Source organism: Acipenser ruthenus, chromosome 2, assembly GCF_902713425.1.
Source record: "Acipenser ruthenus chromosome 2, fAciRut3.2 maternal haplotype, whole genome shotgun sequence".
In the NCBI taxonomy this organism is placed as follows: Eukaryota; Metazoa; Chordata; class Actinopteri; order Acipenseriformes; family Acipenseridae; genus Acipenser; species Acipenser ruthenus.
In genome coordinates, this window is record NC_081190.1 from 53,328,505 (window position 1) to 53,391,845 (window position 63,341).

Genomic DNA, 63,341 nt, shown 5'->3' on the forward strand with positions numbered 1-63,341 from the left:
ATACACACATATCCTCAAATACTGGAATATACTTAATTCATTTATTCGCAACATTTATATACAGTACCTGAAACTTTTATCCAGACAACGGAAGAGTAATTTTCCAGTGTCAATTTGCATGTGGGCATATCAAGGAACCTTTACAGGCATCTCCTTCTTATCATATAGCCTCACAAGGATAACAAAATCTTTGTCATATCCTTGATCATTTTGACTCATCACACATTAAGCCAAAAGGTTGTGTTCTGCACTGTTCTGAGATGATTTCATCTAGGTTGGGTGCAACACAACCTGAAAAATGTCAAGTGATTTATGAGGATTATATTATTTGATTTTGAGTTTCAGTGTTTTAAAATAAAATATAAATAAAAATCTCAATGTACCATTTGTAATTCAGTAATACGAGAGAATTAGTAAGGGGTCTGAATACTTTTGCAAGGCACTGTATATATATATATATATATATATATATATATATATATATATATATATATATATATATATATATATATACAGTGCCTTGCGAAAGTATTCGGCCCCCTTGAACTTTGCGACCTTTTGCCACATTTCAGGCTTCAAACATAAAGATATGAAACTGTAATTTTTTGTGAAGAATCACCAACAAGTGGGACACAATCATGAAGTGGAACGAAATTTATTGGATATTTCAAACTTTTTTAACAAATAAAAAACTGAAAAATTGGGCGTGCAAAATTATTCAGCCCCCTTAAGTTAATACTTTGTAGCGCCACCTTTTGCTGCGATTACAGCTGTAAGTCGCTTGGGGTATGTCTCTATCAGTTTTGCACATCGAGAGACTGAAATTTTTGCCCATTCCTCCTTGCAAAACAGCTCGAGCTCAGTGAGGTTGGATGGAGAGCATTTGTGAACAGCAGTTTTCAGTTCTTTCCACAGATTCTCGATTGGATTCAGGTCTGGACTTTGACTTGGCCATTCTAACACCTGGATATGTTTATTTGTGAACCATTCCATTGTAGATTTTGCTTTATGTTTTGGATCATTGTCTTGTTGGAAGACAAATCTCCGTCCCAGTCTCAGGTCTTTTGCAGACTCCATCAGGTTTTCTTCCAGAATGGTCCTGTATTTGGCTCCATCCATCTTCCCATCAATTTTAACCATCTTCCCTGTCCCTGCTGAAGAAAAGCAGGCCCAAACCATGATGCTGCCACCACCATGTTTGACAGTGGGGATGGTGTGTTCAGGGTGATGAGCTGTGTTGCTTTTACGCCAAACATAACGTTTTGCATTGTTGCCAAAAAGTTCGATTTTGGTTTCATCTGACCAGAGCACCTTCTTCCACATGTTTGGTGTGTCTCCCAGGTGGCTTGTGGCAAACTGTAAACGACACTTTTTATGGATATCTTTAAGAAATGGCTTTCTTCTTGCCACTCTTCCATAAAGGCCAGATTTGTGCAGTATACGACTGATTGTTGTCCTATGGACAGAGTCTCCCACCTCAGCTGTAGATCTCTGCAGTTCATCCAGAGTGATCATGGGCCTCTTGGCTGCATCTCTGATCAGTCTTCTCCTTGTATGAGCTGAAAGTTTAGAGGGACGGCCAGGTCTTGGTAGATTTGCAGTGGTCTGATACTCCTTCCATTTAAATATTATCGCTTGCACAGTGCTCCTTGGGATGTTTAAAGCTTGGGAAATCTTTTTGTATCCAAATCCGGCTTTAAACTTCTCCACAACAGTATCTCGGACCTGCCTGGTGTGTTCCTTGTTCTTCATGATGCTCTCTGCGCTTTAAACGGACCTCTGAGACTATCACAGTGCAGGTGCATTTATACGGAGACTTGATTACACACAGGTGGATTCTATTTATCATCATTAGTCATTTAGGTCAACATTGGATCATTCAGAGATCCTCACTGAACTTCTGGAGAGAGTTTGCTGCACTGAAAGTAAAGAGGCTGAATAATTTTGCACGCCCAATTTTTCAGTTTTTTATTTGTTAAAAAAGTTTGAAATATCCAATAAATTTCGTTCCACTTCATGATTGTGTCCCACTTGTTGTTGATTCTTCACAAAAAATTACAGTTTCATATCTTTATGTTTGAAGCCTGAAATGTGGCAAAAGGTCGCAAAGTTCAAGGGGGCCGAATACTTTCGCAAGGCACTGTATATATATATATATATATATATATATATATATATATATATATATATATATATATATACAGTGCCTTGAAAAAGTATTTGTCCCCTGTCTGATTTTTGCAAATTTTTCACATTGTATTTGGTCAGATTTTTTTGTGGGGTTGTAGTAGTATATAGAGGGAGTCTGAGAGAAAAAATGACACCAAAGTTTGGTGCTTCTTTCATTTGTTTGGTGTGCAAGGTAATCAAACATGCAATCTTCAGATGTGAAAAAGTTATTGCCCCCCCTAGTTAACTCAACCCAAAGGGATAATTAGGGTCAGCTGTTTGAGTACTTTGGTTAACAACCAGGCCTGATTTGGGCCAGCCCTGCCCAATATAAATCTGACTAACTTTGGCCCTTACCATCAGAGTGAAGTTGTCAGCACACAGGTACTAGAGGCACATCATGCCACGAACAAAAGAAATTCCTGAAGACCTCCAGAAGAAAGTTTGGGACAGTAGTGAATCTTCCCAGGAGTGGCCGTCCTGCCAAAATCTCTCCAAGAGCAAGGCGTAAAATCGTCCAGGAAGTCACAAAGAACCCTAGAACAACATCCAGGGATCTGCAGGCCTCTGTCACCTCGGCTAAGGTCAGTGTTCATGACTCCACCATCAGAAAGACACTGGGCAAAAATGGGATTCATGGCAGAGTAACAAGGAGGAAACCATTGCTCACTAAGAGGAACATGAATGCTCGTCTCAAGTTTGCCATAAAGCACCTGGATGATCCTCAAGAGTTCTGGAACAATGTTCTATGGACAGATGAGTCAAAAGTGGAACTTTTTGGCCGACATGGGCCCCCTTATGTCTGGTGAAAACCAAACACTGCATTCCACGTAAGAACCTCATACCAACGGTCAAGCATGGTGGTGGTAGTGTCATGGTTTGGGGATGCTTTGCTGCATCAGGACCTGGACGCCTTGCCATCATTGAAGGAACCATGAATCCTGCTCTGTATCAGAGAATTCTACAGGAGAATGTCAGGCCATCTGTCCTTGAGCTGAAGCGCAACTGGAACATGCAGCAAGACAATGGTCCAAAACACACAAGCAAGTCTACATCAGAATGGTTGAAGAACAAGAAATTTAAAGTTTTGGAATGGCCTAGTCAAAGTCCAGACCTAAACCCCATTGAGATGTTGTGGCAGGACCTGAAACGAGCAGTTCATGCTCGAAAACTCACAAATGTCACTGAGTTGAAGCAGTTTTGCATGGAGGAGTGGGCCAAAATTCCTCCACCCGCACTGTGAGAGACTAATCAATAACTACAGGAAGCGTTTGGTTGCAGTTATTGCTGCTAAAGGTGGCGTAACCAGTTATTGAGTCTAAGGAGGCGATTACTTTTTCACACAGGGGCATTGGGTGTTGCATAACTTTCTTTAATAAATAAATGAAATATGTATCAAATTTTGTGTTATTTGTTCACTCAGGGTCCCTTTTATCTAATATTAGGTTTTGGTTGAAGATCTGATAACATTCAGTGTCAAAAATATGCAAAAATGCAGAAAATCAGACGGGGGCAAATACTTTTTCACGGCACTGTATATATACCGTGCCTTGCATAAGTATTCACCCCCCTTGGACTTTTCCACGTTTTGTAGTGTTACAACCTGGAATTGAAATGGAGGCTGTGTGGTCCAGTGGTTAAAGAAAAAGGGCTTGTTACCAGGAGGTCCCCGGTTAAAATCCCACCTGAGCCACTGACTCATTGCGAGACCCTGAGCAAGTCACTTAACCTCCTTGTGCTCGGTCTTTCGGGTGAGACGTAGTTGTAAGTGACTCTGCAGCTGATGCATAGTTTACACACCCTAGTCTCTGTAGGTCACCTTGGATAAAGGCGTCTGCTAAATAAACAAATAATAATAATTAGCATTTTTTGTCACTGATCTTTTTGTTACAATATATATATATATATATATGTGTGATTTTGGGAATGCTCATATTTTTGTGCTGACTTCGTTAGACATCCTAGATTGCTGTAGCCAGTGCTGTTCCATATCACCTTTTCTGTACTGAACAAATGACAGTTCCAGCAGTATTATTTTTTTAATTGACAGCTACTGGTAAGCCACGGATACCTTTAATAATTTAAATTTTGGAAGTGGTGATAGTATATACCTTGCCTTCCTGTTTCGGTTCGGGTATTTGTGGTGTGTATACCTCCCTTTTTTAACAATCCAATTTTTTAAGAGAAATTTCTTCTTGAAAACGGATTCATAACCAAATCGAGTATGATGTCTCCGTTGTCTGATGACATTTCTTTTTTTTCATTTGTAAAAATTAATTTGAAATATTACTTCAAAGTTTTCAATATAATTCTCAATAATGGTCTCTATAATAAGCAATATCACACGAAATTCAACTATTCTTACACCTCTTACCCTAGCATATTTATGTCCCGCCTGTGCTCAGGGCAGATCTTTGATGTTCCCATTGGTTAAATTCCCAAGACCTTCAACTGATACGGAGAATACCTTCAGGTTTATGTCCCGCCTCTGCTCACTAATTATTGGACCTTTTGATATATTTTTCAATAATACAAACTGTCTTTATGGAATATTTTGTAAATTATTTTCTTTCGGTCTGCTCGCCATTGAAATGCTTTGTCAAGGTCTTGTAGACCTCATATTCTCAATATGTGGGGAACCTGACTATATGGAATTCCATGCACATGGCATCTGTGGTGGTTTGTATTAAAATGTAGGAATTAGTTGTAATCTGAGTCTTTTCTTAGGGATACTGTAGTATCTAGAAAGTTTACCTGTTCTGTGGATTTGTTGAACTCCAAAGTGATGTTGTGGGTGGACGTGATTGCATTGTTGGGATTCTTGTTTTGTCTCCTCACTACCCTGACAAATTACAAAAAGATCACCAATCTAGCTCCATAAATATGCAAGGCTGCTTCCTCTCAGTTGGTTTCTGCCACAAAAATATGAACATAATTTGGAGTTAATGTCTATAGCTTTTCCCTGGATTTGAAAGTTGTGCTTCAGGGAGCCCATCCAGTTTAATGATTTTAACCGTGACCCTACTTAGTTTTGCCATCATTTAGATATGAATAATGGTCCTATACTTTTGTTAATTTACTCCCAAGTACTGAAATAGCTACTGTTTATTATTTTATGTTACTTAAAGTAAATCATGTTTAGGACGGTTCACAGCTTTTAAGTAATACAGTATTACTTTAGCACAATAAATATGTCTAAATCTCTTTGGACATTTAGTAAGTATGAAGCTGCAAATCTAAGGGAAACAGCCCCATTACCTGATATGCTGATAGCGCAGAGTTCAGTAAAAGTGGAATAATACAACCCTTTTGATATCAAACAGGATCTGTTTGTTTAAGTTACAGATTAAAAGAAAAAACAATATTTAAATCAGTAAAAACACTGGCATTGATAGTTTCTACAATGCACTGTTGAAAGTTGTTGATTTTTGTAGTACATAGCAGATGTTGCAATTTTATTTTCGCCTGCCATCTACCAGAGATTCCAACTGCTATGATCTGACCATAGCAGCTACATTTGATATTCTGTTACAGTGCCACGCCAAAGGGGTATTAAGCTATGCTTTTTATTGTAAAAAATAATTAAGGATCATCCATGAATGTTCATGAAGAGTTATTTTTATACCATGTGTATTTTTTTCCTGTTAGTTTTCTTTAATAATGTAATTAGTCTAAATACCCATTTCTGCTGTAATGTGTAATGTGACATTCTAACTGATGTCCATGTTACTTAACAACCGGTTTAAGGGTCCTTCAGAAACTGCCTCATGAAGTTCATCTTATACATTGCTTACTTTATCAGTTAATAAAATTGGAAGCAGAAATTGGACTCCCCTCCTAATTGGCTTGTCAGAAATAGTGATACTAGTACTCAAGTTTACTATGAATACTGCCGGACATATTTCTCTGTAAGGCTGTGTTCACACTGGGTCCATTTAGAAGGATTGGCCCGCACTTAATATGGTTTGGTACGTTTTATTGTGAAGTGTGAACAACAAACTGCATGGAAAACAAACCGTACCAAGTTCACCTAAAGAGGTGGTCTCGGCCCGTTTGGCAAACTAACCAAACTAAGTTTGGTTCACTTGCTAACCTCAATGTGAAAAAGGACTGGCGTTTTGCACATAGGAAACAAACTGTACCAGGTAACCTGACTCTGAAGTAAACATTAAGTTTAGTTCATAGTCTAAGGAAACAAATTGAGTAAAAACCTAAATATCTCAGGGAACAGCCTAGATTGTAGTGTTTTAGCAGGATGTGGCTTTCCATAATTGTTGTTGTGTAATTCTTTTTAAAAGTTTGTTACCCTTTTTAATCAGTATGTTTTTGTTTTAGCAGTGTTTTTACTCCTTTTGCAAAGCTTAATAAAGCTGACCCATTAATGGATGTTTATGCAGAAGAGTTTGAGATCATCATTAATTACTACACATTGTTTTGTGTCCTGATCCCATATAAAAAATACTATAGTTTCTATAGTTTCCAAAGGTATACTACAGTATGCTATAGCAAGCTAAAGTTTTTTTGGACAGTACTATAGCATTTTCTTAAATGGGATAGTTGCAGAGTATTAATATTAAAATGCAAAAATAAGTAACTATGCTGGATCTTTCCTGTGATGTATTTTGATCATTATTTTTTCAACAGTTTTGTCGTTTTAACATTTAGAGTCCAATTTTGATAGCACGTTTGTGATCATAATAAACTTGTCTGGAGGCGACGGCAGCAGCGGCGGACCCTCGGGAGGCGAACTCGGGATGAGAGCCCCTGGCCATGGAGGCGGGAGCTCCACTTCACCCTCATACCCTGTAACTGGTGCGGAGCAACAGGCAGCCCCAGGCAATGCAGTGCAACAGGCAGCCCCAGGCGATGCGGAGCAACAGGCAGCCCCAGGCGATGCAGAGCAACAGGCAGCCCCAGGCGATCCAGATGTGGCATCCCTGAGCAGTGCAAGGCAGGCATCCTTGGGTGGTGCAAGGCAGGCATACTTGGGCTGTGCATGGCAGGCATCCTTGGGCGATGCATGGCAGGCACCCCTGAGCGGTGCAAGGCAGGCACCCCTGGGGGGTGCAAGGAAGGCATCCCCAGGCGATGGCGAACTGGTATCCCCAGGCGATGGCGAACTGGCATCCCCAGGCGATGCACGACAGGGCAGCAGTGTTCCCTCAGGAGGCGACGGCGGCAGCGGACCCTCGGGAGGCGACTGCAGGAGGGGAGCCAGGACCAGCGGTGGTGCTGGGGTTGGCCCTCTTCTCAGCCGCTGCGACCCGGCGGTTTTCCCCCTTGCTCGGCTCAGCAACCTATGCAAGGGCGGCTGCGGACCGCCAGCCTCCCGTCCCAGTCCGTCCTGTCTTGAAGGAAGAGGCAGCTCCTGCTCCTCTCCCTCGGATGGTGGTGGTGGAGGAGGCGGCAGGGGCTCCTCCCCTTCTGGCTGCGAAGGCGGCAGGGGCTCCTCCCCTTCTGGCTGCGAAGGCGGCAGGGGCTCCTCCCCTTCTGGCTGCGAAGGCGGCAGGGGCTCCTCCTCTTCTGGCTGTGAAGGCGACAGGGGCTCCTCCCCTTCTGGCTGCAGTGGGGAAACCAGCAGGCATGCTCCATCTGCTGGTGGAGACGGGACCAGCAGGTACTCTCCCTCTGCTGGTGGCGGTGGTGGAGACAGAAGCAGCTCCTGCTGCTCTGCCCCTGTCGTCGGAGTTGGTGGAGACGGAACCAGCAGGATCTCTCCCTCTGCCGGTGGCGGTGGGCACAGCAGGTCTACCTTCTCTTATATGCAGGTGACCATCTCCCGATTAGCAACAAATTAATCACTTAATTAATTCGGGAGATGGCCACCTTCTGCACGAGGTTTTTTAAATTCCTGTGGATGGGGCTACCCATCCATGCTACTAAATAATATAAACACACGGCTACGCCGTCAATACATAAATACAAATAAACAATAACAAAACATACGGAGCTTCGCCGACAAATATAAATACAATAATAAATCATAAAACACAAATTACAAAATAACACAGGGGCGGAGGGGGAGACCCCGTTCTAAAATAAAATAAACAAATCAATGTACAGGGCACCTCGCCCTGTTACAATCCCCCTGCCACAGCAAAAATACATCATCGATGTATCGTTTCCATGTTACAATATAGAGCAAAAAACAGTTCTTATCTGGGTTATATAAAACTAACTCTTCTAATTTGCCAACAAACAAATTAGCACAGCTTGGTGCCATTTTTGTACCCATTCCAGTTCCTTGCATCTGTAAAAAAGGAGTTAAAGAAGACAACGTTTTCTAGAACAAATTGGTTGAGGGTACGCAAATAGTTCTATTGTTCAAGTAGTGTTCTAAAGAGTCAAGTCCTTGTTGATGGGGAATATTGGTATATAGCAATTCAATGTCTACTGTACAGAGGATCGTATCCTGCCCAAATGGGGGTAATTGCTTCAAAAATAGTAATAACTGCTTTGTATCCTTTATATATGACTTCAACTTTGGTACAAATGTTTATATTTGATGGTCTATATAGCTCAAAACTCTTTCTGTCAGGCCCCCAACTCCAGATACAATTGGTCTTCCAAATAGTTGAATTGGAACTTTATGTATCTTGGGGAGAATATAGAAAATGTGTTTCAAAGGATTTTCATTAAGTAAAAATGTTTCCATTTTTATTGTAATGTCATTGTTTAGCACACCTTCTTGTAGTAAATTTCTCAATTCAGTTTGATATTTTTTTGTAGGTTCTGATTTGAGTGCCATATAGAAACGAGTATCCTCGAGTTGTCTATAGACCTATATTATCATATGTATAGTTGTTCTTTTCAAGTTCCTTCAGTGCTTCTCTTTGTGCTTTCGAGATATTGTAATTAATGTAAGTTTTTCTTATCTTGAGATGTTTTTCAAGTTCCTGTTCTGTCAACCTACAGTATGTTTGGATTGAGTTGTTCCTATTTTTAGGCGGCATAAACATGCTTTTAGATCAAAAGATCTCACTCGTAGTTCTGGCCTTTTCTCCTTTCAAAAGTTGGCATCCCTGCATCTACCTGTCAGGTTTGTTGTTTGCACATGTTTACATACACTGCAGTTCAAAAGTTTGGAAGCAGCAAATGATTTGCAGAACATCCCATTTTTCCTCACTCAGACCCTTTACTAAATATCTTAGTTTTCCTTTGGTATAACCATCTTTTAAAAAATATACAAAATACTTAAAAGAGCAAGCCATCTCACAAGTGTAGTGGTACCCCTAAATGTTCTCATTTGTCTAGGAAAGCAATACAGCTGGGAATGGAAAGTTTGCTGTCTGATAACCACTCACAAGGTACTTGCTCAGTAAATACCTTGGTATCCCTAAATAGACAATTGTCTCATCTTTAAAACATATGTAGAAAGTTTTAATTTGTACAATGGAACCCAAAATATGACCACCTTGCTAGCTTAGTGGAATGACTGGGTATGCCAATTTCACTTTAATTTACTGTCAAAAATAGGTTTCTGGCTAAGGACTGTCAAGGACAAAGCAACATTCGATAATTTACCAGTCCAATATTTTGGGTAGAATAGAAAACAAATGTGCAACAGTGTTGGTAGTATAAGGTCATATTTAGGGTACCACTGCACTTGTGAGACTGATTGCTCATTAAAATATTTTGCAGTTTTTTTTAAGACTTTCTCTATTCAGGTCTACCAAGATATTTAGTGAGCAAGTAGTTTGAGTGGTGTTACCAGGCAGCATACTCCCCAGCACCAGTTTCTAGAAAAAAATGGCTTTTTGTGGAACAATTCTGCTTGCGAGATGGCTTGCTCATTAAAATATTGTACATGTTTTTAAAGATGATACAATAATCTAATTAGGAATACCAAGATATTGAGTAACTAAGGTGTCTAAGGGAGGAAAATTGGGCAATAAAGTCCGCACCCCCAGTCATTCTACAAATAACGTGTTGCTTCCAAACTTCTGAACTGTGGTGTACATGGCTCTGTCCATAAAGTCAACCTGGAAATTATTTGATTTGGTAAAGTTTGTACATTCCAGAACCGCATTGAGATAAGGGGATTTTGAGATGTTGAACTGAATAAAGTGAGGGTGGAAAATATTTAGAAGAATATCCTTCTGGCTTCAAAGAATACATGTATGGATCTGCACACAATTCATTAGCATTTGATCCCTGTTGCACCTGGAGCCTTTTCTAATAACATAGTTAACTGGTATAGTAGCTCCCTCTAGCGGTTTTAGTAATACCTGCATCAAATTGTCCAGACTTAAGGAATGTTTTTTTTTAAATTTTTTTGTAATTCTGCCATGTAAAATATCTCCTTTGTTAAAGGTACTGTATTCAGATTGTTTGATACATCTGCTATGATTACTAGCTAGTAAAATAGTGATTGTTACTAAATGGGAAGCAGGTTAAAATCAGCAAAGCATTCAATTGTGTTATTTTATTTATTTATTTATTTATTTATTTATTTACAAAATAATGCACACCGACCCTGTTTTAATAAGGGTTATAATTCAAAGACAGAAATTTTAAAAATCTGCAGATTGAGTGGCACATCCAGTAAAGGCGCTCTGCGTGGAGTGCAGGATGTACCCTATAGCTTGTACCCTCGCAGGTTCGAATTCTGGTGGCTTCGCTGGGGATCCACAGTGTGAAAAATGACAGATTGGCAGGAACATGTTTTAGAGGACATCATTTCCCGAGTTGCCAGGGGGTTGCAGCGGTGAACCGGGATAAAAATAATAACTGGGCATTCCAAATCGAGGAGAAAAACCAGGGTAAAAACCACTAAATTAATATATATATATATATATATATATATATATATATATATATATATATATATATATATACAGATTTTAATTATATTTTCTAGTGTTGTATTTGTGGTAAATATAAATTCAGATTTAGTATACAGTATTTTCTTCATCTTTATTTCACAAATGTGGAGAATTCAAACAATGATATACATAAAAGAATATCATTCTATCAGTTCATTAACAATTTCATCTGTAGCTCTGTAGTTCTCCAGGGTTTTAATCCTATTCCTGCTGAGTGGGATATAGCAGAAGCACCATTACTTTTGCATCTCACACTGCCAGTTTTGCATATATACTGTATAAAGAGACAACCACTTGATGTAACTGGCGAAGGACTCAGTTGTATCTTAATCTTGGGATATATGGAGGCGCTTGTCTCTCTGTATATACTCATCAATGTATCTCACACATTTTTACATATCTATTGAATATCAATTTGGCAGTTTAAATAAAACTTGGTAATGGCATTCCTTAGCATATGTTATTAAAGTGTCACAATCTGACTATATAAGGAAGCACCTGTCCATGTTGCACTTACATTTTCCCCATGTAAATATTTTTTTGCGGCAAGGATGATTGTTGCTGATGTACTTGTTTATTACAGCAAGACAAAAGTTGATGAATACAAATCATGAGCAGTTCTGTGTTTATAAAGCTATCACATCACAATGTACACTTTCAACCACATTGTTTGTATGGTTTGCACTGCCAGCCATCTCTCATCGTTTCAAAAGTGCCCTGCAGTACAATGACCTGTTTTAAAACCCTCAGTGTGTGCTGTGCGTCCATTTGAATATTCTTATCATAAGTTTAATTGTAAGTGCTGTGTACCTTTACTCTTGTTGAATATTATTCAAGTATCAGCGTTGTTGGATGTTCAATTTTCCACCCAGGCTAGTTGTTGGATTGATTGTGTCACCTGACTCTTTATGTTTAACGCCACTGTGATGCCATACTGTTGAGAAAACATGACATGTAGGCCAAGACTAGGTTAAAGATAATAAGTTTGCTTGCCTTGCTTTTAGGAAGTTTGTTTTTGTTGGACCTAGATCATTTTATCTCAGCACTGTCTTTGGGTTCAAAGCATGTTAAGGGCTGAAAAGCTATTAAGGGTAAACAGCTGGTTGGTTGAATAGTTGAGGACAATATCACATACAAGACTACCTGAAAGCAAGGCTTTTAAACAGATTTATGTGTTCTTGTGTAGTACCAGATATCATGTTTTCTATAACTTTTTTTTTTTTTTTTTTTTTTCGTATTTCAGACCTAGGGGCCAATTAATAAAGTTTTAAGGAATGTTTTTTTTTGATGCTATAAACTAAATTGGCAGTTCATGAAACCAATTCTCAACTGTTTGAGATATTTGTGTATAGGATCCTGTAACAGGGTCAGTGTCCAATCTTGGACGCATGCATGTATTTGCAGGAGAGAGCAAGATGCTCTGTAAGTAGCTTTGGATAAAAGCGTCTACTAAATGACTAACTCCTACTACAAATAATAATAAGCCAAGAGACACTTGTTTTAAACTCAGAAAACACTGTGTGTTTAACCAGGGCCAGAGTTTGTTAATTATTGTATAGGAAAAGGACAGGGATTAGATAGTACCACTGTGTATATTGACCAATGGCCTACTATCGCCTGTGTGGCAGGTCAACATCAGTGCTTTCTCTGCCCTTTATGCGTGTCTGGCGAATAACCCACACATTAACCCTTTGCAGACAGCCCATTATAATATCAATATGATTGCATACAATGCTGTGACAAGACTATTTTTTTTTTTTACATTAGTATAAAATCATTTGTCAGACTTTTTTGTTAGCCAAGTTTTCGTTTTTTGTTTCCTTTTGAGAGAGCTGGTGATCACAAGTACAGAGTTTACCTAAAATCCTAATAAATCAGCCAAAATATTCATAAACCCAAAAAGTAATGAACAAAATATGAACTGTAGTGAAATATTCATAGAGAAACTTCAGGTATGACACACCAATCAAAACACATTTCACTAAAGCCCCAAGCCAATACAGACACTTTTTTTTAATGCAGTGCAGCATTTCAGTATGGTTTAGATGAGTTAGTGCACCGAAGCTCTGCCTCCTTTCTAGATGGCCAACTTCCTTTTAACCCTGGGAATGAATTGTCAGGCCAAACAGTCCAGGGTACTCTGTTCCCGTTACTTAGCGCCCTCACAGGTCGGGAGGGAGATTTACCACCAAAGATCATTTTATTTCTGTCACAGGCCACCACTGCACCCTTACCTGACTCATGTTCTGACAAGGCTTTCCACCACACACTGCTTAACTGGTACAGTAGGTGGGTTCACTTCAGACAACATGTGTAGTCACCATTGGGTAAGTGCTAATTAAAAAAAAGCTAATTAGAATAGTTGGAATATTAACACATCTGGAGTGAGAAAAGTTATTTATTGTCTACTTTTCCAAGTACACAACTTTAATAACCATTTCAGCTTTATTGGATTTTGGTTTTGTTTATGAAGAACACAAAGACATGTGTTTGAGATGCTGGAAAATAAATTTGATGTATGTGTGGCATAGTAATGTACAGAACCCCTAAAGGTACATGGTATAAAAATTAAAATGGAAGGCTACTATCTTGTGCGCACACCTTACTATAATATCTTACAAGATAGTAAGTCGTGCTCACGAGATAGTAGCCTCCCTTTTTAATTTACACCATGTCCCTTTAGGGGATCTGTAGTAATGAGACCATTGAAAGGAGACATAATATGTTACACATGCATTTTCCAACCAATCAATCCATTAACTTTGTAAATCTTTCTTATCCATTTATGACACTGACCACCACTTCTAACAATACGTTTTCTTTTTCAGGCTCAGTGATTCATTGGATTTGAACAGTGGCATCACTTAAAATACCAAACATGCGCTGACAAAAGCTACTGATGCAGACAAAATTAAACATGCACAGGTCAGTATTGATTTATATTTAATTCACCTGTATGTGTTTGTTTTAGCAAATTGTGTAAATAGGGCACTTGGTTAATTCACTAATATATTAACAGCTGTCACAGCTGCACCAGTTCACTGCAGCTTCAATTTAACAGGAGAGGAGAGTATACCTGAGACCCAGCCATTGACTTTTGTAGTAGACAACCCGTTTTTAAGTGTTGCTGGTTAATCCTACACACTTAATTCCTACTGTGCCCTCTTGTGGACATCCTGGGCTTTGCAATGACATCACATTTTTGCATTTCTGATGTGTACAACTTACTCTTCTTGTGTTTTACAAAATGGCGAAGGTGTCAACAAGCACATTTTATGGAAGGAAAAAAGGTAAGTTTAAAACAATATAATTTCAAACGTTGTTTTTATACAACTTCTATTGAATATTAGAAATAGACATCTCAGGAAGTAATCACTCAGTGTTTAGAGCAGTTTACATAGATTTCACAACAAATACAAATCATTTTATAAATGTCCTCTGTAGTGGACATGAGGACACAGTTGAAGGATTTTGTGGGCCAAAAGTGACACGTATGTTTTAGTTTTGTTTTATTGTGTGTTTTATTTGTCATTAGTTCTCGGATGTTTTTAAACTAAAAAATGTGAAATTATGTTGTTTTAAATTGAATTAATTATCATCCCATAATATATTAAAGCAGGGCTGAAGTCTCTGAAGCAAGACAACACATTCTTTTTTGTCTGAATATGGGTTTTAATGACTATATTTAAATATAATTAGATTTTCTAATAGATTTTTTTAAAATTATTATTTTCTCTGTCACAATAGATTCAAACCTGTCCTACCACAGCCACTTAATTTCCATGACACCACCTTATCAAGAGCAGACTGGAGTCCAATTCAATATTTCAGACAGTACATTGATAGTAAAGTGTTTGAGGGCATTGCAAGTTACTCAAACCAACGTGAAATTCAAGTTTCAGGAAGATTTTTGAATACATCACAAGAAGAAATGAAGACCTTCTTAGGCATTGCAGTGTACATGGCATGCCTTGGATACCCGCGGATCAAAATTTACTACGCCAAAGATACAAGAGTACCAATAATATAAAATGCAATGTCCAGAGATGGGTACTTCAAGCTAAGGAAGTCACTGAAAGTTACCAATTACCTTGATGTGCAAGAGGAAGCAAAGTCAGACCTGTTATGGAAAGTCAGTTAAATTAGAATAGTCAAAATATGATGTTACTTCTCATTGTGACTAATTGTTAAGCTAGTCGCATTTGTTCTACAGTGCGAGTCCCAATGTCCACTACAGTGCACATGTAATTAAAGTACAATAAAAATAATTAATTGATATTTTTGTTGGTTATATGTTTATTTCACCCCAAATACAAAGAAAAGCTCAAAAGTTTTAAAATTGAGAAACATTTTTTTTGCTGGGTCTCAGGAGGATACTCGATTGCAAATAAATATTTGTGTTTAATTGTATTAGGTGTGTAATCGCTTCACTTAGAAGATTCACCTGACACTGCATTCAACTCTGTGCTGTGCCTCAACCAATGGCAGGCACAAAATGAAACTTGCAGGAAATGTAGATAAGGGTCTGCTCTACAATTTATCAAAAACTGACAAAAAATCCAAGGTTACGCGATTTGACCTAGGTGAGGTCAAAGGTCACAGATTTGCACAGCTTTTTTATGTTGTTTATAATATATAATAAATAGATAGTCCTATTTGAGAGCTTTAAAATGACACCAATGTCAGCTTTCTATGGAGAAAGTTAAGACCAAATCAGGTCAAGCTTTGATGACCTGTATCTCATGAATGGGAGGTCACTCAGGCCTACAATTCACAGTGTAACCATTTCATCCAAAGACAATAATATGTGCAAAAGTTTATCAAAATCAGAGGAGGTCAAGTGAAAAATCACCGTTTTTTGATTGATTTCATATGGAATGACCCAACAGATAAACTATTTATGATTACATCTTGTGAACAGTTTGTTTTTTAATGTTTGCTGTCTGATAAAGTTATTTACAAGCTAGCACAGAGTCAATTTAAAATCACTGAAGGCCAGTAGGTTCACTTTCCTAAAACTCAAACAAGTCTTACCTAACATAATTAATTATTGTTAGGCATTGTATCACATTTCCAAACTCCAACAAGCTATCACTTACAAAACAAACAAACCAAAAATTAACTGAAGTACAGATTAATAATTTATCTCTGGGGTCTCACTATCTATAAAATAGCCCTTCTTTTCTAGAGGCAATGCATCTCTCAGTTGCATATTGGAACCATCCACTATTTCAACAATGAAGTGTGCAGCTTTAATTGCACTTGTAATTCTCACATCCTTTGCAGATTGCCGGGATGTTTGGCGGCAAAAAAGAGATGAAGGTAAGAAAAGTTCCAAATATAATTTTTAAACAAGAAAGAACTGCTGACTGCATTAGTACAGTAGAGCAGCCTTCAACAAGTTGGGATTCCATTTAGTTACTGTATGGAATAATAGAGAAATGACTCCTACTGTGCTACTTACAAGACCTTTTGTAAAACAAAGATTCAGGGATGTGGTTATAAGACATAATGATTTTAACATGTGTATCTGTTGTAAAGCATTTCAACTAAAAAAAAAATGTATTCAGAACAGTGCAATTTTGACACTAGAGAGCTTCTATGAAGACCTTTACCTACTGTATAGCATGAATTATAGTAAGACCAAGCCAAATGTGTTTACATGTATATTTATGCCTCCTCTAGTCTGTTTCAAAATAGTTTTTCACATATGTAAATGTATATGATATCTACTATTAATTTGTACAAATATTCAGTGAGATCCTAAACTCTATTGTTGTTTTCATTTTAGTACATAACCACATATGCGACCATGTGACTGCTGTGACACCTGAAGGATTTAAAGCAATGTAAGTACACGGAGGTATAAATAATGTTCCGCGTTAACGGTTTATTCCGAATTTTACTGAAAAATTACAGGATTTTGTTTTAACTGGACATCGGTTTTTTTTACTGATTTATACCCGATTTTGTCTATTATTCAATATTTTCCTGGTACTATTTTCTAGGAAATACACAATATTTTGATTAAAATGCTGTTTTATTTTGACTCCAACATTGTAATAAGCATATCCTAGGATACAGCAGACATTTAGACGTCAGAAGATCAAATAACATTCTCAAACGTGGTTCTCTGTCACTTCACAACACATTATCACCTGATTATGTTGGCTAATCAAAGTCTGATTATTGTGGCAATTGCTGGGCGTAGTAACTACTAGCTTGATCAAAAACTAAATTGAAATACTTACAAGAAAACAAATGTTTCGAAGTATGCAAAAAGCAAAAATAGCAGAAGTGGGTCAGATGAGGCAGAGGATGCACAGCGCTGCAAATACTGCTGCATTTAGATACATGTTCGCACTGACAATAAAAGAACATACTGAAAAATAAGCGGCACATTAAACTAAAACAATAACGTGAACCGAGAGACAACCAATCAATGTATCCTGCTTTTACACACGCTTTAATAAAAAGAAAGTTCAGAATGACTATTAATGAGTTTGTCAGAGCGCTGTGCTTTGTTGGACAGCCACTGTTTATTGCAGAGGTGTGTATTGGTGACTTCGTGCGACAGTACTGTCTGTAGTAACACACTGCCTAACGCCGACAATCTTAATCGTAAATATTTGACAGAAAATGTTGATGCTTTAGTTGTCAATTTTCTTTTATTTATGATTTCAAGGCAAATAAACCTGGCTTGTTCTGTGCTGCTGTCATGTACATACCTTCTGTAGATACTATTTCCGTCAGCACAGCGATTGCCCAAATGTTCGCAAAGTACCAACTAACTTGTGAAAATGTGGCTTCGCCTTGCACAGATTCTCATACAGGGACATTATTAACCAGAAACTGCTACTCATCATATTCCACATGTAAAGTGTTTTTTTTTTTTTTGTGAGATATTTTCCCCAGATTTTTTACCGATGTTTCAATTAAAAATTATTTTGTACCGATGTCATCCCTGTTTTAATACATGTATAATAAACTCCGAAAAATTCCCGGAAAATGTTTTTAAAGATAAAAACCGAAAACGCGGAACACTAAATATAAAGCATTTTTAGTAAGATGCTGTCAGTTTGATTATATCAAAGGGTGGTGAACTTTGGTTTAAATGTATTACTTAATAAATTACCTCATGGTTAAGGAAGAGAAAGGAGAACGGAAAAGGCTCAATGTACAGCTCAAAATTGTCACCACATATCAACCCTATACTATGGATTACTTACAGTATTATACAACAAATCTAATTACCAGTAACTATAAGTAAATAGCTGTAATGTAAGGTAAAGAAGCACACATAGTAAATGGTTTTAAGTTTGATTTGTACAAAGCATCTTTCAACTGAAATGCTATTAAAAAAAAATAACTGAAATTCCTCCACTATGACCTCGAAAGGGACACAAATAGTTTTAAAAGAGAACATATTAGAGGTAGACCAACAGATTTTGCATATTTGCATTGATGTATTGTTTTAGTACAATAATATGTTCTCATTTAGCATTGAGCTATATGACAGTGTGTGACATTTACTTTATATACAGAAGGTAATTTGATAAAATTCAATTACGTTTCCACATTTTCCTGTGGGGGGATGTATCTCACAATAACAGTAGTTTTTTTTCCCCCAGTTCTTTTGAATTTCTGCTTAAAATGCATTTCTGTTTCTACTCTAGGGTTTTGGTCGGGTTTTCTCAAAACCTACACCATAGTACTTATGAAGAACTTGTTCCATTGATTCGACAGATAGAAACTGCTGCAAGTGCTTGTTGTGATGAGGGAGCAAGTGCTGATTGTTCAAAAGCAGAGGTACATTAAAATCCCAATAATAAAATGGTTCCCAGCTTTATTAAATATCACTTAGAAACAATCTAGCAGAAAATAAGTAAATATGAAATTAACAAACTTGGATGTATAACAGAATAGTACTGATGAACCAAGTCTATTTTCTGTTTTGGAGTCCTTTTCAGCTCGTAAATTATTACTGATAATTTATTTCCTCTTTTACGATAACTATCAATTGGATTTAAACAGCATTTAAAAGGGACGTGATATTAACTATATGTTATTTGTTTGTTTTACAAATAGTTAGACCTTTTCCAGAGCGCAATCTGTGCATCTGAAGAGGTGACCCAGAAAAACCATCTTGAGGATTGCTGTGCCAAGACTGGGGCTGACAGACATCACTGTTTCCTTGAACACAAAAAACGCATTCCACGGGACCATACTATTCACAATATTCCAGGAAAAGAAAAGTGTGAGGCCTATGACAAAGACAGAGTGACAGCTATGGGCCAGTAAGAATGAAGTCTTATTTTCATTTTTCCTTTTTTATTAAGATAGTGTATCAACCACTGTATTAGTACATACTATTAAAGAGTTACACTGGTACCAATTTGGCACATTTTTTTTAACATAACAGTGGTATCAAAATGGTACAGTAACAGTACATTGGTACAGAAGTGATTTAGAACTATAAATACTAATAATCACAATACTTTGACAGTTTTTGTTTTATTTCCCTTTAAAAAATTAAATTTTAGAAAATATCATCTGCAGCATTTTGAAAATGGTAAAAATGTTATAAAAATATGGGAAATCAAAAATTGCCACGTGTAACTTATTTTTCTTTTTGCTTGTAGTATTGTCTATATTGATCTCAAAACGCGCCTCGCAAAATGTGTCAGTGATGACAGTTTGCCGCGAGTCTGTGGCATCGCGTTTTTAGTTGCTATCCTTATTCAAGCTTCATCCAGCTGTCTTTGTCTACTTTGATTCATGGTTGTACAATAAATGAAAAGTAGACAGTTCAATCTTTCTGCCAGTGTACACAACACATTTCCTTTCTTTACTCTGAACCCAAACCAATCAGGGCATTCGTAAGATGTACACTATTTGCTGTTGAAGGTGTCTATAATGCATCGTCATTTAACCCAAGAGCCATGCTATTTGGGTGGAAATATGATGCCAATTTGCCAGGCGCGTCATTTTACAACAGTGATGTAGGAGGGCAGAGCAAGCTTCACCTAGACTTTTATAATTGTATTTTGATATATAGTAAACAAAACTCATGCCTTTTAAAAGTTACACATATGCATTTATCTGCAGTACAGACTTAGTGCACTGGCAGAACTGCTGTGCCCGTGACATGCTACCCTTGCCAGTCTGCCCACAGTGAGAGGTGTGTTTTTGGGAGGCTTGCTTATACACTTAAACCTTTGGCCTTTTATTTTAAAACCACTATCTAGCTCAGAAGATTTTTGTATTGGTAGTGTTGATATTTTGTATACATATTTTTTTTATTATCATTATGAAAGCTGAAAGTTAGTAGAGGGCCGTCTGGTAGAAAAAGTAGCTGAATTTGGTCTGTTAAAACAACATTTTACATGATTAAAACACCTTTTGGGGGCATTTTGATTTCAGATATGTTTAAGTTAGGTAGAAACTAAATGTAATAATGGTAAAGGTAGAAACTAAATGTAATGTATTTTGTGTGTTGAAATCTAACATTTTGTTAAACTGTAACATAGAAAAATCTCGAATTCTTAGTCAAAAGATTTTTCTTAGATACACTGATATGTTCTTTGTTAGTATTACAAAACATCTTGCAAAGTTTACATGAAAAACAATACGCTACCTTTGCTGTGTCCCTTGTTGTCCTTATCGCAGCATCATATTTTTACACATATTGATGATTCTTTTGAAATGTTTAATCACACATCATGTGCCATAAGCCAATTAGGCAATATAATTTTCAAATTTACTTGGGAGCATTCACCAGGAGAAAAAAATAAAATCTTCTAAGGATCATTGTATATCCTCTCCCCTACAATGCTACTTTTCTGTTCCTACAATATGCCACGCATGAACTGTTTACATGGCAACGTACAGAAGAAAAAAAAAAATTCTTTCTCCTGGAAAATATCCCTGAGTAAACGTTGAAAAAAAAAAAAAATGTGTTCATGTTCCTTTTAATTTCAGAATACAAAACTATAAAAATGGTCGTGAATATTTTGAAAAAAAACATGGACAACATGGGATACAGCAAAGTAAAGTTATGTACAACACAGGATACAGCAAAGTAACATACAACACAGGAAACAGCAAAGTAATGTACAACACAGGAAACAGCAAAGTAAACTAATGTGTTTCTTGTAAACACTGCGGGGGGAGGGGAGGGGGGGGGGGGGGGGGTTGAAACGCTTTAAACTGTTGTCCATACCATTTACTTTCATTACAACAAGATCTTTTAACATAGAAAAAGTAAGCTAGCACCACAGAGATAGTTTGCTGTTCTCTATTATTAATTGAAAGTCTTGTTTTTCTTTTTCTCTAGGTTTATTTACCAGTTCTCCAAAACACATGTTTTGGTGCAGCCTCAGGTGATATTGGGAATTGCTAAGGGCTTTGAGGTTATACTTCAAAGTTGCTGCCATGATGATGATGTAGACAAATGCTTTCTTGAAAAGGTATGCTCAGTAATTAAGTATTCAAAACAGTATAAAAATGTGTTTTTTGATATGCATTTGATTCTGCTTGACCCTGTGTTTACACAATATGCATTGGTCCTTAAAAGGGTTAAAGATGCAATGCCAAGGGAGCTTTTTTCATAGTTGGCCACATAAGTATCAAAACACTGAGAATGCAAGCTAGTCTGTGTCAGTAAGTGGACCAGTTTGTGATGTGTTAATGAATGTTCATGTTAATGAATTAGTGTGATTGGGCTTGGAAAAAAAGTCTACATCCTACAGCACAAGATCCTGCTCGAACAGTTATTGTATGCTGGCAAAGAAAATACACAAATTATTGTATCTCCATGATAATCCCTGGCTGGATATTCTTCAAACACTAGGGAATCCCCCTGTGCCTCAGCCACTTATTTGTAGGGATAACCATTGCAATCCAGGGTGAAGAATGCTCTAAAAAATGGCTTGTCCCAATGCGGTATAGATTAATCTAATCAACTAATAAACCCTGAATTCTGACTATAATAAATGTGTGTTGGTGATCTGCTATTTATTATCTTTTGGCATTGATATTTTGTATTTATTTATATTTATTTTTCCATTGTTATTTTATTAATCTAGATGTTCCAGTAAAATAGTTTTAGATTTTGTTTTTCATAACATTGAAAAATGCTGACAATTATGTTTATTTTTTTCCCACAGGGTACTGCTATGAAACATACTGCTGTAAATCGTATTTCCCAGTTGAAATCTATTTGCTTGGTTCACAAGAAATATGGACTTAGGGTTATAAAGGCCATGTAAGAATATATTTCAACTTTTTTTGTTATAGACTGCCTTTATTTGGATTGTTATACCGCCATTTGGTTCTCCAAACTATCTAAACCAATACAAATAAATCAATAAAACAATGTGTTTCTGGTAAATACTTCAGGGTATTCTGTAACCCTTTAATAAGTCACTAAATGCATCAACAATGTCATGCCACATAAAAATTGTTGACATTAACAAGAATTGTCAGTGTTCATATGAAGAATGTAAGTGATACATGAGCTCAAACATAGTTTGATATTCATTGTATTTATTTATTTTTGCATTTAATATTCCAGTTCATATTTATTTAATATATTGATGTATTTTGTTTGACATTTATTAATACATGTATGTGTTTATTCTTTTAAACTCTGGACTGAAGAGTTTGTAGTTCTGCTACTTCAGTTCAACACATAGTAAAAAAAACAGTGAACTAACCTATCCTACACATGTTTACATTACTAACAATGTATGATGTTTTGGGTTTTGTTTTTCAGAAAGCTTGTCCAGTATAGCCAGAAGTTACCACAAGCCACATTTGAAGAAGTTGCTAAAATTACAGATCAAATTGCACATATGGTATCCACTTGCTGTAAGGGTGATATGATCAACTGCATGAAAGAAAGGGTAGGTTTGTTGTTCATGTGAAATGTAACTTGCAGTGACATCACATAAGTACAAGTATCCTTAAAGTACTATGATGCTATCTCCGAGTAGGAGTAATGGCTCCTCTACATACACTAATAAGTTACATATACAGTACTGTGCAAAAGTTTTAGGCAGGTGTGAAAAAATGCTGTAAAGTAAGAATGCTTTCAAAAATAGACATGTTAATAGATTATATTTATCAATTAACTAAATGCAAAGTGAGTGAACAGAAGAAAAATCTAAATCAAATCCATATTTGGTGTGACCACCCTTTGCCTTCAAAACAGCATCAATTCTTCTAGGTACACTTGCACAAAGTCAGGGATTTTGTAGGCATATAGTCAGGTGTATGATTAAACAATTATACCAAACAGGTGCTAATGATCATCAATTCAATATGTAGGTTGAAACACAATCATTGAGGTGAGGTTGCTGAAGACAGTTTACTGTCAAAAGTCATACACCATGGCAAGACTGAGCACAGCAACAAGACACAAGGTAGTTATACTGCATCAGCAAGGTCTCTCCCAGGCAGAAATTTCAAGGCAGACAGGGGTTTCCAGATGTGCTGTCCAAGCTCTTTTGAAGAAGCACAAAGAAACGGGCAACGTTGAGGACCGTAGATGCAGTGGTCGGCCAAGGAAACTTACTGCAGCAGATGAAAGACACATCATGCTTAGTTCCCTTCGCAATCGGAAGATGTCCAGCAGTGCCATCAGCTCAGAATTGGCAGAAAACAGTGGGACCCTGGTACACCCATCTACTGTCCGGAGAAGTCTGGTCAGAAGTGGCCTTCATGGAAGACTTGCGGCCAAAAAGCCATACCTCCGACGTGGAAACAAGGCCAAGCGACTCAACTATGCACGAAAACACAGGAACTGGGGTGCAGAAAAATGGCAGCAGGTGCTCTGGACTGATGAGTCAAAATTTGAAATATTTGGCTGTAGCAGAAGGCAGTTTGTTCGCCGAAGGGCTGGAGAGCGGTACACGAATGAGTGTCTGCAGGCAACAGTGAAGCATGGTGGAGGTTCCTTGCAAGTTTGGGGCTGCATTTCTGCAAATGGAGTTGGGGATTTGGTCAGAATTAATGGTCTCCTCAATGCTGAGAAGTACAGGCAGATACTTATCCATCATGCAATACCATCAGGGAGGCATCTGATTGGCCCCAAATTTATTCTGCAGCATGACAACGACCCCAAACATACAGCGAAAGTCATTAAGAACTATCTTCAGCGTAAAGAAGAACAAGGAGTCCTGGAAGTGATGGTATGGCCCCCACAGAGCCCTGATCTCAACATCATCGAGTCTGTCTGGGATTACATGAAGAGAGAGAAGCAACTGAAGCTGCCTAAATCCACAGAAGAACTGTGGTTAGTTCTCCAAGATGTTTGGGCCAACCTACCCGCCGAGTTCCTTCAAAAACTGTGTGCAAGTGTACCTAGAAGAATTGATGCTGTTTTGAAGGCAGAGGGTGGTCACACCAAATATTGATTTGATGTAGATTTTTCTTCTGTTCACTCACTTTGCATTTTGTTAATTGATAAATATAAACTATTAACATGTCTATTTTTGAAAGCATTCTTACTTTACAGCATTTTTTCACACCTTCCTAAAACCTTTGCACAGTACTGTATATATATGTTTTTCTCTGAATATGTCCAAGATGTATTTGTCTCTGAAATACAAACTGTTTATAGAAACCTGTTCAGACAGCTTGACGGCAATAACAGGACTACACAGTCTAACAGACTACACACCAGGTAACACAGACATTACACAAGCTTTCATTTACATTTTTTACAGAAACAATTAGTAGATGATGTCTGCTCAAAAGACGAAACCTTGTCTAGAACCAAACACCTGGCAGAGTGCTGCAAGCTTTCGATAATCGAGCGAGGGGGCTGCATTGAAAAGATGGAGGCTGATGACAAACCCCAGGATCTCTCAGAAAAAGCTGACAGTTTCATTAAAGACAAAGACATTTGTGAAAGATATGCCCAACATGGTGATCAGTTCCTCGGAAGGTAAGATTGCACACTGCTAAGTAAAATGTGCACCTTATAAACGTGATGCTTTTAATAAACAATGACCAAGAATAACAATGTTTTAAATATTAATTATATTTCATGATTCAGTAACTACAACTTGTGATACTGTTTTCTGCTTCTGTTATAATTATTATACTGTCTATAAGAAATCTAACATACATATCTATAGTGTATATCATGTCCATCACTGTTTAGTGTACGGTAAGTGTGAAGCTTTCTAAATTACCCTTAAAGAATTTCAGATTTCACTATAATTACTGATGAATTTTTAAAGTTTACCACTATATGAAATTGTTAAATATACTCTCTACTACTTTAGTATAGTATCTCTACTATGTAAAGATCTGGTAAAAGAGAAATGACAGTAGAAAACAAGATCAAACTATTTAAATGATTTAAATGGATGCACTATTTTTGTTTGCAATTGTTAAGATATTTAGACATTTCTGCTAATATTATTATGGAAGTACTGTAACAGGATGCTTCTGTAAAGGACCACACATGGACATTGTCATTTATCTTTTTGTGTTTAGTATATACAAATGAAAATAATTAAATATTTAATGAACAACGTTTACTGATCAAAAATACAGTATACTATCTAGTGTGCTTGATTCAATGCAACATAGGGTTAAGTGCAGTGGTATTAAGTGCTGCTTTTATAAGACATTATATTTGTTGAGTAGCATGTGTCCCTCTCTGTCAAACAATCTAATAACTTGCATATGTTTTGGTTTTTAGCTTTCTTTATGAGTATTCAAGAAGGCATCCTGAGTTGTCTATTCAGGTGATTTTAAGGATCGGCAAAGGCTATGAAGCCATTCTGGACAAGTGCTGCAAAACTGATAATCCTGCAGAATGCTACGGGGGCGCGGTATGTCTTATATACAGTATATATGTCCTGCTATTGTAAAGCGGTTAGACTGTAGTTACAAATGCGCTGTTGCAAACGTATGAGGAATTGTGTGTCAGCTAATTAATACATTGCATTAACATTGTACCTACTATAGCAACAACTAAGGGGGGTCTTAAACTAAAAAGCTGACTAAATAGAAGCAATGATATTAGACACAACTAAGAGACCACTTCAGTATCTTTTTTCTGAACTTGTTAGTTTTGTGTATTTTGACTGTATTTTCCACACATACCACTTCTTTTCAGATTTTTTAAAAACCCTTAACAGCCTTAAATGGGATACTCTACCTGTAAACCCCAAGAGCCATATTTTGGATTTCAATTTGCCATGTTATGGCTCAAGAGCCATCCCTTTGACAGCAAATATGTATCATTGTTAAACAAAATTATGAATTATTTATTGGTTTTGACCACCAGGAGGAGCAGCTGGCACTGGCTATTAAGGATCACCTTGCTCACGTTCAACAAATGTGTGCAGTCGAGAAGAAACTGGGAAAAGAAGGTTTTGAAAAATTGTAAGTGTTACAGTTAAAGGTATTCTCAGCCTAGTGAAATGAAAGGCATACTCCCTATCATCTACAATTAACATTTACTTTCTTACCTGTTTAATAGCCTATATGTGTGTTTTTTATAATTATCTCTTGTTATTTCTGTTTAGATCGTCATTTGCCATGCGCTCTAACTATACCAGAAAGAAAAATCTCATAGAGGCTATCCAGGTTGATAAATATATTTGGACCCAGCTCTTTGACTAAATCTACAAATTTGTGCAAATGATATGATATGAACAACCATTACTGGCTGTGAAATTACCATTGCATATAATTAGAATCCAGCAGAGGCATCTCTGCCAGGTTGACCAGTGATAGCAAGCTAGTGATCAACAAACTCCTCTTACATATGTTGAGTATGAAAACCTAGGTATAGGTAAACGTATATACACTAAGAAAGAGGGTGGGTTGAGTGGTAGGTGACATTTGTTTAGATATTATTGTAATTCTACATTTTACAGTAATTTCTTATGATTTAATCCCTGTACTAGTGTAAAAGTAAAACCAATGTGATATTTGAAGCATATCCTAATTGTTTAATTATTTGTTATTTCAGTATGCTTATCCAGTATACAAAGATAATGCCCCAGGCACCTTATGATGGGCTGATGAGAGTAGCGCATAAGATTGCCTCAGTTTTTGACAGTTGCTGTAGTAAAGATGAAAGCCATTTGATGACATGTACTGAAGAACGGGTAAGCGCATATATATATATATATATATATATATATATATATATATATATATATATATATATATATATATATAAATTTATTTGAAATCAAAGCTTTCTATTATTGTGTTATACGTATTGTCCGTCTTAAAATGAATTAAAGTCTTAAGTGTCGCAAGGGAGGTACACCCTACTGTTAAAAAGTAACAACCAGTCTTTCATGACAGTTGACCAACACCATTGATGAGACCTGCTCAGAAACTGATCCTGCGACTATAAATGAACATATTGATCACTGCTGTAAGGAATCATATTCGGAACGGAGGACCTGCATTCTTAAGATTCAGCCTGACACAACTTTTGTACCTCAACCATTCTCACCTGATATGTTCCACCTGGATCCAGACATGTGTGACATGGAACCTAAAGAATTATTTGCAACCACAACCAAGTGAGAAAATTATACTTCATCATCATACTTTTTGCTGCTAAGCTAAATTAACTCTCCTGTACCTCTTCCTCTGTGCCATAGTTGTATAACATTTGTATATTTAATTTCATAGATAGCTGCCAAATCCAATCACTTATAGTATATACCTAATAACGAATAAGAAAACATGGTTTCTAAATTGTGTTGCATACATTTATACAGGTTATACTTACACAATGGAGACTTAAAGACTTCTAGTCAAAATGTTTGTCACTGAATTTATCAAGCTTCTTTTATTTCTATATCCCTAATCTTGGACAATCTTTGTTTTGATGTTTTAATTTCTATTTCAGACTTCTGTATGATTTGGTGAAACAGAAAACTACAATGACAAATGAACAATTAATGACAATCTCTGCCGGTTTCCACCTCCTGAAAACAACATGCTGTGCAGATGCTGCTAAGGAACTATGCTTCAAGACCCAGGTATGTATTTAATGTCTGTGACTTTAAAATAATTCGATTTTAAGTACTCCTGGGATCCCCCCACCCCCAGCCCCCTATTTCACAATCATGTAGTTCAGATCATATCATTTTTTTTTTGCCTTTACTTTCAGGGAGCAAAATTGATTGAAACAAGCAAAGGAATGCTAGGCATATAAATGGACTTCAGGTAAATAATCTAAACTCTGTTCTGCAGGATTTTGTAATGTATATTTGTTTAGTGTTGGCCATAAGTATGTTTGCAAGCAGTTAGATACTTAATACCTCCACCCTTTCAACAATGTGATTGAGGCATACATTAAGTAGCTAATGTAAACAACACAGGCAGACAGGATGCCAAAATTAAGACTACTGTTAATTTATTTGAACTGTTTAAAAAAAGAAAAAAAACAACAACACAAGTTTAACTTCGTTTTTCTACTAAATTTGAAATGCACAATTTGAATGTCAACTCACTGCTGGGGACTTAATAGCAATAGACAGCTTTCTTTACACTGTCAAGCTATTCGCCTCCTTTCACCTGCCAAACCTAAGCAACAGATGTTACCAAGCTACCAAACCTAGAACCCAGCCTGGAAAGTCTGCCTGATCAGTTGGAGTCACTGGAGTATGATGAGGTAATGCCCAAAACCAATAAAGCGATCCTTGTGGGTTTCCAACCAAGATAGGCAACTCTGCAACCAGGATTCAAACCTGGGAGCTCTCAGTCCCATGCCATGACTCACCATGCACTCCAGCACAGAAATCCACAGCAATTGAAAACCATATGTGTGAGACCATTACATCTTTATATCAGGCTACTGAAGAACAAAAATTACAGTAGAAAAGTTAAGAGAGTGATTTTACAGTACAGTACTTGTTTTCTCCTAACCAAAGATTCAGTCTTGGTATCATGTTGTTTCTTTATTAAATACATTTTCTTTTTTAGGTGTCACTGGTGATGACTAAAATGGAGCCAATTGTCCTGCATCTTCATTTATGTAATGGAATATACCTGTCTTCAAACTCATGAAAATCATAAGGAGTAATTTATATGCATTGCATTTCTGTATTGTCTCAAAGGCTTTATCTTGTCATGTACTATTGTTATTGACACAACTGTAGCAGCTAAATTACCAGCACGATGATCACCACCAATAATAAAAAACAAATCAACATCAACTTTCTGTATTTGTCTCTTACTATGAAACTGTTCTACATATGGGCCCAGATATTCGAAGCGATGCGCAATCCCCTCGCAAAAATAAGTGCTTTTGCACAAACATTGATATTTTCCAACGGCACAAAGCAGTTGCGCGAAGTTGGAAAATAGCAGTTTTTTGCTCAATTCACAAATGTGTTTGTGCCTCGCAAAATTACCTGCGTATTCATTACCAATATATAGCAGAAATGCACAAGAGCTATGTGTGAATGCGCAGAATTGGAATACTACACGACAATGGACTGTTAACAATACCCTGCCAAGCAACTATCATAGGTGTACAGTACATACCAATATTCCTCAGACGAGTCTACACTCAAATGTAACCTGCACATGGAATGCAGAATCAAAGCTCAACACAAATCGGTAGCATTGGCACCCCCAAAGTTGCAAGCCCACCCCCACAAATATGTAAATAAGCTACTAAATGGAGAAATGAAACAATGGATCACAGGATAGTGTAGGCTATTCAACATATAACTTAAATAAATAAAATAAAAATATATTGTAGTGACTTGCTAACTGGATAAGTGTCAACATGAAGGAGACAGACAAAATATCTCTGTAGCATCAAACTCCACTCTTTATTTTACAGAAATGCGCCTGTCAGCCGTGTTCTGAGTAGCTCCAACCCGTGCTTCTTACACTATACATCAACATATTTACAGAAGTGTGGAGTGTAAAACAAACCCACAATGCTGAAAACACTATTCGGAAGCCTCGAAGACTGGAATCTCAGCATGGAGCTGGCCAAGAACGCTGCCTGTGGATGCAGCCTGCACATGTGTATCCCTTACTCATACTCCTGCTGAAAGCCCCTTCCAACTGCCCCCCCCCCCCCCCCCAGACGAAATTTACCAATACAGTAATCAGTAGCCTAGCCTGCTACTGTATAAGCAATGTCTTTGATATTGAAATCTATGTGAATGCAATATAAGGAGGTGCAAACTGTTGCTTGATCGATCTAGGGTTGATATACTGCTGTATGTGTCTATTATATAACGTAAAACTATCCTGCATTATACAGGTAGTTGTTTAGGATCTGCCGGTTCGGTCTATGTTACACACCAACGGTATGTACTATGATACCGTGCTGTACTCTTGATTCTGTTTTGGGAGTTATTCTTTCAGCACCAATAATAATAATAATAATAATAATAATAATAATAATAATAATAATAATAATAATAATAATTCATATTTATTTTAATGTTTTATGTGAGTGTGTGTAAGCCAGAAAATGGATGGAGCCAATCAGTACTAGCATCTGGTTCAGTCACTGAAGAGGAGGAGGGCCCTGACTCAGGAGGAGATCGAGGGCGTGGACACCATGGAGGAGGACCTCCTTGATGAAGAGCTGCTGCTGGAGGATGAGGAGGAGGAGGAGGAGGAGGAGAATGATCTGGAGGAGCCCCAGCCCAGCACTTCAACTGCAGGGTAGTTTTGAAAATAAACAAATATAGCACAATATGGAAGGTTTTTTTTTGTCTCCCTCCCTCCCAAACAAAATTCTTAATATCAAAGTTTTATTTGTAATATTTGTAATGTGCTTTTTTTCAAATAAAAAAAATGAAACATTTTACTTGATAACTTGATTTACTTGATACTGAAATATAACTGTACCTCAAACAGGGCAATAATGTTTACAATCTCACTTTTTGGCAAGACTTACCCCTGGCCTGCCTTTGCCATTTCGGAGGTAGATTTTTGTAAAATACTATGCATTGTAAAACCTTATCTAGCTCTGCAACTGTACAAGATATTTCAATTCTGATTTCAGATTTGAAATCCTTGACAAATTGTGAAGTTTTTTTATATAACACTTGGAAAGAGGTTAAAATTGTCAATTTAAAAAATATATATATATATATTTTTCATATTTCGATAATTCTTTGGGAGGTGTAGCTCATATGGAAAAAAAAAAAATCACTCCACAACAAAATCATTTCTGATTTAAGGTTCCAAAACTACAAGCGCTTAAACAGAAAGTGTTCGGAATCTGCGGGAAAGACAACTTTCTCTTTATATCCCCACCTTTGGACCCCCTTTCTCAAGTAATCTTCAATCTGCGATCCCTGTTTTCTTCAGTAGGCGTCCCACCCTCAAGATAACCATCAGCCCGACTAGAATTCCTCGGAATCACCCGGGACACTGTCAAATCCGAAGCCAGCCTCCCACTAGACAATCTTGGAACGCATTTGTCAGCTCATTAACAACTTCCAAGTATCAAAATCAATCTCAATATGCAACTTGTTATCTGCCATTGGCCAATTCAGTTTCGCAATTTGCATTATTCCAAAGGCAGAACATTCACATCGCGCCCTCTCGGTCTCGCCTCAACTGCAAAAACCTGGATGCTCACATAAAAATATCTTTCAGAAGGAGGAAACCCTCCTCCTGAGCTTCCGATGCTCCAGCTTTCCTCCAATATTCGGATCGTGGCAGCCATTTCCGCAATCAAGGCTAACGTTAATTCCCATCTGATATGTCCGCTAATTCTCTCAGATACTACAAGCATTAATACATGGTGAGAGACATGATACGAGACTGGAAATCTGTCTTGATTATGAGTTAAGGAGTTCCACTATTAGTAGAATGATTGGAGGAGTTGTGAAACCCAAATCTCTGAATGTGAGTTCACGGTGATCGATCCTGTATTAACGAACACATATCTCTCTAGACATCAGAAGGTTCCCCAGTTCCACCATCTCATATTCAAATAAACGCATCGCTCTCCAATCTACTCTCATCTGCAAGAGACTATTGTCATCAGCTCTCTCTCCATCTACCAGGTCCTCCTACGCTATAGGTTGGTCGTCATTCTCTTCATTCTGCACCCAGAACTGAATATCCCTGTCGTCAGGTGTAAATGGTGCAATAAATGAAAGAATGTCAAGGCAGTGTTTCTCCCAAAAATAGTCAGTGTATTTTAATAATAATAATAATAATAATAATAATAATAATAATAATAATAATAATAATAATAATAATAATTAATAACAAAAACAATCCACCCCTTACCAATGATGGTATTGGGGGGTACACAGCAGGATTTCAAGCCACAAAAAACTAAACAAACTGGACTTTGTCCGTCCCCCGTCCTCCATGCACGGCAGTGTGCGTGCTCAGGACCAGGGAGGCGTGATGCCAGTGAGTATGGTACAGTGTTGTGCTGTGCAAGGAAGTGTTCTCGTGACTGCTGGTCCGCGGCTCACTCCTCCTCTGCAACGAAACAAAACACAAACCACAAAACAAAAGGTAAACAGTACAGGCTCCGGACGTCTATACACGTCAGCGCAAGGCGGCGTCCTGACTTCCCCTTTATACCCACAAAGCCCTCCCTGCAATCAACCCATTACCATGGTTTCTCCAATAGAGGGCCATCCAGCAGCTGATTGCAATAGAGTCTTTCTGGGTACTTGCAACTACGCGCGCCCCCCTAATATGGTCACCTTCCGGTTTCCGCCTACCATCAAGGCGGTCCATCTAGGAGGCAGCATACCACTGTCCTTACACAGCGTCCTTTCCAATAGGGAGGGAGATTTACAACATCGACTCTTTCTCTCTTTATCACATATCTCACCCCTCAGTGATGCCAAAGGAACACTCAGCCAACTCTACATTCCCCAATGGTCCCCCCTCCCTTGAAAAAAAATCTGCATTTTGATGCTCCTTACCTGCACGATGTTTCACAGTGTAGTGGAAGGGTTGCAGCGCCAGATACCAGCTATTTATCAGAGCGTTATTGTCCTTCATCGTGTGTAACCACCTTAAAGGAGCATGATCAGTGATAAGAGAGAAAGAACGCCCCAACAAGTAATAGCGAAGAGTGTGAGTAGCCCATTTGATAGCTAAACACTCCTTTTCAATGATTGAGTAGTTAATTTCCCTAGGAGCCATTTTTTTGCTCAAATAAATGATAGGGTGTTCCACTCTGTCAACCTGTTGGGACAGGACCGCCCCCAGACCTATGTGGGAGGCATCAGACTGAAGGATGAACTCTTTGTTGAAATCCGGTGAAACCAGAGCAGGAGCTCGACAGTCGCTTCTTAATCATTTTAAATGCCTCCTGACACTGCCCTGTCCATTTAACTAATTTTGGAGCAGCCTTTCGGTTGAGATCGACCAGGGGGTTGACTATGGTGGCATACTCGGGGATAAAACGGCGATAATAGCAGGCTAACCCCAATAGTGATCTCACCTGTGACTTGGTCCTCGGGATCGCCATCTCCACCAGAGCCTGGACTTTGGAGGAGATCGGCTTTTCCCGGCCATTACCCATAATGTAGCCAAGATATTGGGTCTCCTGTTTGCCAAATGCACACTTGCCCAGCTTGGCTGTTAGCCCCGCCTCTCTTAGAGACTGTAGGATGGCTGAAAGTCTAATAATATGCTCCTTCCAGGTGGAGCTAAAAATCACCACATCATCAATGTACGCGGCTGTGTACTGATGATGGGGAGCTAAGTCCTGGTCCATCAGTCTCTGAAAAGTGGCTGGAGCTCCATGCAAACTGAAGGGCATGGTCCGGAAATTATTATTATTATTATTTATTTCTTAGCAGACGCCCTTATCCAGGGCGACTTACAATCAAAACAAAAAAATTTCAAGTATCACAGTACTAGTAATAATACAATTGAGAGCAAGATAAATACAATGACTTTGGTTCAAGCAAGTACAAGTGTCGAATACAATTCAATGATACAGCAGATAAGTGTCAGTGATAGTTACATCAGGATATGATCAAATACAAAATACTACAGATTAAACACTTGGCAGATTACAGTACTCTGATGTACAGGATTAAATGCAGTAAAATAGGGGGCAGATAAGAGCAAGTAAAGCGCATTTAAGGAAGGGTGATAAGTGTCCCAGGCGAAGAACAGAGGAGTTCTACAGGTGCTTTCTGAAGAGGTGAGTCTTGAGGAGGTGCCGGAATGTGGTCAGGGACTGGGCAGTCCTGACATCTGTAGGAAGGTCATTCCACCACTGTGGGGCGAGGGTGGAAAAGGAGCGGGCTCTGGAGGCAGGGGAGCGTAGAGGAGGTAGAGCCAGTCTTCTAGTGCAGAAGGAGCGGAGAGGTCGAGTGGGGGTGTAGGGAGAAATGAGGGTCTGGAGGTAGCTGGGTGCAGTCTGGTCAAGGCATCTGTAGGCTACTACAAGAGTCTTGAACTGGATGCGAGCGGTGATCGGGAGCCAGTGGAGTGAGTGGAGCAGTGGAGTTGCGTGGGAGAAGCGAGGCAGAGAGAACACCAGGCAGGCAGCGGAGTTCTGGATGAGCTGGAGCGGACAGGTGGCGGACGCAGGGAGGCCAGCCAGGAGGGAGTTGCAGTAGTCTAGGCGGGAGAGTACCAAGGCCTGGACCAGGAGCTGGGTGGCGTAGTTGGTGAGGAAGGGTCGGATTCTTCGTATGTTGCTGAGGAAGAATCGGCAAGTGCGTGCGGAAATGGAACAAGCCATCTGGGGTAGAGAAAGCAGTTTTCTCTCTCGAGCTCTGAGTGAGTGGAATCTGCCAGTATCCCTTCATCAGATCCGAAGTTGAAATTAACTGCGCCTTACCCAGTCGGTCGAGGAGCTCATCCACTTGGGTCATTGGATATGCATCGAACTTGGAGATGGCATTAACCTTTCGAAAATCCACACAGAACTGAGTGGAGCGATCCTTCTTGCCCACCATCACAATAGGACTGCACCACTCGCTCCAGGAAGGTGACTCCAAGCCCGAGCATATCCTCCACCTCCTTGCGAACGGGACCGCTGCGACTCTCCGGGATGTGGTATGGTCTTTCTCGGACCCTGACACCTGGCGGTGTAATAATAGCACGAGAAATAACATTAGTTCTGCCAGGCAAGTCAGAAAAACATCACTAAACCTTTCCACCAACTGGTGGAGCTCACGTTTCTGAAAATCCTCTTCTAAACTGTCACAAGCTCTGAGTGAGCTATAAATAGGGCTTCCCTTTCATTCCAGAGTTTTAGCAAGTTAATGTGATAAATTTCGGTCTTATTCCGGCGATCGGGTTGTCTAATTTCATAATTCACATTACCAATTCCCCGTATCACCTCATATGGCCCCTGCCACTTAGCATACAACTTAGACTCCGATGAGGGAAGTAGCAACAGTACTTTATCACCTGGCTGAAAAGTCTGAATTCGTGCTTGTTTGATGTACTGCTGCTCCTGGCGATGCTGAGCTAGTTTTATTATTATTATTATTATTATTTATTACTTAGCAGACGCCCTTATCCAGGGCGACTTACAATTGTTACAAGATATTACATTATACATTATTTCACATTATACAGATATCACATTATTTTACATACAATTACCCATTTGTTTTAGATTTTTAGATTTATAGTTTAGTTTTAGATTTTCTTGCGCCAAACGACCAACCAATGCTAGGTGATTTCTTAACATGATTACATACTTGAATATGTTTTTGGAAGTTTTTGTTTGCTCCTCCCGCTCTTCTTTCACAAGATCAAGGATACCTCGTGGATGCCTCCCATACAGCAGTTCAAAGGGAGAAAACCTGGCCGAGCTCTGAGGCACCTCTCTCACTGCAAACATCAGGTAGGGGAGGAGTTTAGCCCAATGTTTCTGCTCTTGGTTGACAAACCGCTTCAGCATCTGTTTTAAAGTCTGATTAAAACTTTTCACCAAACTGTCCATCTGTGGGTGATAAACAGAGGTTTGAATGGACTTAATTTGCAACAATTTATATAACTCTGTGGCCGGGTCTTACATCACTTGCGTGGAAAGCCGCTGTTTACAAACTACAGAGAGACAACTGGGGGTGGATTTGAAACGCCGGCACAGGCGCACAGGATTTATTAACACAAACAGAAAAGAAAGTAAAGGTGGTCATGTGACGTTACCAGCCATAGTAATGCACAGAGGACACATACAGCAAGCTGTACAAAAGGCAAAATAAAACACAGTACAAAAACTACAAATAAAAGGTGCCCCAGAGGGCGACCGCTAGCCTTAAAACGAGGCGTCCCAATCCAGGAACTGGCTACACTACGTAACCCTCGCTATACATCACATGGGATCACTATCCCCTAACTAACCTACTCATGAGCCGGTATTCATACAACGACTCGTGATGCTTCATACGGCCTTGGATGGGCATTGTCTTCACAAGCACTGCTTGCAGTCTCAGGGTTGCGTAGCTGTCGTTCCTGCAGCGCGGACCCTCTCCTTCCGTGTATATGCCGCTCCCCTCTGGCATGGCGTTGCAGTCGCCCCAAACCATCTCCCGCGGGTGCTTTTGAACTGACGGACACTCGATCAAGACCCGCCCACCTGCTGATTGAGGTCCAGCACAGCCAAATCACTTGCTGCCCTTCCCCTCAGCTAAGCCTAGCAGGCAGCAAGTCTCAATCGAGCGCCCGTCTGTAAAACAATAATTCAATTAAACAAATCAACTCAAACGACACACAATAAACCCATTTCCCCATACAAATGATATCAACACTGAATATACACATGCAGGGCAATCGCCCTGCTACAAACTCTTTCAAACATTGTGACATGAAGTTCGTTCCGTGATCAGTGAGGATTTATTTTGCAATCCCTACTCTCGCTATAATCTGTACTAACTTGCTGCGGCACTAGTGGATCTCAATGGTACTGCCTCTGGATATCTGGTCGCGTAGTCCACCACTACCAAAATGTGCGTATATCCAGAGTCAGACTGGCTCAATGGACCCACTATGTCCATAGCAATGCATTCAAAGGGAACTGAGATCAGGGGCAGTGGGACCAGCGGGGCCGGGCGAACCCGCCCCAGCACTACTTGCTGACATTCCGGACACTCAGCTACATGTTGCGTCACCTCATTAAAAACTCCCATCCAATAAAATCGAGCCAATATTCGTTCCCGAGTCTTATCGCTACCTAAATGGCCCGAACATGGGACATCGTGAGCCAACCGCATGATCTCACGTCGAAAAGACTGGGGAACGAGTAATTGTGTTACAATCTGGCTTGTGCTCGTGGCTTTGGATACCCTATACAGCAAATGCCCGACAATAATGTGGTGAGGATATGTAAGCGGCCGGTTGTCCTCTACATCCTTCCCCTCGATAGACCGAACCTGCCCCCAGATGTGTGCCAGCGAAGGATCGTTTTTTTTTGTTCCAAAGTTAGGTCCACATCTCGGTCCCAGAATTTCAGGATATCGAGCGGAGCTACAGTAGCTTCAGCACTGGGGGCCTCAGTAACCCGCCCCCGCAGGTCACACTGAGTCCCAATCCCCTTTCCCTTGCATTTAACTGACTCTGAAGTTTCCCGAACCAAACCCCAGCCTTGTCTCATTGACATTCCTTCCCATTTTTCAACCCTTCGCTCTCTTTTTGTTTTTTTCTGGCGAAATCGGGAATGGAACAAATCAGCCTGCAACGGGAAGATTTTCCCAATAGTTTCTCCTTCTGCTCCCATGGTCTTACCGGAGACTGGCTTTACCATTATATTAATCATAGTTTCAAAATACAGCCAGTCACGCCCTAAAATAACTGGATATTGCAACTTTGCAGCCACTGCCACGATTACGTGATGGGTATGACATCCAATAGTCAAATCTAATTTAGTGAGGGGGTAGTCCTTGTTATCCCCGTGAATACAGGAAATGACCACTACCCCGCATGACCACCAAGGTACCCCCATCAACAGAGCCTCCTCCATTAAAGTTTGCCCACATCTTGAGTCCACTAATGCGTGGGTGCTCACATCACCAACCTGTATATCAACAATGCCAGGCCCCTCCCAATCATTACCCCTGGACTTACCTGGTGCTGTTGGTAAGTAATGGGAGGCCGCACCACATTCCATCGCCACTGGACAATTCTGTGGCTGACCTCATGGCACCAGTAACAAGTGGGGTGAAAGGGCACCCGCGGAGCTTGTATGTCCCACTGCCGGTTTGACAATGGGGAGGGGTTCTCTGCTCTCACCCCTCTGAGGGCCGATCTTGCCCTCCATTGGTGTGGGGAAAGGCCAATGAGAAGAAGCCCCGTGGGTGGAGGGGGTGAAATGCTGTGGAGGTCCTGTCCTTGGACCCGTCTTTCGGGGTCGGTTGGAGGGAGGAGCGGGGTTGACGACCACGGAAGCTGATGCCAATGCATCCTCATATCCTTCAGCCAATCAGACTGCTGCCTTTAGCGTTGTGGGTCAATGCCTCTTGACCCAGTTCTGGGTGTCCAGCCCCAGCACCTTCACGAACTGCTCTATGGCAATCAACTCGGTGATCTTCTCTGCATCGTTGGTGCCGGGGCAGAGCCACTGGGTCATATGATCCACTAACTGCTGGACCACCACGCGGGGTCACAGTCCTGGGGGTCGCTGGTATTCCCGGAACTGCCGGCGATGCGTCTCCTCCATGATGTCAAGCTGCTGGAGAATGGCCTGCTTCACCTGGTTGTACACCAGGGCTTGCTCATGTGTCAGGGCTTGCTAGGCTGCCTGGGCCTCTCCGATCAAATTGGGTCCCAACTGGGTAGTCCACCACTCCCGAGGCCACTGTGCTGCTGTTGTCTTTCAAAGGCAACCAGGTAAGCCTCGGGGTCATCCTCCAGCGACATCTTTACTATCCTCGTCCTCGGTAGGGGTACTGCTGGTTCAGCTGCCGGTTCCCTCCCCCGATTAGCCTCCATGAACAGGCTGTGCATCCTCTCCATCATGGCCGTCAACGATTCCTGATGCCTCCACTCCTGCGTCTCCAACAGCGCTGCCAATGCAGTTGGGTCCATCTCCAATCCCTCCTCTGGACACCAAATGTCATCAGGTGTAAGTGGTGCAATAAATGAAAGAATGTCCAGGCAGTGTTTCTCCCAAAAATAGTCTGTGTATTTTAATAATAATAATAATAATAATAATAATAATAATGATAATAATAATAATAATAACAATCCACCCCTTTACCAACGATGGTATTGGGGGGTACACGGCAGGCTTTCAAGCCACAAAAAACATAACAAAACAAACTAGACTTTACAACATTGGCTCTTTCTCTCTTTATCACAATCCCCTACCCCATTCAATGAAAATTGGATTGTAGCATTCAGCGTTCATGCTCGAGACATTCTTCATCTTTCACCAGCGTCCATAAAATCCAACGTCATGTATCCAATTTCATTACCTTAGCTTGTCCATCCCCTCGCCAACAATTCTGTTAATCCCCGCAGTGCGCCTCACAGAAGTATTTCCAAGAGCCTTCTCCCTTCATCTCCATCCAGACTACCCATATCTACAGACGTCCTTTCCCAATTAATTTCAATTTTGCACTCAGGATGTTTCAACCCATTTGTTGACCTGGTGATGGAAGCTATGTGCCTGTCAGCTTTCTTCAGATTTCTAAGTGCAGAATTCACAGTACCATCACTATCCAGTTTCCCAGCCATAGGTATTCGTTCTTGTGATCTTTCAAAAATTCCTGATAATCATTTCATTCTGTTCCTTCGCTCAGCCAAGACTGACCAGCTTCGTCAAGGACAATTTATTCAGTTATCCAAGATAAACTCCCATCCGCACTCATTCAGGATCGGCGCAGCTCCATCAGCAGCAAAAGCCAACATTAGTCATCACCTTATAAAAACTATGGGTTGCTGGTCATCAGCTGTAGTCCACTCCTACATTCGTTCTTTTCCTACAGACATCTCAGCAGCTCACCAATCAATTGCTAGTATGACAGTGAGGACACCCTTCCTGCCAGAGGGGTTTTTCCTCTCCACCGAGCGGAGGGTTGCATATAGTCCATCTTACTAACCATCTCTCTCTTTGTCCTTGTTTGCCCTTCTTCCCTGTTTTTTGTTACGCATTGGCATGCGGTCTTTTATTTGTCTTCACAGGCGCGGTCCTTGCGGGGAGCTGGTGGGCCATACTTTTTATATTTCAATTGCCCCGTTGCCTCTGTGCCGGTCTCCTCTACGGGGGGTTAGTGAGTCTCACTTCCCCAGCCTCGAGTCAGCCACAGCTACTTATGCCTTCGTTCACAGGGGGGTCTTTGCCGCAGAGAGTCAGAGGGGACCACCGTCCACACTGTCCTTTGGCAGCTCATGTGCTATTCTCTTGTCTCATCCAGAAACTCTACTGTATCTCTCTCTCTGTACCAGTAAGAGCTTTAGTCATCTACAATCCTTAAATACTAAAAACCAAATACTAACAAACTCTATCTTTCAGATACCCCCTGGAGACAGGGATTCTCTTTCCTCCTTCCTTCTTTCCAGGTTATGAACCATCCTCTGAGTGGATGGCCCAGTCCACGAGGCAGCGCCTCCAAGGATTCTCCACAGTCAAAGGATTTCTATGTTTTTCAGGGGGTCCTGGGGGCCCATAGGGCCGACCTCCGCGGTACAAGGTTCTTGCAGTATAAAGTCTGGACCCCGTCCTTTGCCCTGGCCCGCAGGCCACTAACAGTTCAAAACAAGCACTCCTGGCCCACAGGCCATCATCATTCACTCGAGGCTAAGCCTCTAAATACTAACCTATATAATTTCACGCAGCCCTAGCTCCCGCCAATGAAATGTGGTGCTTAATGCACTGACAAAACCTCCATTTGAGCCTATGCATTCTGCTGAGCAAACATTTTTGTCCTTAAAGACAGCTTTTTTGCTTGCCATCTCCTCCGCTAAGCGGGTGAGTGAAATGCAAGCATTTTCTATTCCGAAAGCTTGTCTGATTTTTTCACCCTTCATACTAACCCAGCTTTTCTGACCAAGACCATCTCGGCTTTCTACATAAATCAGTTGGCGGAATTGGAGGCTTTCCATCCCCCTCCTTTCCAATCTGACAAGGAGCGCCAATTCCATATGCTTTGCCCAGTACGGGCGTTAGCATATTATGTGGCGAAGACTAAAAGTTGGAGGCAGTCGGAACAACTGTTTGTTTGTTGCCCCCACCCAGGTTCTACCAGCTGAATGTCGTGAACCGGCAGAATCCTGGGTTTGGCACAAGAGTACTGAGGGCGGCATCCCAGTCCACCCTCACGATATAACATCAGAGGTGAGTCCATCTTAATGTTCTTGGAGCATTTGTTAAACAAGCAGTTACTACCTTGCATTGGGTTGTATGCTATGTCCTTGCGACAGCTTGGGTATACTCATCCATTTTGTAATGGTTATCATAACCCTGGTTTCCTGAAATAGGAATATTAACCATTAACTTCGGGGTCACGGCGTTCATGGTCGCAATCTTGAAGAAAATGACGATGATTGTAGGGCTTGCTGCTGCTTATGGTTGCGGGGCAGAGCCTCAGCAGCGCCTCCCTACTCTGGCGGGATTCTTTGGTATAGAGTTCAGTTTGGGTGTCTTAAAGGGAAACACCCATTTTGTAATGGTTAATATTCCTATTTCAGGGAACCAAGGTTATGAAAGCCCAACGTTTTCATTTGGTCTGAAAGAACGATCATGATTACAACAATCAGTACTGCTGCTATCACAATCATTCTTTTGAATATAATCATTATATAATCATTATATAGAGTGGATGGAACCTTGTATGATCGCTGGGTGTTTTCTATTGTTGTAGTACCTCGGAAAGCGCCTTCATTTCACTTCAGTGATTGGGTCAGTGAGTGCTGGAGTGATGTGCGTGGAGTTAAGGCTTGCTTTTTTCTTTTCATTCTTGATTTTTTTTCTCAAGAACGTTTCAAGAATATGGCCCCTTTTGTTTTTATAATCCTGTGTTAAAGTACTTTCACTTGAATTCAGGAGCTGCGCTTCAGTTTTAGTTCAAATATCTATGGCAGGCAATTAGAGCTGAACACAGACAGACATCAAAAAATATTTTTAAAAAAATTGTATCTGAGTAATTGCATTTGTCTTTGTACTCTGCACAGGGAGAAACTCATGTAAATAGTTTAAGTTTGGCAAGATTATTTGGATTCATATTAAATATGAAATAAATAAGAACATAAGAACATAAGAAAGTTTACAAACAAGAGGAAGCCATTCGACCCATCTTGCTCGTTTGGTTATTAGTAGCTTATTGATCCCAGAATCTCATCAAGCAGCTTCTTGAAGGATCCCAGGGTGTCAGCTTCAACAACATTACTGGGGAGTTGGTTCTAGACCCTCACAATTCTCTCTGTAAAAAAAGTACCACCTATTTTCTGTTCTGAATGCCCCTTTATCTAATCTCCATTTGTGACCCCTGGTCCTTGTTTCTTTTTTCAGGTCAAAAAAGTCCCTTGGGTCGACATTGTCAATACCTTTTAGGATTTTGAATGCTTCAATCAGATCACCGCGTAGTCTTCTTTGTTCAAGACCGAATAGATTCAATTACTTTAGCCTTTCTGCATACGACATGCCTTTTAAACCTGGGATAATTCTGGTCGCTCTTCTTTGCACTCTTTCTAGAGCAGCAATGTCCATTTTTAACGAGGTGACCAGAACTGAACACAATATTCACCAAATGTACAGGTTTTTAAGGAAATATAAATTATATATATATATACGGGCTGCAGTGCATCATGAGAAAATATTTATTCAAGGGTTATATGACATCATAAACCGCAAGAGCCCTGCACTGCAGCCCATATGTTATCTTTTATATGACATCATTTACATTAACAAGTGTGTGAATTCAGATTAGTATTGTAACAATCTTTAAAAAGATACCACCTACTGTGTCTATAAAGAAAAGCCTACAGCTATGGCCAAACTTTTTGCACCACCCTATAGAATTAATACATTTTGATTCATAAAGTTGAATGAAACCTGCTGAATAATGTTACTTTAACATATTAAATTACGTTCCGCTTTGTAGTTTTCCGTATACTTAACAAAAAACTGACAAAAATGGAAAAATTTGATATTTTGAAATCTAACATGAAATACAATACTACTGTTATGGCTTTCGTTAGAGTTTTGTGATATCATTTTGTAGTTTCTTTGATTACATGATGTTAATAATAATAATAATAATAATAATAATAATAATAATAATAATAATAATAATAATATCTTAATTTTTATATAGCGCCTGTGGACCAGCATCACAAAGTGCTTTACACAGGTAGGCTGTGAACTGTGCATAATATGCAGAGTCACTTACAATACATTTTGAGCACAAGGAGGTTAAGTGACTTGCTCAGGGTCACACCGTGAGTCAGTCGTGGTAGAGGTGGGATTTGAACTGGTAATCTTCTGATTACAAACCCTGGACATTAACCACTGGACCACACTGCCTTCTTTAAATAAAGATCTAAATTTAAAACAAAAGATCTAAATTATGTTCATATCGTTTTTTTTTTTAATTGTATCTCAATCCTAACATTCTAGGTAATGCAAAACTTTTGGCCATAGCTGTAGACACATAGCTCAAGGAAATGTAGCTCTTTATTAGGCAGCAATCCCTAGCCTTACAGTCTGACAGCCTCTGGGGATGGCCATGTCCCTGCAAAGCATAACAGGAAACAGCAACGCAAGGAGAGAGAGAGTCAGAGTGCCAGGTTAATACTCACTGCTGTCTTTTTTCATTATGCATGGATTTTGGATTTCTGGATGCTCTCCAATCTCAATTAGATAAGATTTTACCAGAGCCAAGTCAAATTTGGTTTTCTAGGATGTGTTAACATTTTCTTGTTAACTGGGAGTTAAAAATGGGACAACATGTTGAGTTTGTGAGACAAACATTTTTTTGCTCAAACTAATCTTGATTGACAGAGAAAGTCGTATTGCATGCTAACCTGAAATATTATGTTGGAGTATAGTGACTATTCATAAAAAAAGAAGAAAAAAAAGATCTGCAAAGGTTTCCAAAAATATTTTGATTTGCTATGATAACACTATGTAACACAATTTTTGTTCCTGGGTAGTAAGTGTTATTTCCAAATTGCTTATACCTCAAAAGTATAGAAAATGGCTATTATTCCCCACAAACTTTGCTTTTGTGACCAGGACAGTGATATTTTGAAATTTATCTATTTCCAATGAGAAAACGGGCGAATTCGTGTCTTTTCGTTCACATAAAGTCAGAAAAAAACAACATATGAGTCCAAATTAACATGTATTTATACTAAAGTAATACAAAAATGACTACAAAAGATTTAGAAGTGAGTAGTTTTTCGAGATTTACGATTATACTGTAAATCACTTTCATGAATCAGCCCCCAAATGTAGTCTCCCATCATGTTCTCGTTATACTGTCCTTGGTAGCGGTGTTCAAAGTCCAGTATATCCTGGTGGAAGCGCTCGCCTTGCTCCTCCGAGTACGCTCCCATGTTCTCCTTGAATTTATCAAGATGAGCATCAAGGTGGGGCTCCCGAGTGGCGCATCTGTTACGGGTCTCGGGCAGAGAGTCCATAAACAGAAGATAAAGTGTTTAATCTGTTAAAATAGGAAAAGTAAAGACAGGACTAAATCAGTTGTTGCTTGCAGTCTCTCGGTTTTACTACTGAAAGTTTAGAACATAAAACAATCCATTACTTCATTGAAGAAGTGCAGAGAATAACAATAATAATCATAACAAATAACAAGCCTTTTGAGATAGTCTTCATATTGGTATTCAATAGCTATCTCAGCTGTAGTCTATTAAAATAAAACATGACAATCACAACAAAGAAGCATTCCACAATGGATAGTCTGTGTCATTTCTATAGTTATGCATTCTCCATATACCTATTATATAACTAGCATCACTATTTTAACACGTTCAGACTACTTCCATGGCAATGTTGCACTATTATTAATCATCAGTTCAACTACAAATATCATTCAAGTCTAAGCATTCTGAACGCAGTGTTAATAATAGTACATACAACTCACAATAAGGTATAAGTCTTAGTAATTCAACACATGTATTTACATCACGTTATACTATGCCTAAATTCTACCTTTTATTAATTAGCAAAACGAAACACAGAATAACAAACATCACAGAAATATCAGTTTACATTTATTATTGGCATCAGGATAATATGAGCTTAAATTTATTATCAGAACACCTTCAAACGTAGTATTTCACAAGCATTTTATATATCTTTTAAACCAGTTTGTTTCACTTTGAAAACATAATCGCCATCTTGTCTTCACTGCCTAACACTATCTGTATTATTATCCCCACGTGGTAATCTCCACTATAACGGCCGATTCAAAATGTGCACTTTTATATATTAAAAATACATATTTAAACCACCAAAATAATGCACCAAACCCACAGAATAATAATCTACAGCATTTAACCTTGTGATTTATGGCGTTTTAATGTTATATTGACTCTTACTAACCTGTTAAAATAGGAAAAGTAAAGACAGGACTAAATCAGTTGTTGCTTGCAGTCTCTCGGTTTTACTACTGAAAGAAAGCACGATATCACTACTAACTGATAGCGCTGTCCTGCATTTAGACTGCTCCACCTCGTGGCTGTATCAAATAGTGCAGTTTACTAGGCTTTTCCTTTAGGTTCAAGGAGGATTCCTAGGTTCAAGGAGTGTTCCTATTTTAAAGGTACAGGTAAGTGAAAAAAAATAAAGTGTCCATACTTTTTCATGTATGAATTCTCACTTTTTGTGTGCGTCACACATCCAGTAAAGGCGCTCCTCGCAGGATGTGCCCTATAGCCTGGAGATCGCAGGTTCGAATCCAGGCTATGTCACAGCTGACCGTGACCGAGAGTTCCTAGGGGGCGGCGCACAATTTGCTGAGCGCTGCCCGGGTAGGGAGGGCTTAGGTCGGCAGGGGAATCCACGGCTCACCGCGCATCAGCGACCCCTGTGGCCGATAGGGCGCCTGTGGCTCTGCAGCGGAGCCGCCAGATCTGTGTTGTCCTCCGGCACTATAGGTCTGGTGGCATTGCTGTGGATCTGCAGTGCGAAAAATGACGGCTTGGAAGGAGCACGTTTCGGAGGACGCGTGTTCCAGCCTCCGTTTCCCGAGTCGGCGGGGGGGTTGCGAGCGGTGAGCGGGGGATACAGATAATAATTGGGTATGCTAAATTGGGATGAAAACCGGGGTAAAAATAATTGGCGACGACTAAATTAAAAAAAAAAAAAAAAAAAAAAAAGATGAGCATCAAGGATATGGACTTTGAGGGACATCCTACAGCCCATTGTGCTGTAGTTCTTCACCAGAGTCTCAACCAGCTCCACATAGTTTTCGGCCTTGTGATTGCCCAGGAAGCCCCGAACCACTGCGACAAAGCTGTTCCAAGCCGCTTTCTCCTTACTAGTGAGCTTCTTGGGGAATTCATTGCACTTTATCTGTGGTCTGACGAAGACACTGGCTTTGACCTTTGCCTCAGACAGCTTAGGGAAGAAGTCTTGAAGGTACTTGAAGGCTGCCGACTCTTTATCTAGAGCTCTGACAAATTGTTTCATAAGGCCCAATTTGATGTGCAGTGGTGGCATGCACCTTCCGGCGGTCCACCAGTGGCTCCAACTTGACGTTGTTCCTCCCCACAGAGAACTCGGTCCGCTTGGAAGGGTCCACCATGCAGAAGTAGCAGTTGCTTGGGTGGTCAGTGGGTTCCCGCCAAATTCTTGGGATAGCGAACTTCATGGCTCTCTTTTCCCCTCTGTACCATCCTACAAAAATACATTTATTTCACCCATGACTAATGTGTAAGAGATTCTCGCAACATTTTTCATATATGATATATTTTTTCAATAACATTGAAAATTGTAAAACATTTTAAAATTAAAAACTTTTACAATTTTAAAAATTTTAACAAATTTTATAACATAAGATTCCGAGCAACAATTGTCCATCTTACCTTCCAGAGTTTTTTTGCAGTGCTCGCAGGTGAAATGAGGTGCCCAGGGTTTGTCTTGATCCCTGACAGGCATGCCGAAATATGCCTTGTAGGCCTCACACATCTTAGCAGATGCTTCCACGGAGTACTTTTTCGCTCTTGTCTTGATAAATTGGCTGCAGACATAGCAAAATGCGTCTGCCGGATGCTTGCAGCCTCTTGATGCCATCTCAGAAAAATGCAGATATGTATCCACTTAGGCAGCTGGAACTAAACTGAACTGGTGGGCTTAAGGCCCCTGTATTTATACTACTATTTATATTACTGGAAAGTTCTAGAAGTTACTCCAAGTTTACTCAGCACTGAATCTATCTGGAATGTTCTGGAAAATAGGTAAATTTCTAATTATCACTGTCCTGGTCACAAAAGCAAAGTTTGTGGGGAATAATAGCCATTTTCTATACTTTTGAGGCATAAGCAATTAGGAAATAACACTTACTACCCAGGAACCAAAAAAAAAAAAAAAAAGAAATTTGTTACACGGTGTAATTCATATACCTCCATAATGATCTTTTGCCTAGTTTTTTAAAATAATGTATCCAGTGCATAACAAATTAAAGCTTTTCATATCATATAGAACCTGGGATTTTATCTGCCAGAGGCAGCTATGTTGTTGAAATACTACCCCCAGTGAACATTTACATATATTTGTTTGTAACTCTTCCCTTACCTTTTTATTATGTTTGCAATCATTATAAGTACATCTACTCAATATGCTAAGATGTTAAGTTTACACCTGCCATCAATATATGTAACATTAGTCAGATTGACCAAAGTTTCTTTATAGAAATAAGAGCTGGCAATACACTGTACACTATATGGTGCTGGTGCTTACCAATGTCAAAACTCGGCTGATCTATTGGCAGCCGATTACATGTGTCTATGACAGGAATGTAGCACAAAAGAGCAGCTCTTGAGCTCATAGTGAAAGCACTGTAACACATTATTGGATTAATTGCAGGAAGAACCACTCGTCAAAAAACAGTGACTCTTTAATGTATCATTATTATGAATTTCTGTACTTCATCAATGCCTTGTCTCATGGTATAAGAGTAAAATACAATTAATCATCATTGGGGCAGAGCAGGGCTGTTTGTTTGTTTGTTTGTTTGTTTGTTGAATGTTTGCAGTCCAGTGAAGGCAAAGCTCAGCCTGGAAGCCTTATTTTTGTAACTTTTGCTTTATGTTCATTGTTTGTGTTTTAAAACCCCTTTTGTTTGGCCCTTCTGTCTGTTTATTTTGAGTCCTTTATTTAATAAAAGTATTTTTGTTTGAACTGCAGTCTGTCTCTGGGCCACCCTGTCACAGTCATTTAATATAAGTTTGAATGGTTCATAGTTGCATCACCATGAAGAAAATCCACAATTTTATGACAAAGTAACGACAGGCAACCTCTCCTACAATCTCCTATTACTTCCATAATACACATACGTTGTTGGCTTTTAATGCATGTGAAGTCTGGTCTTAATATAAAGCATCTATGAACAACTCAATTTAATGCCAAGTATGCCCATTCTTTGTAAGTAGGTCATGACTGATTTCCTTTGACTTGGACTGGCTCACAACTCTTTTGCCTGTTATGAAGTTTGCTGTTTGCACTCAGAAGGAAGAAACTGGTGATTTTGGTAAGTACAATTGAATGCTTGTTGCTGATGTAACTACTTTAGCTGGTTAAAGGAATTAATTTTCTAAAGTGTTCAGAGCGGTGGTTGATTTGAAGTGAATTTAGATAGTGTGTAAACTGGACCAGCTCTAGACCTGCAGGAAAGTATACATTGGCAATCAGTGTTTTAGAATGCCAGCCGTTCTAAGCGCCAGCCGCCGAAGTCTAAGGGCTGTCTGAGCTGTGGCAGTCAGAGCGAGGACAGGTAGAAGGAGGACCTTTTCCAAATCTCTCCCAGTGGCTGCTAGAGGCCTCATTCCAACTCTTAACATTAGCTCTACTTAAGTAACATTATAAAGGTGGTACAGCTGACAGGGGTCAAAACCATGGACCAATTGAGAACAATGGGCTGTCTCTGAACAAGAACAACAAATGAGAAACACCTCACATGGACTCGGGCACAGCACCAAAATAACCAAACTAACCAATCACAGGGTGGAAGTCAGGACAAAAAAAACAGCTGTGCGACTTTCAGAAACGTTGAGTTTGCCCCATGAGAGAGCTTCCCATACGAGCTTTCCATGCTTGCATCCCATACGAGCTTCCCATGAGCGCCCTACACTCGAAGTGTGCCCCACAGAAGGAAGAGCACCCCAGGCAAGAGAAAGAAGTGAACTCCACCCACTAGAAGTGGCTTGGAGTTTAGAGGAACAAAATGGAAGCTAAACTTCTCTGAAGAAAGTTTCTGAATCATGAGAGCATACGTGCTCGAATTCATGGAAGGCGAGGAAGAAACAATGTTCTGAAGAATGGCTAAAATCAGCTTTGAATAGAGCCGTAGCTCTTTGCCCTACCAGAGACTGAAACAGTAAACAGAAGCATAGCCAGCATAGCTAGCCATACAGAAGAATTGCAATGAGAACAGTTTTACGAACTACGTAACTTTTCAATTGCAATGCATTATCTGAACTGAGTTACGTCTGATCAACGGAGATCAACAAGCTGATCTCCATTTGAACATAACTATTTGTTTATTGCAAGCCTACGCAACAATGCGTACTTCGAGCAAAGTACCATCTTCTTTCATTGGGACTTCAGATCCAATGAGCTGCAGTGTTCATCAACACAGATTGACTTTTATATGGAAATCGATAGGTATTCAGCATATCTAGTATTAAATACTTTATGATTCGAGAAAGTAACTGAAGCAAATGATATCAAGTTAAGAGGATAAACTGTTCTGGGAATAGAATATAACTTCCTGTTTTAGAGTGTGTAAGAAATGTATTTTGTTTGTTGAAATGTGCAACTCAAAGGTGTTGCCTTTGAGAATGCAGAGAATTTGATCATTGCCCCATTTCTGAGTTAATTTGAATATATAATCAATGGAGGTTAATAACCTATTAGTTTGGTACATCACGTCTAAACTAAATTAACACGGTAAAACTAATTTGCTAAATTAGGTACTGGAATGTTGGATTCCTTTCTGAATGGGAAGTTGAATTAATTCTCGTGCACATTGACATGATCGCATACAATGAGAAACAGGTATTGAAAATACTAATGCAGAGTAGACGTTTTGTGTGATAAGCCATATTTAATATTAGTATATTAACCATGTATGCTAATGATGTTATGGTCATTGTAATCATTTGACTATGAGATCAATGAACGGTATACTATTCATGCATATCTCTAACCAATAGCCTTTCCTTTCTGTAATATTAGATAAGTTGTGCACCTTTTTATTCTTAAATAAACTATTGTTTTATATTTCTGACATGTTGTGTGAATGTTGGTTATTGTCTAAGGGAATCTGAGTTCTACATGATCCCAAACTTAAATATGGTATGTCTCATTATTAACGTTTGGACGTTTTTAAACCTAATTCGCTACACTGATAACACTGCAACTCCTGCTGCCCTGTCCTCTCTTTACATCCTGTCCCATACTCTGCGTCTCACTGGACGGGGAGGTGGAACTGGTTTTTCCCTTCCTTACTCTTTTCTGTCCCCTCTGACCTCTCCTCACTCTCTGTTAACACCTTTGAATTTCACGCTGTCCAACTAACCTCTCCCTGTCAACTCCTGCTAATTGTACTGTACCATCCCCCTGGACCTCTCACTCACTTTCTTGATGAACTCGACTATCTCCATTCCTCCCTCCCCTCTCTGTCTACCCCAACTGTCCTGTTAGGTGACTTCAACACCCATCTCTCCAACCCCAGCTACTCTGCTGGATTCCTCCCTCTCCTTCACTCCTTCGACTTCTCTCTCTCTTTCCATCCCATCCTACCCACAAAGCTGGCCGTCAGCTGGACCTCATCTTCTCCAGGGCCTGCCACCCCTCCACCCTCTCTGTCACCCCTCTGGACCTCTCTGATCACTATTTCATCTCTTTTTCTCTGTCTCTCCCCTCTCTCCCTACTCCACCTACCCCCACTGTCACCTCCTGCCGTAACCTTCACTCTCTCTGCCCCTCTGTCCTTGCCTCCACCTCTCTCTCTAACCTCCCTCCTATCGACTCCTTCTCCCAACTCTCTGTAGACTCTGCTACCTCCACCCTCGACTCTCTCTGTCCCCTCACCTCCCGACCTGCCTGCCCCTCCCCTCCCCAACCCTGGCTCTCCACTCTAGCATGCACCTGCCGATTCTTCCTGAGCAACATACGAAGAATCCAACCCTTCCACACCAACTATTCCATGCAACTCCTCGTCCAGGCCCTGGTACTCTCCCCCCTAGACTACTGCTAATTCCCTCCTGGTCGGCCTCCATGCATCCACTATCCAGAACTCCACTGCTCCCCTGGTGTTCTCTCGTTCTTGCTTATCCACTGCTCCGCTCACTCCACTTACTCCCAATCACCACTCACATCCAGTTCAAGACTCTTGTACTCGCCTACCGATGCCTTGACCAGACTGCACCCAGCTACCTCCAGACCCTCATCTCTCCCTATACCCCCACCTGACCTCTCCGCTCCGCCTGCATTAGAAGACTGGCTGTACCTCCACTACACTCCCCTGCCTCCAGAGCCCGCTCCCTCTCCACCCTCGCCCCGCAGTGGTGGAACGACCTTCCTATGGATGTCAGGCCTGCCCAGTCCATGACCACCTTCCGGTGCCTCCTCAAGACACACCTTTTCAGACAACATCTGTAAAACTCACACTTATCTGCTCCCTATTTTACTGTATTTAATCCTGCACTTCCCAATCTGCAGTATTTTATATTTCACTTGCACGCGTATCTAACCCTGATTTAACTATCAACACTGTTATCTGCTCTTGAACTACCCTGATAACAAATCGTACTGTGATTTGTATTTGCTTTTATTAGGACTGAAGTCATTGTATTTTGTATCCTGCTCTTAATTGTACTGTAATTCTTGATATATATTTTTTGTTTACAACTGTAAGTCGCCCTGGGTAAGGGCGTCTGCTAAGAAATAAATAATAATAATAATGAAGTTAAGTAGCATTGCCCTAAAGCCATTCATCCTGACTGTGAAAGACAATTAACAATTTAGCAGTTTCCTAAGGGAATGAAAATCTGGGAAACCTAACCAAACTTAAATCTGTTTAAGGAACAGTGTACAATTACAAGGATGAAAAAAACAATCATCTTGCAAAATAAAGGTCACACATCGTCTTAATTCAGCAGCATAAGGGTTTTTACAGGAGAACGTTTTTATTTCTGAAGCAGTACCAAAAACTTTCCTCCAACGCACTGTAACACAGTTACATAAAGTTTTTTGTGTAACATAAAGAAACAACCCCAAACTAATTAAAGGGAAAAATAATGTTACCCCTTTAAGTCCTCTGTTCTGTGCTTTGCTGGTTCCAGGTGATTGATAGCAATGTTGTTGAACCCGTGTGACCGGGTAATGCCGGCAATGAGACTCAGAGACCAGAATGCTGCAGTTTAGTGCTCATGCGCATTTATTTACATATACAAAAACAAAATAAACAACCAGCACCACCCCGTTCCTTCACCATCACTATTCTAAACTAACAACCGTGATCACCCTTTTTATACACATTGCCACGTGTTTTTGCAGGGAGAAATCTAACCCCCTCCCTGCCATCCAATATTCCACACACACACCCGTGCACCGGCAGGGCTTTCACCCTGCCACAACCTGTTTATTCGTTTTTTCTAATTGATAAAAAGCCTAAAGCCAGCTGAATAGCTAGCTAGCTTGAAACTGGTATAAGGGTAGGGGTATCTGGCCTCTTTTCCTGCCTTAAACTTAAAACAAAGAATCCTTTGTAGAAATTATTCAAGGAAGCATTGATATTTATAACCACATATAGTTGCAGAGTTTAACCCTTTTACTGGACTGCTGTGTTGTTATGTAACTAACGATTGTCTTCTGGATTTTAAAAGGACATTTCTTGCTACAGTTATTTCTTTTGGAATCATTATTTTTGTGATAACTAATAGCAACTAGACTATATGATGGTAGTTTTGTTGTTGTTGTTGTAAATATTGTATATTCATTGAGTGTTGTTCCCTTACAGAAATGCAGGTTTAATCTGTTTTGTTTTCGTGCATTTCTATAATAAGGAACAGGCCAACATAGAAATATTTCTTGCATAGTGCTGTAAGGTAAATATTGTGTGTTGTTTTGTTTCATGGTGGTATATGGGTTTTGGGTTAACTGTATTGCATACATCTGTGTAGATAGATCACTGCTACTGTGGCTGTATAATACACTTGATTTCTGTTGTTATAAGACAGTCTCCTTGGATTATTTATTTATTTTCTGATGATTTCTTGGTGCATGCAGTTTGATCGTTACAACATAATACAGTAGCTATAACTAGTGTAGACTGTGACACAACCACTCATCAGAGATTTATAAACTTAATGACTCTGATGTAGGTATTGGTCATACTATTGTTATAAGGCATATTATACACATGTTACCACAGTGTCTCTGAATTGCCAATGAACATCATAGGGTAATGAATGATGCATGTGTATGATGGGATTTTTGCACTAACTGCATAATATGTTGTACTATACCAGTGAGGTACAGCTAGGGCCATTCTAGCCCATATATTTGTTAGACTCATATCCTTTATTTCTTAATTGAACCTCTAATCAAGTGCTAATTTGTTAAATATTAAACTGATACCCTGTAAAACGTGATGTGGAATGGCCCTTGTGGGATGGAGTTGTTTTCCCCTGTGCTGTAAAGTATACTGCTTTCAACATCTTAATGAACATATTTATCATGTTATTATTATTCAATAAGGTAAAAACAAGCATACACACTAAATAAAACTCTCCACAAGCAGGATATTGTGTTAAATTGAGGAATATTTAAAAACATACTGAAGATGAGGATTACTTAGAAGAATGTACAGTTTATTGATAGGTCCAAACGATGATGATCTATTTCTTGCAGTCAGTGTACATTATCTTATATGAATTATCAGAAGGGTGAAAATGCACCTCAAAATAGCAGTTGAGCGTCTGAAAAAAAAAAAGCTTCATTAGTTATATGTGACAGATGTTTGTACTCCTTAGTCTTGTACAAAGTGCACGGACTAAAGCAGTGAATATAAATGAGGTGTATGTGCAGAAGAGGATGTATTGTTGTCAATGGATTTACTATTCATTGGAATTACGTGTACCAGTACTTTCACATTTTAATCATTATCTTATGGCTTTATGGAGAAAGGATGCCAGTTTGAAAGAATTCTGTATTCTTGGGTCATATACGCAGCACTAAGAGTCTTTCATCACAAGAATAAACCACAAACCTTCAAAGATGAATGTTATATAAATATCTTATGTAATTTAATTCATCAAAAAATGTTAACATGCAAGTTAAAGTTTTGTGATCAAAAGTTTTGTGTAAATAAAAGCAGGGTTTAAGACACAGGAGAACCTGCAATGACTCAACCTGGTTTTGCAATAGGAGTTAAATTACTCTCTGAAAAGCTAAGAAAAAAAAATATATATATATATATATATATATATATATATATATATATATATATATATATATATATATACTACTTCTTAGAACCGTGTATACGGAAAACATGGTCTGCACCAATGGAAATACAGGAATTAAACAGTAAGTTGCTCAATAAAAACTTAAAAATATTTTATATCTGTTTGCAATTTTTGTATGTACTACAAACATAAACATAACATTACCTTTTTTCCTAAAACACAGGACTCCAGATCAACAGCATTAGGTTTCTTGCACTTTGTCCTTCTGATTTCAACATTTAGTATGTATTTGATGGCATTAATAACCTATGAAAGCAATAATAATATTTAAAAAAACACATTCCTTTTTAATCTTTGTTATATATAAACATTATACATAAACATTCTATAAAAACACTGCTAGGTGCTAGAAATAAAAACTAAATACTTTAGTTTGTGGACAAGCTTGCAGTGGATGTTTGTTTCTTAAATAGACTATAAAACCTATTTTACCTGTGTTTCTGCTGTCTTAACATTCACAAGTTTGAAGAAATTTGGTCTCTTGTTTATCATGTTGTATTCTGCTACGGCTGCATTGGCAACTCTTTGAATTTCTGGGCTACTTGGATCAGCTTGAATAGGAGCCCCATAAGGATGTACGTTATCTAAACGCAATAGAGAAAGAAATACAGTGATTGTGTTGTCATCTTTGGCACGTGAATTATAATAGATGCTGCTGGTGAAAAGGGAAATTATGCTCATGCTTTATTAATACACAAACCCACTGATAAATATTTGATTTAAAATACCTTAAGTTAAATAAAAAATCTAATGTAATATACCCCAGAAAGATGGTTCAGAACTAAACATAATACATACAATAATGCAATATATTGTATGTAGATTTGGTCATTCTAATGGGACTAAAAGGTCTAGAATTCAATTCAGTTTTACTTATTTTAACTATTTATCTGATCTTGCACATATTCCTTAAAATTACATTGTAAAGTATTGGGGAAAATCCATGACTATTTATTGTATGTGATCAACCAGCATTCTGCGCTATTAGAAATTAAAATAATAATTTAGAACAATTATTATTTCTGAACAATTGTATATTTTTTTAATATGTCCCATTATTTATACTCTTTATAATGACCCAATATACAGTATATATATAGATATATATATACAGACACACACATACACACACAATATACATATAATGTAAAAAAAAAAAAATACATTTTATTATCAAGTAGTATTAACTTGTATTTACAGTAAGTGTAGAAATAATAACCATACTTACCCACTTTGATGGCTTCCTCTACAACCACTTCTTCTACATGTTCCTCCCCTTTGGAGACTGAAAGTACTGAAATTATTGAAAAGAGGAAAAGATACTGCCAAACAGCCATGATTCTTTGTTTTCCTTTTCCCTCTGAGGAGAATAAAATGAGTGACTAAACCCCTGGTGAGCACATGGGATTTATATTGCAATTGTGAGGAATGTTTTGCCAGGCTGCTAAGTCCACACCCACCACAAACAAGTGGAACAAGTGAGTGTTTTGTCTGCTGTTATGGTAACTGAAAACTTAAGACTGAGGGAACTGTCCTTTTTTTTTGTTTGTTTTTTGTTTGGTTTGGTTTAATTCATATTTGATATTAAAGACAATTTATTATGTTTTTAAATGTCCCGAAAAGAATGTTTACCATATTACATTGTCATGGTAATCATGTAGTTGTTCACCATGCTTCCCTGTGACCAATGTGTCCCATTATTTATCTTAACTATAGTTTTCACCACGTTTTATCACACTTACAATACATGTGATTTACCATAATTACTGTGCCTGCTCTTAACATGCTTACCTGCTCATTACTATAACACTTTGCTTTTAACATGGTTTGCCATGATATGACAGTAAACTTTTAAACTTGTTTGTTTTTTAACCAACTTAACTAGTGGAAAACTAGTAAACTCCGACCAGGGTAGTCTAATACTGGTCATTGCTGGAATTGCAAAGTAATGTGGATAAAGTAATGTAGTCTTGTACTAGATTCCAATAAGGTTTCTGTATGCAAATGTGCAGATAAATAATGACTATTCCATTCCATATGGCATAAACGTGTGCCTGTTGCAATAATGCTCATTTAAAACAGTTTTGGAGAAAGCAAGAATGTATTTATTTTTTGTTTCTGTTTTCATAGCATATCAATCAATCAATCAATCAATCAATCTTTATTTTATATAGCGCCTTTCATAGTGGACCACCATCACAAAGCGCTTTACAAGACGCAATAACAACAAGAAAATCCATAATACTTTAATACAGAGAAATGCATAATACATGATATATAGTAAAAACAATGCATAATACATTAAATATTGAAGAATGCATAGTACATGAAATAGTAGCAACAACATAGCAGCTAATAGCAGATATCAGGCTTAAAGAGCATGGAAAGCAAAAGAGAACAGGTGGCTCTTGAGAGTTGATTTAAAGCGAGCGATTGTGGGAGCATCACACACCAAAGCTGGGAAAGAGTTCCAGAGAGTCGGAGCCATAAAGTTAAAAGAGTGTTCTCCAAGTGTAGTGCTCTTTTGCTTGGGGATAACAAGCAGGCCAGAGTCGGAGGACCTCAGCTTGCGGGCAGGGACATAGCGGGTCAGCAGGTTGAGGAGGTACTCGGGACCTGTGTGCTGAAGGGCACTGTAGGTGAACAGGAGAGTTTTTAAAGTAATCCTGAATTTTACAGGTAGCCAGTGTAGCTGGGCAAGACAGGGGGTGATGTGTTCACGTTTTTTACATCTGATAAGAATCCAGGCAGCAGCATTCTGAACTAGCTGCAGTCGGTTTATGGTGCGTGCCGGGAGACCACCATAAAGAGAGTTGCAGTAGTCGAGTCGAGAGGAGACAAATCCGTGAGGGAAAGGTAGGGACGGACTTTGGATTTGTTTCGAAGATGGAAGAAGGAAGATTTGACCACGGAGGAGACGTGGGCATCAAAGGAGAGGTTGCTGTCAAGAAGTACACCAAGGCTTTGCACTGTGGGGGAAGGCAGCCACAGACAGTTTCCTAGATTCAAGGCAGCTATATTCCGATTCTTAAGTTGAGTTTTAGATCCTACTAGAAGGAGTTGAGATTTGCTGGTGTTCAGCTGAAAAAAACTGGCAGACATCCAGGCCTCGATGTCTTGAATGCAAGCACCGTACTGTAGTAGAACAGCAGCAACAAGCAACACAACTTAGTATTTTATACAAGCTAAATCTTTTATTTACTGTAACTAATTCCAAAGCAAATATATTTCTAGCAGTAGACAATCATTTTAACTGTAATATTAAACAATAGATAATTACTGCAGGGAATGTGAAAGTTATGAAAACAAAACTTAAGGGTGCTTGGAAATCTCTTTAATGAATCTAAAAAAACCTAATATGCTAAAGAGGGTAAAAATCTGACTAAAATTGTGTCAATATGTAGATGTACCCACTGCAAAGACTGCAGATTGAGTGTTTTTCTTACATGTATATCAGACCATCAGTAATTTCCATCAACAGCGTTCCTTGTATATGCTGGTCTTAAAGCCAAAGCAGTCTGACAGTGTGTACTGTTGTCTGATAACCCTAACCCTCAAGTGTTTTGTGAGAAAGATTCAGCCACCCAAGATGCAATTACAATTGTGATTATAACATAACACAAATGTGTTAATTAAAAAAAACCAAAAAAGCAAATTTTATTTTATTTCTTTTCATGGATATTCTAGTTCAATTACCTGTGCCTGAACCAACTGAACCAACTATTAATGAGAAACTGGTAAATCTCTGACTAAACATAAAGATAAAAATACTGCAGTAAACATGACGTAAGTCAACTTTTTCCAAAACCAACCAAGCAGCAATAGCAGCTGCCTCACCCAGTCACTGCAATACAGTATTTGCTTCACCCTGCACTGAATAAGAAAAGTGAGTCATACAGTACTTAGGAACCACTCCCAATATATATATATAATTTTTTTTCTGGCTGCCTATGCACAGCCACAAGTTACTGGTTACTGTAATTGTTTAATTGGTGTGGGGATTGTGTAATTGTTTTGTCTTATTGATTAATTGAAAAGTGTGGAATGTGACCAGGTGGTAAATTAATGACTGATTGTCAATTACCTCTGGACACACCCTCTAAAAGCACAAAGAATTGTTTGTTTGGGTTGTGTGTGTTGCTGTGTCAAGAAGGTCCAGTGAATGTGTAGCTCAGCTTGGGCCAGAAGGTATTGTACTGTTTTGGGTTACTGTTAAAGGGTTTAGCCGTCCGTTGTTTAGCCAGACCTAAAAAGTTTAGTTATTGCTCCTTGGGGGAGCTAGACTGTTGTTTGTTTTCTAAAGGGCCAGTGGCCTATCTTTGTAAGTCTGTAAATAAAAGTGTGCCAAGCCACTGAACTGCAGTTACAGCCTCCATGTGTTTGCTATTTCTGCCACTGGCCAGCCTTGACTGCCAGTCATGTTACCACATATGGTGATAGCGGTGAGATAGCGCCCCCTTTAGACCCAGCCGGGAACTGAAGTAAAAAAAAAAAAAAAAAAAAAAACTACAAGAAAATAGAGAGTAACTCAAGCCCTGCCAGGTTCCCGACATCCTTGGAGCTGGGGATGCTGATGAACTTTTTTTGTCTGCCCAGCCATAAGCAAGCCCAGCTAAGGAAGCTGCGCCTTTGTGGGCTGACAAACGTTTTTAGGCACTGGGAGGACTGTGTCTACCTGCACCGAGGACTCCTTGCAGAAACCGAACGAGAGTTGTTTCTACTGAAATCAGAGTTGCCTACGCTGGAACCAGAGTTGCTGCTGCTAAAGAAAGAGACGCACCAGCAGGATGAAGCACCTTACCACAGAACACCCTGGTGTGAGTATTGTGGGGAACTGACCCACCACTGGGGAGATTGCCCTGATGTCCCACCATACTGGTATGGACTGTGTGAAGAGTTTGGACATGGATGACAAGATTGTCCATACCTAAAGCCAGAGAGATGGGGGCTGCTGCTGTGTGCAGAGCCAGAGAAACGGGAGCTGCTGCTGTGTGCTGAGCCAGAGAGATGGGAGCTGCTGTTGTGTGCAGAGCCAGAGGGAGAAGTCCCACCGTCTCCAGAATCGAAAGAAGAAGTCCCGCCTCCAGAACCGAAAGTAGAAGCCCCGTTGTCTCCAGAACTGGAAGGAGAAGCACTGGACTCCAGAACCGGAAGGAGAAACCCCGCTTCTAGAAGACGACCAGTAGAAGACCAGGCAAACAACTGTGCCTGGTGGTGCATCATGCTGTGGGGATGCTTCTCATCAGCAGGGACTGGGCATCTTGTTTAAATTTAAGGAAGAATGGATGGAGCAAAATACAGGGAAATACTGCAAGAGAACCTGCTTCAGTCCGCTAAAAAACTGAAGCTTGGGAGGAAATTCACCTTTCAGCAGGACAATGATCCCAAGCAGTGGAGTTTTAAGCGCCGAAAATACGTTGGCGGCATAAGGCATTGAATGTTAGTACTGTGTCTGTATTATCTGAATTCTGCTGCTCTTCCAGGCTTTAGCACGGTAAGTGTTGCTGTGTTCACACTGGGTCCGTTTAGAGGGTTTGGTCCGCACTCGGTACGTTTGGTGTGAAGTGTGAACAACAAAGTCCGCTTGGGAAACGTACCATACTGAATCCACCTAAAGAGGTTTTGTCACGTGTAAAATAAAAATGTTTATACACCGTGCTTAGGGGGTGAGTAATGATTACATTAGTTGTAGTGATTGTGAGAGTAATGATTAGAAATGGAACCAGCAGGACAGATTTGTGAGCTAGTTTTTCCCACTAGTTTAAGTCTGTATTTCAAATAAGTTTCTTGTACCTTTTATTGTTGTTGTGGACTATTTGGCTGTCAGTGTAGTTACTGTTCTGTCTCGATGGCAGTGTGCTGTGTTTTATTAATTTTTAGAAAGGGAAACAGTGATGCAATTTGATTGCAGTTTTCTAATGTGACAGTGTAGGTGCTGTGAAACTCAGGAAAGAGCAGAAATGCAGCACTCTGATAGGCTGAAACACTTTAGAGCATGGTGATGCACAGTTATATATCAGTTGTGCGTACCAAGTGAAAGATTTCTGGGGGCACTACTGTATATATACACTACCGGTCAAAAGTTTTAGAACACCTCCATTTTTCCAGTTTTTATTGAAATTTACGCAGTTTAATGTCTCAATGTACTCTGAAATTAAAGCATAGAACAAATAAACAATTGGAGATAAAAAAGAAATCATGGAATCGTTTTGTTTAACAAAATTTAATCTAAATTTTTGACTCATCAAAGTAGCCACCTTTTGCAGATATAACAGCCGAACACACTCGTGGCATTCTTTCTACAATGGAAATCAAATATTGTTCGGAAAGTTCTTCCCAACACTGTTGCAGAAGTTCCCACAAATGTGTAGGTTGCTTTGCTTCCACCCTTCTGTCCAGTTCATCCCAAACCAGCTCGATGGGGTTTAAGCCTGGAGATCGTGCTGGCTATTCCATGATTTGAAGCCTATCGTCTTGTTCTTTTCTTCTAAGGTAGTTGTGACATAGCCTGGAGGTATGTTTTGGGTCATTATCTTGCTGTAGGATAAACCCCTGACCAACTAGGCATATACCAGAGGGTATTGCATGGCGCTGCAAAATGCTGTGGTAGCAGTTTTGGTTCAGGGTGCCACTCACTCTGTGCAAGTCGCCGACTCTGGATCCAGCAAAAGAGCCCCAGACCATCACGCTTCCTCCTCCATGTTTGACAGTTGGTGTCACACACCGAGGAACCATCCTTTCGCCTACTCGACGGCGTACAAAAACCCTGCGTGATGAACCGAAGATTTCAAATTTTGATACATCGGTCCATAAGACCTTCTTCCAGTCTTCAGTAGTCCACTGGCGGTGCTTCATGGCCCAGGCAAGCCTCTTTTTCTTATTTTGCCATCTTAGCAATGGCTTTCTTACTGCCACTCAAACTGTCAAACCAGCAGCACGAAGTCTTCTCTTCACAGTTGAAACTGAGACTTGCTTACTTCGACCACTGTTAAGCTGTGCTTGAAGCTGTTGCCCTGTGAGCCGCCTATCACGCAAACTGTTGACTCTCAGAAACTTGTCTTGTGATTCTGTTGTGGCTTTGGGTCTGCCAGACCTCTTCCTGTCAAGAGTTTCCTCCAGTTTCCAAGTGCCTTTTGATGGTGTAGGAAACTGTATTCACTGACACCTTGGCTTTCTTTGCAATTTCTCTAAAGGAAAGACCTACACTTTTAAGGGTTATAATGGTCTGTCTGTCTTCTTTTGTTAATTGCCTTTTCTCGCCATTATGAGAGCAATATACTACTTCCTGCAGTAAAATACTGTCCAAATAATGCTTAAGAGGGTGTAGTAACAAAGTCTGTTCCAACACTGCTTTTATACAGACAGAGGGTTTGTAAGTAATCAACAAAAGTTGGGACACCTGTAGGAATTGTTAGCATCAACTTTCAAGGCTTAATTTACTCCCATTGCTGCAGAACAGCTGTAAGTTGTTAACCCATTACTTGTTCCCTGAAAAAGGCCTTTTTGTATAACTCTGAAATGTACATTATTTTTCAGTTTTTGGTAACCTAAACTTTTTTTTTAAACCTCTGGCAGTTTACCGCTTACCTGGAAAAATGGGGGTGTTCTAAAACTTTTGACCGGTAGTATATATACAGACGTGCTCAAATTTGTTGGTACCCCTCCACAAAAAACGAAGAATGCACAATTTTCTCTGAAATAACTTGAAACTGACAAAAGTAATTGGCATCCACCATTGTTTATTCCATATTTAATAGAAATCAGACTTTGCTTTTGATTTTTTATTCAACATAATATTGTAAATAATAAAACAAATGAAAATGGCATGGACAAAAATGATGGGACCGCTAACCTAATATTTTGTTGCACAACCTTTAGAGGCAATCGCTGCAATCAAACGTTTTCTGTAGCTCTCAATGAGACTTCTGCACCTGTTAACAGGTAGTTTGGCCCACTCTTCCTGAGCAAACTGCTCCAGCTGTCTCATGTTTGATGGGTGCCTTCTCCAGACTGCAAGTTTCAGCTCTTTCCATAGATGTTCGATAGGATTCAGATCAGGACTCATAGAAGGCCACTTCAGAATAGTCCAATGTTTTGTTCTTATCCATTCTTGGGTGCTTTTAGCTGTGTGTTTTGGGTCATTATCCTGGTGGAGGACCCATGACCTGCGACTGAGACAGAGCTTTCTGACACTGGGCAGTACGTTTCGCTCCAGAATGCTTTGATAGTCTTGAGATTTCATTGTGCCCTGCACATATTTAAGGCACCCTGTGCCAGGCGCAGCAAAGCAGCCGCAAAACATAACCAAGCCTCCTCCATGTTTGACTGTAGGTATGGTGTTCTTTTCTTTGAAAGCTTCATTTTTTCGTCTGTGAACATAGCTGATGTGACTTGCCAAAAAGCTCCAGTTTTGACTCATCTGTCCAAAGGACATTCTCCCAGAAGGATTGTGGCTTGTCAATATGCATTTTAGCAAATTCCAGTCTGGCTTTTTTATGTTTTTCTGTCAAAAGTGGAGTCCTTCTGGGTCTTCTTCCATGGAGCCCACTTTCGCTCAAAAAGCGACGGATGGTGCGATCAGAAACTGACGTACCTTCACCTTGGAGTTCAGCTTGTATCTCTTTGGCAGTTATCCTTGGTTCTTTTTCTACCATTCGCACTATCCTTCTGTTCACTCTGGGGTCGATTTTCCTCTTGCGGCCGCGCCCAGGGAGG

General features: G+C 39.5%; 2 protein-coding genes and 1 long non-coding RNA gene across 4 annotated transcripts; 2 read left to right on the top strand and 1 right to left on the bottom strand.

The window, feature by feature from the left end:
* The first annotated feature begins 12,840 nt into the window (after positions 1-12,840).
* LOC117408475 (uncharacterized) lies at positions 12,841-15,270 on the top strand. Of its 2 annotated transcripts, XR_004545383.2 has the most exons (4): positions 12,841-13,321; positions 13,823-13,919; positions 14,251-14,284; positions 14,742-15,270. It is a non-coding gene; the product is annotated as an uncharacterized LOC117408475 (long non-coding RNA). The 2 variants fall into 2 exon arrangements; XR_004545382.2 differs by lacking the exons at positions 12,841-13,321; positions 13,823-13,919 and having other exon boundaries at positions 13,940-14,284.
* A 907-nt stretch (positions 15,271-16,177) lies between these two features.
* On the top strand, positions 16,178-29,203 carry LOC117408315 (albumin 2-like). The gene is made up of 15 exons (XM_034013210.3): positions 16,178-16,316; positions 16,786-16,843; positions 18,671-18,803; positions 19,083-19,291; positions 21,331-21,463; positions 22,163-22,260; positions 22,771-22,900; positions 24,725-24,945; positions 25,711-25,843; positions 26,302-26,399; positions 26,992-27,130; positions 27,336-27,559; positions 27,892-28,024; positions 28,156-28,211; positions 28,971-29,203. The coding sequence occupies exons 1-14, from the start codon at positions 16,232-16,234 to the stop codon at positions 28,198-28,200; spliced, it is 1,839 nt and encodes a 612-aa protein (XP_033869101.3). The 5' UTR covers positions 16,178-16,231; the 3' UTR covers positions 28,201-28,211; positions 28,971-29,203.
* Positions 29,204-52,511: 23,308 nt separating this feature from the next.
* On the bottom strand, positions 52,512-56,057 carry si:busm1-57f23.1 (uncharacterized protein LOC368621 homolog). Its single transcript, XM_034014358.3, has 4 exons — positions 55,855-56,057; positions 55,059-55,210; positions 54,771-54,872; positions 52,512-54,077 (listed from the first exon to the last, which is right to left on the bottom strand). The coding sequence occupies exons 1-4, from the start codon at positions 55,961-55,963 to the stop codon at positions 53,997-53,999; spliced, it is 444 nt and encodes a 147-aa protein (XP_033870249.3). The 5' UTR covers positions 55,964-56,057; the 3' UTR covers positions 52,512-53,996.
* Positions 56,058-63,341: the final 7,284 nt, after the last annotated feature.

Excerpts from the sequence above, each read along its gene's own strand:
- LOC117408315 (XM_034013210.3), top strand. The coding sequence starts at position 16,232 with ATGAAGTGTGCAGCTTTAATTGCACTTGTAATTCTCACATCCTTTGCA. Across the intron at positions 22,901-24,724 it reads TCAACTGCATGAAAGAAAGG|AAACAATTAGTAGATGATGT; the intron begins GTAGGTTTGTTG and ends CATTTTTTACAG. Across the intron at positions 28,025-28,155 it reads AACTATGCTTCAAGACCCAG|GGAGCAAAATTGATTGAAAC; the intron begins GTATGTATTTAA and ends CTTTACTTTCAG.
- si:busm1-57f23.1 (XM_034014358.3), bottom strand. The coding sequence starts at position 55,963 with ATGGCTGTTTGGCAGTATCTTTTCCTCTTTTCAATAATTTCAGTACTT. Across the intron at positions 55,211-55,854 it reads AGAGGAAGCCATCAAAGTGG|ATAACGTACATCCTTATGGG; the intron begins GTAAGTATGGTT and ends TATTGCGTTTAG. Across the intron at positions 54,078-54,770 it reads CCTGTGTTTTAGGAAAAAAG|ACGCTCAACTGCTATTTTGA; the intron begins GTAATGTTATGT and ends TTTTTTTTTCAG.